The sequence below is a fragment of the Astyanax mexicanus genome, chromosome 13 (genome assembly GCF_023375975.1).
Source record: "Astyanax mexicanus isolate ESR-SI-001 chromosome 13, AstMex3_surface, whole genome shotgun sequence".
Lineage (NCBI taxonomy): Eukaryota > Metazoa > Chordata > Actinopteri > Characiformes > Acestrorhamphidae > Astyanax > Astyanax mexicanus.
The window spans coordinates 7,698,731-7,758,847 of NC_064420.1; the positions used below are offsets into that span (position 1 = coordinate 7,698,731).

At 38.5% G+C, this 60,117-nt stretch overlaps 7 protein-coding genes, 1 long non-coding RNA gene and 2 pseudogenes across 10 annotated transcripts in view; 1 reads left to right on the forward strand and 9 right to left on the reverse strand.

Moving 5' to 3' along the window:
• LOC125780602 (epidermal differentiation-specific protein-like) overlaps window positions 1-443 on the reverse strand; it is a 1,671-nt gene extending 1,228 nt beyond the window's left edge. The window contains exon 1 of the mRNA XM_049463039.1: window positions 1-443. This exon is cut by the window's left edge and continues 642 nt beyond it. Coding sequence (XP_049318996.1) covers window positions 1-374 — 374 coding nt within the window. The 5' untranslated portion in view covers window positions 375-443.
• Window positions 444-4,082: 3,639 nt separating this feature from the next.
• LOC111194102 (epidermal differentiation-specific protein-like) lies at window positions 4,083-5,757 on the reverse strand (annotated as a pseudogene). Its single transcript, XR_007423869.1, has 2 exons — window positions 4,687-5,757; window positions 4,083-4,515 (listed from the first exon to the last, which is right to left on the reverse strand). The product of XR_007423869.1 is annotated as an epidermal differentiation-specific protein-like (transcript).
• Window positions 5,352-12,178, forward strand: LOC125780606 (uncharacterized). The gene is made up of 2 exons (XR_007423870.1): window positions 5,352-5,440; window positions 12,137-12,178. It is a non-coding gene; the product is annotated as an uncharacterized LOC125780606 (long non-coding RNA).
• LOC111194101 (epidermal differentiation-specific protein) lies at window positions 10,769-12,460 on the reverse strand. Its single transcript, XM_049463033.1, has 2 exons — window positions 11,370-12,460; window positions 10,769-11,198 (listed from the first exon to the last, which is right to left on the reverse strand). Exon 1 carries the CDS (start codon window positions 12,383-12,385, stop codon window positions 11,381-11,383), a length of 1,005 nt encoding a protein of 334 aa, XP_049318990.1. The 5' UTR covers window positions 12,386-12,460; the 3' UTR covers window positions 10,769-11,198; window positions 11,370-11,380.
• A 6,372-nt stretch (window positions 12,461-18,832) lies between these two features.
• LOC125780603 (epidermal differentiation-specific protein-like) lies at window positions 18,833-20,388 on the reverse strand. The gene is made up of 2 exons (XM_049463041.1): window positions 19,299-20,388; window positions 18,833-19,137 (listed from the first exon to the last, which is right to left on the reverse strand). Exon 1 carries the CDS (start codon window positions 20,312-20,314, stop codon window positions 19,310-19,312), a length of 1,005 nt encoding a protein of 334 aa, XP_049318998.1. The 5' UTR covers window positions 20,315-20,388; the 3' UTR covers window positions 18,833-19,137; window positions 19,299-19,309.
• LOC111194039 (epidermal differentiation-specific protein-like) lies at window positions 18,833-39,833 on the reverse strand. Of its 2 annotated transcripts, XR_007423868.1 has the most exons (3): window positions 38,743-39,833; window positions 38,455-38,571; window positions 18,833-19,020 (listed from the first exon to the last, which is right to left on the reverse strand). XR_007423868.1 is itself a non-coding variant. In XM_049463036.1 (2 exons), the coding sequence occupies exon 1, from the start codon at window positions 39,756-39,758 to the stop codon at window positions 38,754-38,756; it is 1,005 nt and encodes a 334-aa protein (XP_049318993.1). In that variant the 5' UTR covers window positions 39,759-39,833; the 3' UTR covers window positions 38,142-38,571; window positions 38,743-38,753. The 2 variants fall into 2 exon arrangements, 1 of the variants encoding a protein (XP_049318993.1); XM_049463036.1 differs by lacking the exon at window positions 18,833-19,020 and having other exon boundaries at window positions 38,142-38,571.
• LOC125780605 (epidermal differentiation-specific protein-like) lies at window positions 26,765-28,832 on the reverse strand (annotated as a pseudogene).
• On the reverse strand, window positions 32,631-34,316 carry LOC125780601 (epidermal differentiation-specific protein-like). The gene is made up of 2 exons (XM_049463038.1): window positions 33,232-34,316; window positions 32,631-33,060 (listed from the first exon to the last, which is right to left on the reverse strand). The coding sequence occupies exon 1, from the start codon at window positions 34,245-34,247 to the stop codon at window positions 33,243-33,245; it is 1,005 nt and encodes a 334-aa protein (XP_049318995.1). The 5' UTR covers window positions 34,248-34,316; the 3' UTR covers window positions 32,631-33,060; window positions 33,232-33,242.
• Window positions 39,834-46,200: 6,367 nt separating the features above from the next.
• Window positions 46,201-47,756, reverse strand: LOC125780604 (epidermal differentiation-specific protein-like). The gene is made up of 2 exons (XM_049463042.1): window positions 46,669-47,756; window positions 46,201-46,507 (listed from the first exon to the last, which is right to left on the reverse strand). Exon 1 carries the CDS (start codon window positions 47,682-47,684, stop codon window positions 46,680-46,682), a length of 1,005 nt encoding a protein of 334 aa, XP_049318999.1. The 5' UTR covers window positions 47,685-47,756; the 3' UTR covers window positions 46,201-46,507; window positions 46,669-46,679.
• Window positions 47,757-52,992: 5,236 nt separating this feature from the next.
• Window positions 52,993-54,685, reverse strand: LOC125780599 (epidermal differentiation-specific protein-like). Its single transcript, XM_049463034.1, has 2 exons — window positions 53,594-54,685; window positions 52,993-53,422 (listed from the first exon to the last, which is right to left on the reverse strand). The coding sequence occupies exon 1, from the start codon at window positions 54,607-54,609 to the stop codon at window positions 53,605-53,607; it is 1,005 nt and encodes a 334-aa protein (XP_049318991.1). The 5' UTR covers window positions 54,610-54,685; the 3' UTR covers window positions 52,993-53,422; window positions 53,594-53,604.
• Window positions 54,686-60,117: the final 5,432 nt, after the last annotated feature.

The window sequence follows — 60,117 nt, forward strand, 5'->3', positions numbered from 1 at the left end:
TGCACCTTGTGAGAAGACGCAACATCGTTAAAGTTGCCGTAGCACAGGTTGGTTTCAGTGGTGAAGACGAGGCTCCTGCCCCGGTAGTTAGTATGTTCGTAAAGGGTTATCTGAGGGTTTGTCAGGTCGTCTGTCACTTTCTCCAGAGAAGAAAAGGCGTCGTTCCTGTCCAGAGTGGCGTACTCTCCCTCCTCGTAGACATACTGAGAACCTTGAAAGTTGGTATGTTCATATGCCACCCATGGCTCCCCTATAACTTTCAGGGAAGAGATGCAGTCGTTGAAGTTTTCGCTTACCAAGTTGGGGACGGAGGAGGTGAACTCTTTGCTCATGCCCTGAAAGTTAATATGCTCGTAGATGATGATCTTGCTCATGGTGTGGCTCTGGAAGTCGATACTGAATGAGATGAACGAGAGGAGTCTGCAAGTCTGTGAAAAGTGTCTCTTAACCCCTCCATATATATAGGGGGCTGAGGCATTTGAGAATATGCAGGTTCTGCTGATCCTGAATCAGTTTTAAGCAGAGTTGACATTTTTTTAACTTCTTCCAAGCAAAACCAGTTCAAACACGTTTTTAGCCACAGGGAGTTTCACTTAACTGAATATTTACAACTGACCATTTCCCTGTGTCAAAGCAGAGTGGGTAATTTTACTGCACTAAATTATACTTTAAGAACTGGTATAAAACTAGCATACTCCATACGTACTCCAACCTTGGTCTCTCGCAACACTGAAATTCAAATCCAGTGCTGAATCGGGTCAAAATATGGCTAAATTCGTGCAGTCTGATTCGGGTATTAGTTCAAGCTCGCTTTATACATACCAAGTAACTAGTTTGACTAAGTTTGAAACAATGTAAAGGAAGGAATTTAGCTCTTACTGCAGTTCTTTTATCAGCACTTTTTTATAAGCTAAAATTCAACCTCGACATTTAGTCCTAAAGTGGTATTTTTCTAACATGATTAACCCATAAGAACCCAGACCATGCTGTGAATATTGATACAACTGAGCAGCTCATTCATATTGTCTTTCATTGTGATAAGAAAGCGCATTATTATTTTACAATTAAAATCCTGATTTAACATGAATATCACAAGAATTTCATATGGAACATACATCATTTACTAAGCATTTGAGTTATTAAAATTATTGGTGTTTGATTCTGTTTATTTTTAATTTGAACGCCTAACTAACATGAACTGTTAGCCTACACTAGTTCCTCAATGAATAATAAAAGCCAAACCAAAAATCGATACAAAGTGGGCACTTTTGTATTGCCGCTGGGTTTAGTTACATTTTATAGGGTGAGGAATGAGAAAAATATTCACCTTCACTTTTATATCTTGCCTCTTAAGGACAGCTGTTCTTCTGTGGTGGCCAGCGGCGCTAAAGCGCTAGAATCCTCCGGTTAGCCGCAATGCTAGGGTTGGTAGCGAGCACTTTCTAGACGAGGACTATGTTAAAGAGAGAGTTTTTGAGTCAGGAGCATTAAGTTAGTCGTTCGCCGGACAAATAAGCTAAAGTCCAAGGCTTTTTTCCTCCGTTTTTAATTTTTCCTTTGACCAGCTGGGATGTACAGACTGTCCGACTGGGGGTACTATAAAACCAGCAGCTGTGAGCCGCAAGAAACAAGCCAAACGACGCGCCCACCCAGCAGAGCAGCGAGAGGTAACTTACAAAAAGTCTAGATAAGCTAACAGTTAAAAGATAACATAGCTAGCGTTAGCTACATAGCTAGCTACCTTACCAAAGCTAGCGTTAGCAATGTATCTACCTATCTTAACATAGCTAGCATTAGCTATTTTGCTAGCTATCTTACCAAGGCTAGCGTTTACTACTTAGCTAGCTAAGTTAATTGGCTAAATAGCTAATGCTAGCTAACTAGCTAACGCTAACTAGATGAAGGTAGCTACCCAGCAAGCCTTCTAACTTCCAAACTGAATGGTTTATCAACCAAACAGCGCCTGGGTGTTTCAATATCCACTTAAATCATGTATGTTTCATTATTCAGTCTAAATGAACTCTGGACTTTACATGCTAAATAGCTAAGTCTATATAAACAAGCTAGTTAACTGGATGGCAGTACCTGTTGTTGACAGGCTGCTCCAAATATTTAATCCCTTAGAAAACGTGTACAAACTGAAATGTTTCATGTCCACTTTAAGCCAGTTAAAATGTCTAACAATTTATATTATGTTTTTGTTTGCTTATTATTATTTTGTTGCTTTGATTATTAACATATTCTAAAAATGCAAATAGAGATCTAGGGAATATGCCAATTATTCTGCCAGTGCTTTTATAAAAAGGCTGTTTTGTCGAGTTATCCTAGCAGAACACTTTTATGTTTATTTGATAGTTATTTGAAATTATTTTTGGCTAATAGAAAGTCGGTAATGTTCCCTAAGGTTGACTGAATTTCCTATTTCAATTCAGTAAAACCTTTTGTATACTATCACCTAGTTTGTCATTTTTACCACAGTAATAGCAGTATTTTTTCTTGTGAGAGGTATTACTGCCACCCCCATGTTTCACAATAAGTGTGTTGTAATGCAGATTTTTTTCTTTGTTGCCCAAGAAGCTTCTGAGCAATATTCACTCTGGTAGTTTCTTCCCACCTGTCTTGGTATTAAGTTCCTGAGTAATTAAGGCTGCAGGGGATGACGATTCCTGACCTGTTCATACAGGTTTTATGTCAGGGGTCTCTACCTGCTTTACGAGTTTTCTCAGATTAACACATTATGCAGACATTAAGCATCAGTGCAGCCAGCTCACAACATAAACGTTGGGTGCTGAGGAAATTTATACTGGTTTCCATTCACCCAGCAAGTTTCTGGAGAGTTGAATAATATGGATGTTTGCTCCCACTTTTTCAATATTTAATTTTTAAAACAAAAATTTTCTCTCATTTTTGTTTAAGTAGACTTTACCCCATATTTTGAGTTATAATTACCTACAGTATATTTAACAGCTGAGGCATGCTAAAACAATAAGTAAAAGGCTACCAAATGTATACTGTTTAGTGTTTGCAGGCCATAAGAGGAAGTTATCATTTTTCTTACTGCAAAGAGACTTCATGCTTGATAAGTAATGCAGTGCAGTGCTGGATTCATTTTTCTATTTAATGAGAAGACACTAGCTGTCTTCTCTAAATTGGCAATGTTTAGTCGTATTTTAAATGGTTAAAGTATGACAAAGAATTGCCTTCTTGTAATGTACAAGCAAAACTATTTGCAGATAGTTCAGGAGTAGCACACCTATTATGCAAATAAATTATGTGAGGAGCCAATAGAAAGATGTACTGTAAGATATGTTAGGTAAGCCTTACATTTAGTTCTGAAATGAGTTAAAAGTTTAACTTGGAAATGTTACCATAACTGTACCCTACAGTCTTATTCTGTGATTACATGTACATTCACAATGAGTTAATGTAATCACAGTGGGCCAGTTGTTCAGAGGTAATCTAATCGGATTTTAGTTATCGGATTGGATCAAATCTGGAAAACGGGTTGTTCAAAAGGGAAACAAGGGGTAGGATTTCAAGGTGAATTTCAGGGAGAAAATGTAGTAAAATTTTGAAATTAAAGTTTTAAAGTGAAAAAACATTTGTACAATTAATTATTCTGGATTTCCGCCCTTTTATTGGGCAACCAGAATCTTCACCGGTAAAGCCAGCAGTCACAGAAGCTCAGAAAAGAGGCTTGAAGCATCCCTTTCGAAATACTAATGGTGATGACTATGAAACTCTTCTTAAACGAGAAACTCACAGAGCAGAAGCACAGATTCTCCTGGCAGAGGAACAAATAAAGCTGACCAAACTGCAGCAAACCAGGGTGCAACTTCAAATCCTCCTCCTAAAATCAGGGCTTGAAAATGCAGGTCTCTCTTTCTCATATGAAGAACCCTGAATATCTTGTTAACTATTGGACATTTTTTAATTAAGATGCTTTTAATATATTCACAATGTATTTGTTAATGTATATGTTTTTTTATTTGTTGTGGCTCAGATAAGAGGTCATGAAATAAATTAGTTTATTCCAAAAGGCTAAATTTGCTCTGACGGCAAAAATGAAAAAAGAACGATGCTTGATTCTGTTCATATTTATTATGATTTGATTTTTATTTATTTGTTTCACAATCACATCTTCACATTCACTGTAAACATTATAAAATGCCAGGTAAAACAATTATAGTTATCACTTCAAATATTTCTTATTTCAAGATATTTGTCTGTTTTGTCTGTCGTAAGATAAAGCAACTATGTTTCAGACTTTTAGTTGTAATGGATGTATTGGACGTAAAAGCATAAATACCTGCAAATTAAACAAAATTCTATTAAATGAATCATTTAAAGAAACACATTTTTTATAATTTTTATATAAAATATTATATTATTCTACCTGCTGAAATAATGTTTACAGTGTGAGTGTCAATCATGTCAATTCAAACTCAATCAATTCAATTGATGAAATTCTCGGCGCATCCAGGGAGTGCAGAGGTCCAGCACCAGTATGTTTCACTGGAAACAAGAGAAAACAGCACATTAATGTTTTTAATGAAGAAAATGACTGCAAGCATAAATATCACTAAAGAACAGTTTATAACTGTCAGCATTGCCTTAATTAAATTAGACTTTATTAAATCTATAAATAAAGATGTGTTGGTTGTTCCTTGAAGGAATCTGTCTTACCTGTCGGTGCTCTAGATCTTTTCCTCCCTGAACTCGGTGGTGATGGAGTTGCCAGACTGGCACCTGTACTGTCCGTACTCCACCTTGCTCTGGGATCCGGTGACGATAGTCAGCTTGACTGGAACCTTCACATCCACCTCCTTCCTCACCATGTTCACGGTGAGCTTGGTGCGGGGAGCGATTTTGGCTGGTAGGTCTTCCTCTCTGTCCTGGTGTTGCTGCTCCCCTTCTCCACGGTGAAGGTGTTGCTCAGAGAAAAGTTCTGCTGTGCTTTCACCACTCCCACGTCTACACCAAATGATGTTCCCCAGCTTATCTGGGTGGAATTGCTAAAGCTGAAGCTATCAGTGACGGAGCCTTCGTACTCCTTACTCATCTCAGTGGAGAAGCTTTGCTCGTGGTCTCCATGGTTCAGACCACACAGGCTGTCGATGACCACGGCATTCATATGCTCTTCTTTCTGGTTCCACTGGATCTCTGCTGTTATAATGGGTTTCCCTGGCTTCAGAGGGCGAAGGTGAGACACTCTGTCATTGAACCAGCCGTACTCAGGCATATCTCGAGAAGCTCTGGCCACCAGCTGAGCTCCACTTCTGTTGATGTGCTCATACAGGACCCACGCCCCTCTCTGCACCTTGTGAGAAGACGCAACATCGTTAAAGTTGCCGTAGCACAGGTTGGTTTCAGTGGTGAAGACGAGGCTCCTGCCCCGGTAGTTAGTATGTTCGTAAAGGGTTATCTGAGGGTTTGTCAGGTCGTCTGTCACTTTCTCCAGAGAAGAAAAGGCGTCGTTCCTGTCCAGAGTGGCGTACTCTCCCTCCTCGTAGACATACTGAGAACCTTGAAAGTTGGTATGTTCATATGCCACCCATGGCTCCCCTATAACTTTCAGGGAAGAGATGCAGTCGTTGAAGTTTTCGCTTACCAAGTTGGGGACGGAGGAGGTGAACTCTTTGCTCATGCCCTGAAAGTTAATATGCTCGTAGATGATGATCTTGCTCATGGTTTCGCTCTGGAAGTCGATACTGAATGAGATGAACGAGAGGAGTCTGCAAGTCTGTGAAAAGTGTCTCTTAACCCCTCCATATATATAGGGGGCTGAGGAATTTGAGAATATGCAGGTTCTGCTGATCCTGAATCAGTTTTAAGCAGAGTTGACATTTTTTTAACTTCTTCCAAGCAAAACCAGTTCAAACACGTTTTTAGCCACAGGGAGTTTCACTTAACTGAATATTTACAACTGACCATTTCCCTGTGTCAAAGCAGAGTGGGTAATTTTACTGCACTAAATTATACTTTAAAGAACTAGTATAAAACTAGCATACTCCATACGTACTCCAACCTTGGTCTCTCGCAACACTGAAATTCAAATCCAGTGCTGAATCGGGTCAAAATATGGCTAAATTCGTGCAGTCTGATTCGGGTATTAGTTCAACCTCGCTTTATACATACCAAGTAACTAGTTTGACTAAGTTTGAAACAATGTAAAGGGAGGAATTTAGCTCTTACTGCAGTTCTTTTATCAGCACTTTTTTATAAGCTAAAATTCAACCTCGACATTTAGTCCTAAAGTGGTATTTTTCTAACATGATTAACCCATAAGAACCCAGACCATGCTGTGAATATTGATACAACTGAGCAGCTCATTCATATTGTCTTTCATTGTGATAAGAAAGCGCATTATTATTTTACAATTAAAATCCTGATTTAACATGAATATCACAAGAATTTCATATGGAACATACATCATTTATTAAGCATTTGAGTTATTAAAATTATTGGTGTTTGATTCTGTTTATTTTTAATTTGAACGCCTAACTAACATGAACTGTTAGCCTACACTAGTTCCTCAATGAATAATAAAAGCCAAACCAAAAATCGATACAAAGTGGGCACTTTTGTATTGCCGCTGGGTTTAGTTACATTTTATAGGGTGAGGAATGAGAAAAATATTCACCTTCACTTTTATATCTTGCCTCTTAAGGACAGCTGTTCTTCTGTGGTGGCCAGCGGCGCTAAAGCGCTAGAATCCTCCTGTTAGCCGCAATGCTAGGGTTGGTAGCGAGCACTTTCTAGACGAGGACTATGTTAAAGAGAGAGTTTTTGAGTCAGGAGCATTAAGTTAGTCGTTCGCCGGACAAATAAGCTAAAGTCCAAGGCTTTTTTCCTCCGTTTTTAATTGTTCCTTTGACCAGCTGGGATGTACAGACTGTCCGACTGGGGGTACTATAAAACCAGCAGCTGTGAGCCGCAAGAAACAAGCCAAACGACGCGCCCACCCAGCAGAGCAGCGAGAGGTAACTTACAAAAAGTCTAGATAAGCTAACAGTTAAAAGATAACATAGCTAGCGTTAGCTACATAGCTAGCTACCTTACCAAAGCTAGCGTTAGCAATGTATCTACCTATCTTAACATAGCTAGCATTAGCTATTTTGCTAGCTATCTTACCAAGGCTAGCGTTTACTTCTTAGCTAGCTAAGTTAATTGGCTAAATAGCTAATGCTAGCTAACTAGCTAACGCTAACTAGATGAAGGTAGCTACCCAGCAAGCCTTCTAACTTCCAAACTGAATGGTTTATCAACCAAACAGCGCCTGGGTGTTTCAATATCCACTTAAATCATGTATGTTTCATTATTCAGTCTAAATGAACTCTGGACTTTACATGCTAAATAGCTAAGTCTATATAAACAAGCTAGTTAACTGGATGGCAGTACCTGTTGTTGACAGGCTGCTCCAAATATTTAATCCCTTAGAAAACGTGTACAAACTGAAATGTTTCATGTCCACTTTAAGCCAGTTAAAATGTCTAACAATTTATATTATGTTTTTGTTTGCTTATTATTATTTTGTTGCTTTGATTATTAACATATTCTAAAAATGCAAATAGAGATCTAGGGAATATGCCAATTATTCTGCCAGTGCTTTTATAAAAAGGCTGTTTTGTCGAGTTATCCTAGCAGAACACTTTTATGTTTATTTGATAGTTATTTGAAATTATTTTTGGCTAATAGAAAGTCGGTAATGTTCCCTAAGGTTGACTGAATTTCCTATTTCAATTCAGTAAAACCTTTTGTATACTATCACCTAGTTTGTCATTTTTACCACAGTAATAGCAGTATTTTTTCTTGTGAGAGGTATTACTGCCACCCCCATGTTTCACAATAAGTGTGTTGTAATGCAGATTTTCTTCTTTGTTGCCCAAGAAGCTTCTGAGCAATATTCACTCTGGTAGTTTCTTCCCACCTGTCTTGTTATTAAGTTCCTGAGTAATTAAGGCTGCAGGGGATGACGATTCCTGACCTGTTCATACAGGTTTTATGTCAGGGGTCTCTACCTGCTTTACGAGTTTTCTCAGATTAACACATTATGCAGACATTAAGCATCAGTGCAGCCAGCTCACAACATAAACGTTGGGTGCTGAGGAAATTTATACTGGTTTCCATTCACCCAGCAAGTTTCTGGAGAGTTGAATAATATGATGTTTGCTCCCACTTTTTCAATATTTAATTTTTAAAACAAAAATTTTCTCTCATTTTTGTTTAAGTAGACTTTACCCCATATTTTGAGTTATAATTACCTACAGTATATTTAACAGCTGAGGCATGCTAAAACAATAAGTAAAAGGCTACCAAATGTATACTGTTTAGTGTTTGCAGGCCATAAGAGGAAGTTATCATTTTTCTTACTGCAAAGAGACTTCATGCTTGATAAGTAATGCAGTGCAGTGCTGGATTCATTTTTCTATTTAATGAGAAGACACTAGCTGTCTTCTCTAAATTGGCAATGTTTAGTCGTATTTTAAATGGTTAAAGTATGACAAAGAATTGCCTTCTTGTAATGTACAAGAAAAACTATTTGCAGATAGTTCAGGAGTAGCACACCTATTATGCAAATAAATTATGTGAGGAGCCAATAGAAAGATGTACTGTAAGATATGTTAGGTAAGCCTTACATTTAGTTCTGAAATGAGTTAAAAGTTTAACTTGGAAATGTTACCATAACTGTACCCTACAGTCTTATTCTGTGATTACATGTACATTCACAATGAGTTAATGTAATCACAGTGGGCCAGTTGTTCAGAGGTAATCTAATCGGATTTTAGTTATCGGATTGGATCAAATCTGGAAAACGGGTTGTTCAAAAGGGAAACAAGGGGTAGGATTTCAAGGTGAATTTCAGGGAGAAAATGTAGTAAAATTTTGAAATTAAAGTTTTAAAGTGAAAAAACATTTGTACAATTAATTATTCTGGATTTCCGCCCTATTATTGGGCAACCAGAATCTTCACCGGTAAAGCCAGCAGTCACAGAAGCTCAGAAAAGAGGCTTGAAGCATCCCTTTCGAAATACTATGGTAATGGTGATGACTATGACAGGCCCGTAGCCAGGGGGGATTGAAGGGTTCGTTCGATCCCCCCCACACCCCCTCAGCCACCCCAATATGAATACTTATAGGTTCAAAATAGACACCAAATATACCATTTTAAAGCTTTTCAGTTATCTAGCCTATTTAGCCGTATCTCCTTTCAGAAAATAAACATTTAGGGCGAAATATGCCTAAAGTTATAAGTTATGAAATATTATTTTCATATTTGCGTTTTTTGTACGTCCATATTTGATCGAATATGGTCTTTGATTTGATTCGAACCGTCTGTCTCTCCGGATTACTACAGAGTACACAAACAACATTGAACTCAACAGTTAGCCGAGTATAGATTATTAAAATACTAAAATCTGAATATAAAAAAATATATATTTTAAAATGGTAAGTATCTTTTCCACACAGCCTGCAATGTCATGAACAACCTCTAAAATATTAGTGCCAGATTCATGCAAATGCAGTTTTTCTACATTGCCACTAAAAATGCACACAAAGTTTGATGTCGGTTGGGTCCCAAAATGTCTGATTTCCCGTAAAATGACCCTTAAGGAGAGGAAAAACAGACAGACAATGAAGGAACGCAACAGAGACAGACAGCAAGAGAGATACAGAGGAGGGAGAGCAACAACAGACCTAGGCAACAGAGAGAGACAACGAAGTCCCAGCACAGTTGTAGGAAGATTTGAATAAGACAGAACACTTCAATTTATATTATTATTAATTCATGTTTAAGTTTTAATGACCATACCGATAGTGTTCCTAATGAAGTAATTCTTATCTATTTATGTCAATAGTAGAGAGATAGAAAATAAAGGACAGCAACATCAGAGACAGACAATGGAGGGCAGCAACAGAGACAATGGAACAAAGCAACAGACAACTGAGGTGAGCAACAGAGACAGACAATGAAGTCACATCACAGATGTAGGACGTTTGAGTAACACTTACATTTATATCAAATGTATGTTAACAGTGGGGAGCAACAGACGAACAAATAAGGACAACAACAGATTCACAACAAACTTATAATGAATAAAATATGTCTAAATTAAAAGATTTGAAGTGTGCTCGTGTATTTAGGGGGCATTGGAGTAGAGAGCCAAATGAAGTCCACTTTTGGGGGAAAAAGATCCCCCCCATCACACTGCTGGCTACGGGCCTGTATGAAACTCTTCTTAAACGAGAAACTCACCAGAGCAGAAGCACAGATTCTCCTGGCAGAGGAACAAATAAAGCTGACCAAACTGCAGCAAACCAGGGTGCAACTTCAAATCCTCCTCCTAAAATCAGGGCTTGAAAATGCAGGTCTCTCTTTCTCATATGAAGAACCCTGAATATCTTGTTAACTATTGGACATTTTTTAATTAAGATGCTTTTAATATATTCACAATGTATTTGTTAATGTATATGTTTTTTTATTTGTTGTGGCTCAGATAAGGGGTCATGAAATAAATTATAAATGAAAGTGGATGTTTATGTTTTCCTGAAAACTGTGTATCTGAATTAGGGAGATCCAATCCAATGTTGCTTTGAAAAAACGGCTTAAAAAATAAGACAGATCACCTGATCCTGGATAGCAAAAATGGGATTACCAGATCTGGATAATTTTGATCCGGATTACATTTTTTGAACAACTGGCCCAGTGAGTTTATTCCAAAAGGCTAAATTTGCTCTGACGGCAAAAATGAAAAAAGAACGATGCTTGATTCTGTTCATATTTATTATGATTTGATTTTTATTTATTTGTTTCACAATCACATCTTCACATTCACTGTAAACATTATAAAATGCCAGGTAAAACAATTATAGTTATCACTTGTCAAATATTTCTTATTTCAAGATATTTGTCTGTTTTGTCTGTTGTAAGATAAAGCAACTATGTTTCAGACTTTTGTTTGTAATGGATGTAACGGATAAAAGCATAACTACCTGAAAATTAAACAAAATTCAATTAAATTCATCATTTAAAGAAACACATTTTAATAATGTTTACATAAAATATTATATTATTCTACCTGCTGAAATAATGTTTACAGTGTGAGTCAATCATGTCAATTCAAACTCAATCAATTCAAATGATGAAATTCTCGGCGCATCCTGGGAGTGCAGAGGTCCAGCACCAGTATGTTTCACTGGAAACAAGAGAAAACAGCACATTAATGTTTTTAATGAAGAAAATGACTGCAAGCATAAATATCACTAAAGAACAGTTTATAACTGTCAGCATTGCCTTAATCAAATTAGACTTTATTAAATCTATAAATAAAGATGTGTTGGTTGTTCCTTGAAGGAATCGGTCTTACCTGTCGGTGCTCTAGATCTTTTCCTCCCTGAACTCGGTGGTGATGGAGTTGCCAGACTGGCACCTGTACTGTCCGTACTCCACCTTGCTCTGGGATCCGGTGACGATGGTCAGCTTGACTGGAACCTTCACATCCACCTCCTTCCTCACCATGTTCACGGTGAGCTTGGTGCGGGGAGCGATTTTGGCTGGTAGGTTAACCCGGATGCTCTTCCTCTCTGTCCTGGTGTTGCTGCTCCCCTTCTCCACGGTGAAGGTGTTGCTCAGAGAAAAGTTCTGCTGTGCTTTCACCACTCCCACGTCTACACCAAATGATGCTCCCCAGCTTATCTGGGTGGAATTGCTAAAGCTGAAGCTATCAGTGACGGAGCCTTCGTACTCCTTACTCATCTCAGTGGAGAAGCTTTGCTCGTGGTCTCCATGGTTCAGACCACACAGGCTGTCGATGACCACGGCATTCATATGCTCTTCTTTCTGGTTCCACTGGATCTCTGCTGTTATAATGGGTTTCCCTGGCTTCAGAGGGCGAAGGTGAGACACTCTGTCATTGAACCAGCCGTACTCAGGCATGTCTCGAGAAGCTCTGGCCACCAGCTGAGCTCCACTTCTGTTGATGTGCTCATACAGGACCCACGCCCCTCTCTGCACCTTGTGAGAAGACGCAACATCGTTAAAGTTGCCGTAGCACAGGTTTGTTTCAGTGGTGAAGACGAGGCTCCTGCCCCGGTAGTTAGTATGTTCGTAAAGGGTTATCTGAGGGTTTGCCAGGTCCTCAGTCACTTTCTCCAGAGAAGAAAAGGCGTCGTTCCTGTCCAGAGTGGCGTACTCTCCCTCCTCGTAGACATACTGAGAACCTTGAAAGTTGGTATGTTCATATGCCACCCATGGCTCCCCTATAACTTTCAGGGAAGAGATGCAGTCGTTGAAGTTTTCGCTTACCAAGTTGGGGACGGAGGAGGTGAACTCTTTGCTCATGCCCTGAAAGTTAATATGCTCGTAGATGATGATCTTGCTCATGGTGTCGCTCTGGAAGTCGATACTGAATGAGATGAACGAGAGGAGTCTGCAAGTCTGTGAAAAGTGTCTCTTAACCCCTCCATATATATAGGGGGCTGAGGAATTTGAGAATATGCAGGTTCTGCTGATCCTGAATCAGTTTTAAGCAGAGTTGACATTTTTTTTACTTCTTCCAAGCAAAACCAGTTCAAACACGTTTTTAGCCACAGGGAGTTTCACTTAACTGAATATTTACAACTGACCATTTCCCTGTGTCAAAGCAGAGTGGGTAATTTTACTGCACTAAATTATACTTTAAAGAACTGGTATAAAACTAGCATACTCCATACGTCCTCCAACCTTGGTCACTCGCAACACTGAAATTCAAATCCAGTGCTGAATCGGGTCAAAATATGGCTAAATTCGTGCAGTCTGATTCGGGTATTAGTTCTAGCTCGCTTTATAGATACCAAGTAACTAGTTTGACTAAGTTTGAAACAATGTAAAGGAAGGAATTTAGCTCTTACTGCAGTTCTTTTATCAGCACTTTTTTATAAGCTAAAATTCAACCTCGACATTTAGTCCTAAAGTGGTATTTTTCTAACATGATTAACCCATAAGAACCCAGACCATGCTGTGAATATTGACACAACTGAGCAGCTCATTCATATTGTCTATCATTGTGATAAGAAAGCGCATTATTATTTTACTATTAAAATCCTCATTTAACATGAATATCACAAGAATTTCATATGGAACATACATCATTTATTAAGCATTTGACTTGTTAAAATGATTGGTGTTTGATTCTGTTTATTTTTAGTTCAGAAATGATATGAAAATTTTTATTGAGGAATGTAAGCAATGGATTAACTGCATGTTTAAATAACCATGAAATAAAAACAAGATTGACTGCAAAACACTAAAATATAATCACAGGCTTTTTTTTTTTTACTTCTTATTCATACATTTTTATTAAATTGACGCTAAATATTGTGTACATGGGATCGTTAAAATGTCTAACAATTTTAATGGTGTTTATGTTTGTTTATTATTATAATTATTATGGTGCATTGATTATTAAAATATTCTAAAAAAGCAAACAGAGATCTAGGGAATATGCCAATTATTCTGCCAGCTCTTTTTTTTACAAGGCTATTTTGTAGAGTTCTCTTAACAGAGCACTTTTATGTTTATTTGATAGTTATTTGAAATTATTTTTTGGCTAATAGGAAGTCAGTAATGTTCCTAGGGTGGACTGAATTTCTTATTTCAATTCAGCACAACATTTTGTATACTACTACCTAGTTTGTCATTTTTGCCACAGTACTACTATTATTTTTTCTTGTTGAGAGGTATTAAAAAGATATAAAAGTCTTCTTTTAAGGTCTTAAATTTGAGCTTTAAAAATGTGCAGATACTCTGCTCACGGACACAGTTTTAGGCGGTGTGGACACTGGGAAGACCGGACGGTCTGGCTTGTGAACTGGCATGGGCTGAAAAGTACTCAAGCCAGACTGTCCTGTTTTCCTGGTGTCCACACCGCCTAAAACTGTGCCTGTGAGCAGAGTATCTGCACATTTTTAAAGCTCAAATTTAAGACCTTAAAAGAAGTTCTGTGCTGGGGTGCTGGGCATTTAACCGGGCGTAAAGGATTTTCTGCAGCTCCTTGACCTGATTTGTTTCTGCCATTTCTGTCGTCTAATCTGATTTTCTCTATTAAAAATCTGACACTCACTGATGCTGCTGCTTTTTCTTACTGCTTTTTTTCATTGCTTTGAGTTAACTAGTATTAGTTATAGGTCAAATTTTGCATGTGTTTGATTTTAAAGGTAAAAATACTCTGAAATATGGTGATATTGTTTTAGGGCCATATGGGTCATCAACAAGGCTTTTTTGCTATTTGTAGCAAAATTCACACTGTTCTCGTTTCACCATTTAATAATATCTTTGTGTTTGTCTGTGTGTACAGTATGCATCAGTATAAAATGCCTCCATTAATGTACACAAACAAATAGACAAACACAAGGACAGATAAAAGGGAAGTGGGTTCGGTCAAAGCAGCTCTATACACGACCATAGGTGCTCAGTCTGTTTCAGACGAGGTGTTAACCACAGTATTGCTACACTGTAAAAAGTGATAAGTTGATCTTACTTTTAAAAAATTAGGAAAGCAGTTGCCTTGAAAAATATATAAAATAACTTTATTAAGTGTACTCAAATCATAGTTAAATCTACACCGTTTACTTAAGATGTTTCTACTTTAAATACCCTGTAAATGCAAGTTGTTTTTTTAAGTGTGTATAACTCGATAAGTAGACTATATTCAAAAGTTCATGTAATATAATTTTTAAGTACAGTGAAATTAACATATACATATATATTTAACATTAATATTTTCCTGAACCTGTTTTTAGTCTTCTTTCTGGTTTCATTCAACTACTTTTTTAAATACTCATAGAAAAGTAGATGAAGAAAGAAAACAGTAAAGAACTAAATGTACTGAAAGCATAGCGAGAACACAGAGTTACTACAGCTCAGTAAATGATGCTTGTTCTACAGCCTACAACACAGAGGTCAAGCATTTTATTATAAGAGGTGATCTACAAGTTTACCTAACCTAGCCTGGGAGGAATCACTTCACACTGATGGTGAGTGCTACAAACTGAAGGACACACCCAGTGTGCAAATCGATTGTGACAGAAGCCAATGGAAAAGAGGCTGCCAATGGCAACAGACTAAACTCAGTTAATTATAAGTTGGTTCAACTCAAAGATCTCAGTTTGAGTGTATATGTACCCACAAATGTTCATCTAACTCAAAATAGTTGAGTTTTGTTTAGAAATCTCCATTTTTATGTAAAACAGGCTTAATTTATTCGAGTTCAAACCACTTCTGGGTTTACAGTGTAGAGGTGGAGTGCTTTCTAAATTCTTAGCCACTGGGATACACCTCGTCTAGCATGAGTATTGTAGACCCAGTTACCCCAAATCTCTTGTTGATGGGGTGGCTAGATGGTTAATTACCTCCGGTCATCTATCCTCCATCTGAAGGGTTAAGTTGGCGTAGGTGGAGACATTCCCAAGTTTTGGCTGATCACTTTTGGTCAGCTTTCATTCGTTACTATTTACCCAGTCTCCAAACAAGAAACAAGTGGTTTGACAAGCAGTCTTCAGTACAGTTAAACAATGTGGTTTTGGTCGTGGATCCCCGGCAGCCCAGAGCTGATTGGCCTCTGGTAAAAAAAAAAGTTGTCAAGTTGTACTCAAGTTGAGTAAGAACCGTGGATGTTTAAAACCGGGAAAGGATTTTCACAAGACCAGTGGCAAAACTAATTACACTTTCATCCATTCCAAATGATGAAACTGGATCTAGAAGCTCTGTGGTAACTACTACACCCAGCCTTTCAAGAAGGGCAAGTTTCCTGTATCCCAGTCAGAGTGGTGTTGTTTGTGTGTGAATGCCAGATAAGTGAGTACTTAATTGAATTATGTTCCTGAATGACAATTAGTAGATGTTATTTAGCTAGATTTGGAGGCTTGTTGTTGTGAATTTATGCATACAATGTTGTTTAGAAGCTGGCTGTTAACGATTAGCATTTTTTATTCATTCTGGCCTTCCTCCTGTGCTTTGACTTTTACCTCAGAGTGAATGACACTAGTTTTGAGCCCAGTGCCTATGCAGTCCACAAGAACATCCTCAACATATAGGGACCAACAGATAGACGAACAGAGATACGAACTGTGAGGATTTCAATTATTCTGTTTAAGACAGAATATATGGATTATGTTTTTATTTAAATAACTGTGTATTGGGGCAGGGGTGGATGAAGTTTAGTTTAATTTGGTTTAATCAGTTGTGTATTGGGGCGTAGGTGCATCAGGAGTTTGGTTTACAGTCTTAGATAGGTCCAGAGTTCATAGGTCACTGTATTAATAAATCCAGCCTTTCCTTGTGCCAGGGATTAAAAGCAGCCACAAGCCATGACACTGCCACCCCCATGTTTCACAATAAGTTTGTTGAAATGCAGAGTTCATTCTTTGTCGTTCAAGAAGCTTCTGAGCAATATTCGCTCCGGTAGTTTCTTCCCGCCTGTCCTGTAGAGTTATTAAGGCTGCAGGGGGTGACGAGTCCTGACCTGTTCATACAGGTTTTGTGTCAGGAGTCTCTACCTGCTTTACTAGTCTTCTCAGGTTAACACATTATGCAGACATTAAGCATTAGTGCAGCCAGCTTAGAACATTTATACTGATTCAAAATGTATACTGGATCCCAATTACCCAGCTAATTTCTGGAGAGTTGAATAATATGGAGTTTGATCCCACTTTGTTTAAGTATTCAATTTAAACGATTTTCTCTCCCTTTTTTTAATAGAGTTTACCCCATATTTTGAGTCATCATTACTTATATTTTACAGTTGAGACATGCTAAAATAATAAGTTAAAGTCTAGTAAATGTATTCTGTTTAGTGTTTGCAGGCCATAAGAGGAAGTTGTCATTTTTCTTACTGTAAAGTGCCTTAATGCTTGATTCGTCCAGTGCAGTAACTCTGCTGCTGGATTCATTTTTCTATTTAATGGCAGAAGGCAAGCAGGACCATTTCATCTTGTATTAAAAAAACAGAGACACTAGCTGTCTTCTCTAAATAGGCAATGTTTATTCATATTTTAAATTGCTAAAATTATGACAAAGAATTGCCTTCTAGTGTCAGGCCCGTCCAGCCAAGCCAAGCACTCTATGCCCAAATAAGGACATTCCCCTAGTTAGAGCATGCACACACACTCTGAGAGGCACTCCATGCCCAAATAAGGACTTCCTCTAATCAGGGCAAGCACACGCAGCCATCCAGCCCTGATTAGAGATCAGATTCACCTGGGCAGAGTGTTTCTCTGCTGTCGCCCAGTATTGGTCGCTCACATGGTCTGTGTTTCTTTGTGGTTCCAGCCTGTTTGCATCATAGACTGTGTATAGCTGGACAGAACATCGTCTCTCAAAAGTGAAGCCACCACAGGTCGGGCGCCCCCTGCTGTTTGGCTGCAGAAAGCTGTGTAACTCCACCCATCCCCATAGGTTTCAATGGCAAAACAGACAACTCTCAATCACGTTTTTTTCCAATATACTGTAATTCTACCTCCATTATTTAAATGCAACAGCTAGTGTAACCTCTGCTTATATTGTCACATTTTTATATCCCCACAAAATTGGGTGTTTAAAACGTTATTCAGCTCTATTCAAAAAAGGTGTGGTTATGGTAAAAGGGCTGCTTATGGGCGGGACCAATAACAGACCGTCGGCTCCGCTCCGCAGTCTGTGACCGCGAGGCAGCCCTCAGGGGTGGGGTTATTTAAATGAGTAGGCTGCTCTCCACAGTCTTTCTCCCTCCTCTGGTCTCTACTGCTCAGAATCGGGTTGCAGGATCGCCAACATGGCGGAGGATTTTGGCTTCATTTTCATTGAATAAATGGGAACGGAGACACAACGTCCAACTTTTTTTACATTGTCTGGTTTGCATCTCTACAAAGCGTTCTTTTTCCCAAGCCTGTTTCGCCCTAGTTCCTGGTGTTTCCCTGGACTCCTCCCTGCTTAAGTATCCCTGTTTAATTTATTGTGTTTGTTTGCCCAGTTTACTTTTTAGTCTAGCTGTTTTCCTAAGCTCTGCTTAGCAGTTTTCTGTTTGCCCTTTTCTAGTCTAGTGCTCCCATTGTTTTTTCCCCATTCCCCATACTACTTCCTGGTTATATTGTTTTGGCAGTTTCACTTATTCCTTGTTTCTTTAGTCCCTGGTTCTTTTGGCCCAGTCCAGTTTGCTTTGTCAGTTTTTATATTTGTTTCCTATTTTGCCCAACTTTAGTGTGTTGCTCTATTCAACTTTCTTATTGTAGTTTTGTTGTTTATTTTTAATTAAATTCTACTGCTTCGTTTTTACATCCCAGCAGTGTCTTTTATTTCCTTTTTGCCTGTTAAGTCAGGCATGACATCTAGTAATGTACCAGCAAAACTATTTACAGATAGTTCAGGAGTAGCACACCCATTATGCAAATAAATGATTTCAGGAGCCAATAGAAAGATATACTGTAAGATATGTTAGGTAAGCCTTACATTTAGTTCTAAAAAGAGTTAAACGTTTAACTCACACAAATGTTATTATGGTGCATTGAGTATTTACATATTCTAAAAATGCAAATAGAGATCTAGGGAACATGCCAATTATTCTGCCAGTGATTTTTTACAAGGCTGTTTTGTTCTGTTCTCTTAACAGAGCACTTTTATGTTCATTTGATAGTTATTTGAAATTATTTTTAGCTAACAGAAAGTCAGTAATGTTCCTAGGGTGGTTTAACTCACAGAAATGTTACCAGTTACATTCTATTCAGTAATTACATGTACATTCATAATGAGTTAATGAAATCACAGTGAGTTTATTCCAAAAGGCAAAATTTGCTCTGACGGCAAAAAAGAATAACAATGTTTGCTTTTGTTCATATTTATTATCGTCTGATTTGTTCATTTGTTTCACAATCACATCCTTGTACATCTACGTACATCCATTACAATTAGGTTGTAACGGATGTAAAAGCAAAACTACCTGCAAATGAAATTAAATGGATAATTTAAAAAAATACAATTTATGACCTCTACAAATAATATTATTCTACCTGCTGAAATAATTTTTACAGTGTGAGTCAATCATGTCAATTCAAACTCAATCAATTTAAATGATGAAATTCTCGGGGCATCCAGGGAGTGCAGAGGTCCAGCACCAGTATGTTTCACTGGAAACGAGAGAAAACAGCACATTAATGTTTTTAATGAAGAAAATGACTGCAAGCATAAATATCACTCAAGAACAGTTTATAACTGTCAGCATTGCCTTAATCACATTAAATCTATAAATAAAGATGTGTTGGTTGTTCCTTGAAGGAATCTATCTTACCTTTCAGTGCTCTAGATCTTTTCCTCCCTGAACTCGGTGGTGATGGAGTTGCCAGACTGGCACCTGTACTGTCCATACTCCACCTTGCTCTGGGATCCGGTGACGATGGTCAGCTTGACTGGAACCTTCACATCCACCTCCTTCCTCACCATGTTCACGGTGAGCTTGGTGCGGGGAGCGATTTTGGCTGGTAGGTTAACCCGGATGCTCTTCCTCTCTGTCCTGGTGTTGCTGCTCCCCTTCTCCACGGTGAAGGTGTTGCTCAGAGAAAAGTTCTGCTGTGCTTTCACCACTCCCACGTCTACACCAAATGATGCTCCCCAGCTTATCTGGGTGGAATTGCTAAAGCTGAAGCTATCAGTGACGGAGCCTTCGTACTCCTTACTCATCTCAGTGGAGAAGCTTTGCTCGTGGTCTCCATGGTTCAGACCACACAGGCTGTCGATGACCACGGCATTCATATGCTCTTCTTTCTGGTTCCACTGGATCTCTGCTGTTATAATGGGTTTCCCTGGCTTCAGAGGGCGAAGGTGAGACACTCTGTCATTGAACCAGCCGTACTCAGGCATGTCTCGAGAAGCTCTGGCCACCAGCTGAGCTCCACTTCTGTTGATGTGCTCATACAGGACCCACACCCCTCTCTGCACCTTGTGAGAAGACGCAACATCGTTAAAGTTGCCGTAGCACAGGTTGGTTTCAGTGGTGAAGACGAGGCTCCTGCCCCGGTAGTTAGTATGTTCGTAAAGGGTTATCTGAGGGTTTGTCAGGTCGTCAGTCACTTTCTCCAGAGAAGAAAAGGCGTCGTTCCTGTCCAGAGTGGCGTACTCTCCCTCCTCGTAGACATACTGAGAACCTTGAAAGTTGGTATGTTCATATGCCACCCATGGCTCCCCTATAACTTTCAGGGAAGAGATGCAGTCGTTGAAGTTTTCGCTTACCAAGTTGGGGACGGAGGAGGTGAACTCTTTGCTCATGCCCTGAAAGTTAATATGCTCGTAGATGATGATCTTGCTCATGGTGTCGCTCTGGAAGTCGATACTGAATGAGATGAATGAGAGGAGTCTGCAAGTCTGTGAAAAGTGTCTCTTAACCCCTCCATATATATAGGGGGCTGAGGAATTTGAGAATATGCAGGTTCTGCTGATCCTGAATCAGTTTTAAGCAGAGTTGACATTTTTTTAACTTCCTCCAAGCAAAACCAGTTCAAACACGTTTTTAGCCACAGGGAGTTTCACTTAACTGAATATTTACAACTGACCATTTCCCTGTGTCAAAGCAGAGTGGGTAATTTTACTGCACTAAATTATACTTTAAAGAACTGGTATAAAACTAGCATACTCCATACGTACTCCAACCTTGGTCACTCGCAACACTGAAATTCAAATCCAGTGCTGAATCGGGTCAAAATATGGCTAAATTCGTGCAGTCTGATTCGGGTATTAGTTCTAGCTCGCTTTATAGATACCAAGTAACTAGTTTGACTAAGTTTGAAACAATGTAAAGGAAGGAATTTAGCTCTTACTGCAGTTCTTTTATCAGCACTTTTTTATAAGCTAAAATTCAACCTCGACATTTAGTCCTAAAGTGGTATTTTTCTAACATGATTAACCCATAAGAACCCAGACCATGCTGTGAATATTTATACAACTGAGCAGCTCATTCATATTGTCTATCATTGTGATAAGAAAGCGCATTATTATTTTACTATTAAAATCCTGATTTAACATGAATATCACAAGAATTTCATATGGAACATACATCATTTATTAAGCATTTGACTTGTTAAAATGATTGGTGTTTGATTCTGTTTATTTTTAGTTCAGAAATGATATGAAAATTTTTATTGAGGAATGTAAGCAATGGATTAACTGCATGTTTAAATAACCATGAAATAAAAACAAGATTGACTGCAAAACACTAAAATATAATCACAGGCTTTTTTTTTTTACTTCTTATTCATACATTTTTATTAAATTGACGCTAAATATTGTGTACATGGGATCGTTAAAATGTCTAACAATTTTAATGGTGTTTATGTTTGTTTATTATTATAATTATTATGGTGCATTGATTATTAAAATATTCTAAAAAAGCAAACAGAGATCTACGGAATATGCCAATTATTCTGCCAGCTCTTTTTTTTACAAGGCTATTTTGTAGAGTTCTCTTAACAGAGCACCTTTATGTTTATTTGATAGTTATTTGAAATTATTTTTTGGCTAATAGAAAGTCAGTAATGTTCCTAGGGTGGACTGAATTTCTTATTTCAATTCAGCACAACATTTTGTATACTACTACCTAGTTTGTCATTTTTGCCACAGTACTACTATTATTTTTTCTTGTTGAGAGGTATTAAAAAGATATAAAAGTCTTCTTTTAAGGTCTTAAATTTGAGCTTTAAAAATGTGCAGATACTCTGCTCACGGACACAGTTTTAGGCGGTGTGGACACTGGGAAGACCGGACGGTCTGGCTTGTGAACTGGCATGGGCTGGAAAGTACTCAAGCCAGACTGTCCTGTTTTCCTGGTGTCCACACCGCCTAAAACTGTGCCTGTGAGCAGAGTATCTGCACATTTTTAAAGCTCAAATTTAAGACCTTAAAAGAAGTTCTGTGCTGGGGTGCTGGGCATTTAACCGGGCGTAAAGGATTTTCTGCAGCTCCTTGACCTGATTTGTTTCTGCCATTTCTGTCGTCTAATCTGATTTTCTCTATTAAAAATCTGACACTCACTGATGCTGCTGCTTTTTCTTACTGCTTTTTTTCATTGCTTTGAGTTAACTAGTATTAGTTATAGGTCAAATTTTGCATGTGTTTGATTTTAAAGGTAAAAATACTCTGAAATATGGTGATATTGTTTTAGGGCCATATGGGTCATCAACAAGGCTTTTTTGCTATTTGTAGCAAAATTCACACTGTTCTCGTTTCACCATTTAATAATATCTTTGTGTTTGTCTGTGTGTACAGTATGCATCAGTATAAAATGCCTCCATTAATGTACACAAACAAATAGACAAACACAAGGACAGATAAAAGGGAAGTGGGTTCGGTCAAAGCAGCTCTATACACGACCATAGGTGCTCAGTCTGTTTCAGACGAGGTGTTAACCACAGTATTGCTACACTGTAAAATGTGATAAGTTGATCTTACTTTTAAAAAATTAGGAAAGCAGTTGCCTTGAAAAATATATAAAATAACTTTATTAAGTGTACTCAAATCATAGTTAAATCTACACCGTTTACTTAAGATGTTTCTACTTTAAATACCCTGTAAATGCAAGTTGTTTTTTTAAGTGTGTATAACTCGATAAGTAGACTATATTCAAAAGTTCATGTAATATAATTTTTAAGTACAGTGAAATTAACATATACATATATATTTAACATTAATATTTTCCTGAACCTGTTTTTAGTCTTCTTTCTGGTTTCATTCAATTACTTTTTTACATACTCATAGAAAAGTAGATGAAGAAAGAAAACAGTAAAGAACTAAATGTACTGAAAGCATAGCGAGAACACAGAGTTACTACAGCTCAGTAAATGATGCTTGTTCTACAGCCTACAACACAGAGGTCAAGCATTTTATTATAAGAGGTGATCTACAAGTTTACCTAACCTAGCCTGGGAGGAATCACTTCACACTGATGGTGAGTGCTACAAACTGAAGGACACACCCAGTGTGCAAATCGATTGTGACAGAAGCCAATGGAAAAGAGGCTGCCAATGGCAACAGACTAAACTCAGTTAATTATAAGTTGGTTCAACTCAAAGATCTCAGTTTGAGTGTATATGTACCCACAAATGTTCATCTAACTCAAAATAGTTGAGTTTTGTTTAGAAATCTCCATTTTTATGTAAAACAGGCTTAATTTATTCGAGTTCAAACCACTTCTGGGTTTACAGTGTAGAGGTGGAGTGCTTTCTAAATTCTTAGCCACTGGGATACACCTCGTCTAGCATGAGTATTGTAGACCCAGTTACCCCAAATCTCTTGTTGATGGGGTGGCTAGATGGTTAATTACCTCCGGTCATCTATCCTCCATCTGAAGGGTTAAGTTGGCGTAGGTGGAGACATTCCCAAGTTTTGGCTGATCACTTTTGGTCAGCTTTCTTTCGTTACTATTTACCCAGTCTCCAAACAAGAAACAAGTGGTTTGACAAGCAGTCTTCAGTACAGTTAAACAATGTGGTTTTGGTCGTGGATCCCCGGCAGCCCAGAGCTGATTGGCCTCTGGTAAAAAAAAAAGTTGTCAAGTTGTACTCAAGTTGAGTAAGAACCGTGGATGTTTAAAACCGGAAAAGGATTTTCACAAGACCAGTGGCGAAACTAATTACACTTTCATCCATTCCAAATGATGAAACTGGATCTAGAAGCTCTGTGGTAACTACTACACCCAGCCTTTCAAGAAGGGCAAGTTTCCTGTATCCCAGTCAGAGTGGTGTTGTTTGTGTGTGAATGCCAGATAAGTGAGTACTTAATTGAATTATGTTCCTGAATGACAATTAGTAGATGTTATTTAGCTAGATTTGGAGGCTTGTTGTTGTGAATTGCATACAATGTTGTTTAGAAGCTGGCTGTTAACGATTAGCATTTTTTATTCATTCTGGCCTTCCTCCTGTGCTTTGACTTTTACCTCAGAGTGAATGACACTAGTTTTGAGCCCAGTGCCTATGCAGTCCACAAGAACATCCTCAACATATAGGGACCAACAGATAGACGAACAGAGATACGAACTGTGAGGATTTCAATTATTCTGTTTAAGACAGAATATATGGATTATGTTTTTATTTAAATAACTGTGTATTGGGGCAGGGGTGGATGAAGTTTAGTTTAATTTGGTTTAATCAGTTGTGTATTGGGGCGTAGGTGCATCAGGAGTTTGGTTTACAGTCTTAGATAGGTCCAGAGTTCATAGGTCACTGTATTAATAAATCCAGCCTTTCCTTGTGCCAGGGATTAAAAGCAGCCACAAGCCATGACACTGCCACCCCCATGTTTCACAATAAGTTTGTTGAAATGCAGAGTTCATTCTTTGTCGTTCAAGAAGCTTCTGAGCAATATTCGCTCCGGTAGTTTCTTCCCACCTGTCCTGTAGAGTTATTAAGGCTGCAGGGGGTGACGAGTCCTGACCTGTTCATACAGGTTTTGTGTCAGGAGTCTCTACCTGCTTTACTAGTCTTCTCAGGTTAACACATTATGCAGACATTAAGCATTAGTGCAGCCAGCTTAGAACATTTATACTGGTTCAAAATGTATACTGGATCCCAATTACCCAGCTAATTTCTGGAGAGTTGAATAATATGGAGTTTGATCCCACTTTGTTTAAGTATTCAATTTAAATGATTTTCTCTCCCTTTTTTTAATAGAGTTTACCCCATATTTTGAGTCATCATTACTTATATTTAACAGTTGAGACATGCTAAAATAATAAGTTAAAGTCTAGCAAATGTATTCTGTTTAGTGTTTGCAGGCCATAAGAGGAAGTTGTCATTTTTCTTACTGTAAAGAGCCTTCATGCTTGATTCGTCCTGAAGTGCAGTAACTCTGCTGCTGGATTCATTTTTCTATTTAATGGCAGAAGGCAAGCAGGACCATTTCATCTTGTATTAAAAAAACAGAGACACTAGCTGTCTTCTCTAAATAGGCAATGTTTATTCATATTTTAAATTGCTAAAATTATGACAAAGAATTGCCTTCTAGTGTCAGGCCCGTCCAGCCAAGCCAAGCACTCTATGCCCAAATAAGGACATTCCCCTAGTTAGAGCATGCACACACACTCTGAGAGGCACTCCATGCCCAAATAAGGACTTCCTCTAATCAGGGCAAGCACACGCAGCCATCCAGCCCTGATTAGAGATCAGATTCACCTGGGCAGAGTGTTTCTCTGCTGTCGCCCAGTATTGGTCGCTCACATGGTCTGTGTTTCTTTGTGGTTCCAGCCTGTTTGCATCATAGACTGTGTATAGCTGGACAGAACATCGTCTCTCAAAAGTGAAGCCACCACAGGTCGGGCGCCCCCTGCTGTTTGGCTGCAGAAAGCTGTGTAACTCCACCCATCCCCATAGGTTTCAATGGCAAAACAGACAACTCTCAATCACGTTTTTTTCCAATATACTGTAATTCTACCTCCATTATTTAAATGCAACAGCTAGTGTAACCTCTGCTTATATTGTCACATTTTTATATCCCCACAAAATTGGGTGTTTAAAACGTTATTCAGCTCTATTCAAAAAAGGTGTGGTTATGGTAAAAGGGCTGCTTATGGGCGGGACCAATAACAGACCGTCGGCTCCGCTCCGCAGTCTGTGACCGCGAGGCAGCCCTCAGGGGTGGGGTTATTTAAATGAGTAGGCTGCTCTCCACTGTCTTTCTCACTCCTCTGGTCTCTACTGCTCAGAATCGGGTTGCAGGATCGCCAACATGGCGGAGGATTTTGGCTTCATTTTCATTGAATAAATGGGAACGGAGACACAACGTCCAACTTTTTTTTACAGTGTCTGGTTTGCATCTCTACAAAGCGTTCTTTTTCCCAAGCCTGTTTCGCCCTAGTTCCTGGTGTTTCCCTGGACTCCTCCCTGCTTAAGTATCCCTGTTTAATTTATTGTGTTTGTTTGCCCAGTTTACTTTTTAGTCTAGCTGTTTTCCTAAGCTCTGCTTAGCAGTTTTCTGTTTGCCCTTTTCTAGTCTAGTGCTCCCATTGTTTTTTCCCCATTCCCCATACTACTTCCTGGTTATATTGTTTTGGCAGTTTCACTTATTCCTTGTTTCTTTAGTCCCTGGTTCTTTTGGCCCAGTCCAGTTTGCTTTGTCAGTTTTTATATTTGTTTCCTATTTTGCCCAACTTTAGTGTGTTGCTCTATTCAACTTTCTTATTGTAGTTTTGTTGTTTATTTTTAATTAAATTCTACTGCTTCGTTTTTACATCCCAGCAGTGTCTTTTATTTCCTTTTTGCCTGTTAAGTCAGGCATGACATCTAGTAATGTACCAGCAAAACTATTTACAGATAGTTCAGGAGTAGCACACCCATTATGCAAATAAATGATTTCAGGAGCCAATAGAAAGATATACTGTAAGATATGTTAGGTAAGCCTTACATTTAGTTCTAAAAAGAGTTAAACGTTTAACTCACACAAATGTTATTATGGTGCATTGAGTATTTACATATTCTAAAAATGCAAATAGAGATCTAGGGAACATTCCAATTATTCTGCCAGTGATTTTTTACAAGGCTGTTTTGTTCTGTTCTCTTAACCGAGCACTTTTATGTTCATTTGATAGTTATTTGAAATTATTTTTAGCTAACAGAAAGTCAGTAATGTTCCTAGGGTGGTTTAACTCACAGAAATGTTACCAGTTACATTCTATTCAGTAATTACATGTACATTCATAATGAGTTAATGAAATCACAGTGAGTTTATTCCAAAAGGCAAAATTTGCTCTGACGGCAAAAAAGAAAAATAACAATGTTTGCTTTTGTTCATATTTATTATCGTCTGATTTGTTCATTTGTTTCACAATCACATCTCTGTACATCTATGTACATCCATTACAATTAGGTTGTAAGGGATGTAAAAGCAAAACTACCTGCAAATGAAATTAAATGGATAATTTAAAAAAATACAATTTATGACCTCTACAAATAATATTATTCTACCTGCTGAAATAATTTTTACAGTGTGAGTCAATCATGTCAATTCAAACTCAATCAATTCAAATGATGAAATTCTCAGGGCATCCAGGGAGTGCAGAGGTCCAGCACCAGTATGTTTCACTGGAAACGAGAGAAAACAGCACATTAATGTTTTTAATGAAGAAAATGACTGCAAGCATAAATATCACTCAAGAACAGTTTATAACTGTCAGCATTGCCTTAATCAAATTAGACTTTATTAAGTCTATAAATAAAGATGTGTTGGTTGTTCCTTGAAGGAATCTATCTTACCTTTCAGTGCTCTAGATCAGTGTTTCTCAACCAGGGTGCCGCGGCACCCTGGGGTGCCGTCTGGCTTCATTGGGGGTGCCGTCAAAATATTGCGCCTCACGTGCATATTTCATTTCCAGAGTCAGCTCGTGTCGGGGTGTGTCCCAATTCACAGGCAGCATACTCTGAAGGATGCGACCCACAGAGGCGGTGTATTACTGCGCAGCTGTGACGCAATCTGTCTTCGAATACAGCCTCTGAAGGATGCAGCCCCTAAATTGGGACACACTGTAAAGTTTTTGTCCCCCACGCGATGCACGCGCTATTTTATTTCATATTCCGCCAGCAACACCCCTCGTTCTCACCTGAAGTACTGCGCCAGCAACACCCCCCCCCCGTTCTCACCTGAAATACTGCGCCAGCACCACCCCCCGTTCTCACCTGAAGTACTGCGCCAGCACCCCGCATCCCCCGCCCCCCCGCCCCGGGAACTGGGGTGCCGTGACATCTCGCATATATTAAAAGAGTGTCGTGACATAAAAAAGGTTGAGAAACGCTGCTCTAGATCTTTTCCTCCCTGAACTCGGTGGTGATGGAGTTGCCAGACTGGCACCTGTACTGTCCGTACTCCACCTTGCTCTGGGATCCGGTGACGATGGTCAGCTTGACTGGAACCTTCACATCCACCTCCTTCCTCACCATGTTCACGGTGAGCTTGGTGCGGGGAGCGATTTTGGCTGGTAGGTTAACCCGGATGCTCTTCCTCTCTGTCCTGGTGTTGCTGCTCCCCTTCTCCACGGTGAAGGTGTTGCTCAGAGAAAAGTTCTGCTCTGCTTTCACCACTCCCACGTCTACACCAAACGATGTTCCCCAGCTTATCTGGGTGGAATTGCTAAAGCTGAAGCTATCAGTGACGGAGCCTTCGTACTCCTTACTCATCTCAGTGGAGAAGCTTTGCTCGTGGTCTCCATGGTTCAGACCACACAGGCTGTCGATGACCACGGCATTCATATGCTCTTCTTTCTGGTTCCACTGGATCTCTGCTGTTATAATGGGTTTCCCTGGCTTCAGAGGGCCAGCCGTACTCAGGCATGTCTCGAGAAACTCTGGCCACCAGCTGAGCTCCACTTCTGTTGATGTGCTCATACAGGACCCACGCCCCTCTCTGCAACCTTGTGAGAAGACGCAACATCGTTAAAGTTGCCGTAGCACAGGTTGGTTTCAGTGGTGAAGACGAGGCTCCTGCCCCGGTAGTTAGTATGTTCGTAAAGGGTTATCTGAGGGTTTGCCAGGTCCTCGGTCACTTTCTCCAGGGAAGAAAAGGCGTCGTTCCTGTCCAGAGTGGCGTACTCTCCCTCCTCGTAGACATACTGAGAACCTTGAAAGTTGGTATGTTCATATGCCACCCATGGCTCCCCTATAACTTTCAGGGAAGAGACGCAGTCGTTGAAGTTTTCGCTTACCAAGTTGGGGACGGAGGAGGTGAACTCTTTGCTCATGCCCTGAAAGTTAATATGCTCGTAGATGATGATCTTGCTCATGGTGTCGCTCTGGAAGTCGATACTGAATGAGATGAATGAGAGGAGTCTGCTAGTCTGTGAAAAGTGTCTCTTAACCCCTCCATATATATAGGGGGCTGAGGAATTTGAGAATATGCAGGTTCTGCTGATCCTGAATCAGTTTTAAGCAGAGTTGACATTTTTTTAACTTCTTCCAAGCAAAACCAGTTCAAACACGTTTTTAGCCACAGGGAGTTTCACTTAACTGAATATTTACAACTGACCATTTCCCTGTGTCAAAGCAGAGTGGGTAATTTTACTGCACTAAATTATACTTTAAAGAACCTTGGTCACTCGCAACACTGAAATTCAAATCCAGTGCTGAATCGGGTCAAAATATGGCTAAATTCGTGCAGTCTGATTCGGGTATTAGTTCTAGCTCGCTTTATAGATACCAAGTAACTAGTTTGACTAAGTTTGAAACAATGTAAAGGAAGGAATTTAGCTCTTACTGCAGTTCTTTTATCAGCACTTTTTTATAAGCTAAAATTCAACCTCGACATTTAGTCCTAAAGTGGTATTTTTCTAACATGATTAACCCATAAGAACCCAGACCATGCTGTGAATATTGATACAACTGAGCAGCTCATTCATATTGTCTTTCATTGTGATAAGAAAGCGCATTATTATTTTACAATTAAAATCCTGATTTAACATGAATATCACAAGAATTTCATATGGAACATACATCATTTATTAAGCATTTGAGTTATTAAAATGATTGGTGTTTGATTCTGTTTAGTTTTAATTTGAACGCCTAACTAACATGAACTGTTAGCCTACACTAGTTCCTCAATGAATAATAAAAGCCAAACCAAAAATCGATACAAAGGGGGCACTTTTGTATTGCCGCTGGGTTTAGTTACATTTTATAGGGTGAGGAATGAGAAAAATATTCACCTTCACTTTTATATCTTGCCTCTTAAGGACAGCTGTTCTTCTGTGGTGGCCAGCGGCGCTAAAGCGCTAGAATCCTCCGCTTAGCCGCAATGCTAGGGTTGGTAGCGAGCACTTTCTAGACGAGGACTATGTTAAAGAGAGAGTTTTTGAGTCAGGAGCATTAAGTTAGTCGTTCGCCGGACAAATAAGCTAAAGTCCAAGGCTTTTTTCCTCCGTTTTTAATTTTTCCTTTGACCAGCTGGGATGTACAGACTGTCCGACTGGGGGTACTATAAAAGCAGCAGCTGTGAGCCGCAAGAAACAAGCCAAACAACGCGCCCACCCAGCAGAGCAGCGAGAGGTAACTTACAAAAAGTCTAGATAAGCTAACAGTTAAAAGATAACATAGCTAGCGTTAGCTACATAGCTAGCTACCTTACCAAAGCTAGCGTTAGCAATGTATCTACCTATCTTAACATAGCTAGCATTAGCTATTTTGCTAGCTATCTTACCAAGGCTAGCGTTTACTACTTAGCTAGCTAAGTTAATTGGCTAAATAGCTAATGCTAGCTAACTAGCTAACTAGCTAACGCTAACTAGATGAAGGTAGCTACCCAGCAAGCCTTCTAACTTCCAAACTGAATGGTTTATCAACCAAACAGCGCCTGGGTGTTTCAATATCCACTTAAATCATGTATGTTTCATTATTCAGTCTAAATGAACTCTGGACTTTACATGCTAAATAGCTAAGTCTATATAAACAAGCTAGTTAACTGGATGGCAGTACCTGTTGTTGACAGGCTGCTCCAAATATTTAATCCCTTAGAAAACGTGTACAAACTGAAATGTTTCATGTCCACTTTAAGCCAGTTAAAATGTCTAACAATTTATATTATGTTTTTGTTTGCTTATTATTATTTTGTTGCTTTGATTATTAACATATTCTAAAAATGCAAATAGAGATCTAGGGAATATGCCAATTATTCTGCCAGTGCTTTTATAAAAAGGCTGTTTTGTCGAGTTATCCTAGCAGAACACTTTTATGTTTATTTGATAGTTATTTGAAATTATTTTTGGCTAATAGAAAGTCGGTAATGTTCCCTAAGGTTGACTGAATTTCCTATTTCAATTCAGTAAAACCTTTTGTATACTATCACCTAGTTTGTCATTTTTACCACAGTAATAGCAGTATTTTTTCTTGTGAGAGGTATTGCTGCCACCCCCATGTTTCACAATAAGTGTGTTGTAATGCAGATTTTCTTCTTTGTTGCCCAAGAAGCTTCTGAGCAATATTCACTCTGGTAGTTTCTTCCCACCTGTCTTGTTATTAAGTTCCTGAGTAATTAAGGCTGCAGGGGATGACGATTCCTGACCTGTTCATACAGGTTTTATGTCAGGGGTCTCTACCTGCTTTACGAGTTTTCTCAGATTAACACATTATGCAGACATTAAGCATCAGTGCAGCCAGCTCACAACATAAACGTTGGGTGCTGAGGAAATTTATACTGGTTTCCATTCACCCAGCAAGTTTCTGGAGAGTTGAATAATATGATGTTTGCTCCCACTTTTTCAATATTTAATTTTTAAAACAAAAATTTTCTCTCATTTTTGTTTAAGTAGACTTTACCCCATATTTTGAGTTATAATTACCTACAGTATATTTAACAGCTGAGGCATGCTAAAACAATAAGTAAAAGGCTACCAAATGTATACTGTTTAGTGTTTGCAGGCCATAAGAGGAAGTTATCATTTTTCTTACTGCAAAGAGACTTCATGCTTGATAAGTAATGCAGTGCAGTGCTGGATTCATTTTTCTATTTAATGAGAAGACACTAGCTGTCTTCTCTAAATTGGCAATGTTTAGTCGTATTTTAAATGGTTAAAGTATGACAAAGAATTGCCTTCTTGTAATGTACAAGCAAAACTATTTGCAGATAGTTCAGGAGTAGCACACCTATTATGCAAATAAATTATGTGAGGAGCCAATAGAAAGATGTACTGTAAGATATGTTAGGTAAGCCTTACATTTAGTTCTGAAATGAGTTAAAAGTTTAACTTGGAAATGTTACCATAACTGTACCCTACAGTCTTATTCAGTGATTACATGTACATTCACAATGAGTTAATGTAATCACAGTGGGCCAGTTGTTCAGAGGTAATCTAATCGGATTTTAGTTATCGGATTGGATCAAATCTGGAAAACGGGTTGTTCAAAAGGGAAACAAGGGGTAGGATTTCAAGGTGAATTTCAGGGAGAAAATGTAGTAAAATTTTGAAATTAAAGTTTTAAAGTGAAAAAACATTTGTACAATTAATTATTCTGGATTTCCGCCCTTTTATTGGGCAACCAGAATCTTCACCGGTAAAGCCAGCAGTCACAGAAGCTCAGAAAAGAGGCTTGAAGCATCCCTTTCGAAATACTAATGGTGATGACTATGAAACTCTTCTTAAACGAGAAACTCACAGAGCAGAAGCACAGATTCTCCTGGCAGAGGAACAAATAAAGCTGACCAAACTGCAGCAAACCAGGGTGCAACTTCAAATCCTCCTCCTAAAATCAGGGCTTGAAAATGCAGGTCTCTCTTTCTCATATGAAGAACCCTGAATATCTTGTTAATTATTGGACATTTTTTAATTAAGATGCTTTTAATATATTCACAATGTATTTGTTAATGTATATGTTTTTTTATTTGTTGTGGCTCAGATAAGGGGTCATGAAATAAATTATAAATGAAAGTGGATGTTTATGTTTTCCTGAAAACTGTGTATCTGAATTAGGGAGATCCAATCCAATGTTGCTTTGAAAAAACGGCTTAAAAAATAAGACAGATCACCTGATCCTGGATAGCAAAAATGGGATTACCAGATCTGGATAATTTTGATCCGGATTACATTTTTTGAACAACTGGCCCAGTGAGTTTATTCCAAAAGGCTAAATTTGCTCTGACGGCAAAAATGAAAAAAGAACGATGCTTGATTCTGTTCATATTTATTATGATTTGATTTTTATTTATTTGTTTCACAATCACATCTTCACATTCACTGTAAACATTATAAAATGCCAGGTAAAACAATTATAGTTATCACTTCAAATATTTCTTATTTCAAGATATTTGTCTGTTTTGTCTGTTGTAAGATAAAGCAACTATGTTTCAGACTTTTGTTTGTAATGGATGTAACGGATAAAAGCATAACTACCTGAAAATTAAACAAAATTCAATTAAATTCATCATTTAAAGAAACACATTTTAATAATGTTTACATAAAATATTATATTATTCTACCTGCTGAAATAATGTTTACAGTGTGAGTGTCAATCATGTCAATTCAAACTCAATCAATTCAATTGATGAAATTCTCGGCGCATCCTGGGAGTGCAGAGGTCCAGCACCAGTATGTTTCACTGGAAACAAGAGAAAACAGCACATTAATGTTTTTAATGAAGAAAATGACTGCAAGCATAAATATCACTAAAGAACAGTTTATAACTGTCAGCATTGCCTTAATCAAATTAGACTTTATTAAGTCTATAAATAAAGATGTGTTGGTTGTTCCTTGAAGGAATCGGTCTTACCTGTCGGTGCTCTAGATCTTTTCCTCCCTGAACTCGGTGGTGATGGAGTTGCCAGACTGGCACCTGTACTGTCCGTACTCCACCTTGCTCTGGGATCCGGTGACGATGGTCAGCTTGACTGGAACCTTCACATCCACCTCCTTCCTCACCATGTTCACGGTGAGCTTGGTGCGGGGAGCGATTTTGGCTGGTAGGTTAACCCGGATGCTCTTCCTCTCTGTCCTGGTGTTGCTGCTCCCCTTCTCCACGGTGAAGGTGTTGCTCAGAGAAAAGTTCTGCTCTGCTTTCACCACTCCCACGTCTACACCAAACGATGTTCCCCAGCTTATCTGGGTGGAATTGCTAAAGCTGAAGCTATCAGTGAAGGAGCCTTCATACTCCTTACTCATCTCAGTGGAGAAGTTTTGTTCGTGGTCTCCATGGTTCAGACCACACAGGCTGTCGATGACCAAGGTATTCACATGCTCTTCTTTCTGGTTCCACTGGATCTCTGCTGTTATAATGGGTTTCCCTGGCTTCAGAGGGCGAAGGTGAGACACTCTGTCATTGAACCAGCCGTACTCAGGCATGTCTCGAGAAGCTCTGGCCACCAGCTGAGCTCCACTTCTGTTGATGTGCTCATACAGGACCCACGCCCCTCTCTGCACCTTGTGAGAAGACGCAACATCGTTAAAGTTGCCGTAGCACAGGTTGGTTTCAGTGGTGAAGACGAGGCTCCTGCCCCGGTAGTTAGTATGTTCGTAAAGGGTTATCTGAGGGTTTGTCAGGTCTTCAGTCACTTTCTCCAGAGAAGAAAAGGCGTCGTTCCTGTCCAGAGTGGCGTACTCTCCCTCCTCGTAGACATACTGAGAACCTTGAAAGTTGGTATGTTCATATGCCACCCATGGCTCCCCTATAACTTTCAGGGAAGAGATGCAGTCGTTGAAGTTTTCGCTTACCAAGTTGGGGACGGAGGAGGTGAACTCTTTGCTCATGCCCTGAAAGTTAATATGCTCGTAGATGATGATCTTGCTCATGGTTTCGCTCTGGAAGTCGATACTGAATGAGATGAACGAGAGGAGTCTGCAAGTCTGTGAAAAGTGTCTCTTAACCCCTCCATATATATAGGGGGCTGAGGAATTTGAGAATATGCAGGTTCTGCTGATCCTGAATCAGTTTTAAGCAGAGTTGACATTTTTTTAACTTCTTCCAAGCAAAACCAGTTCAAACGCGTTTTTAGCCACAGGGAGTTTCACTTAACTGAATATTTACAACTGACCATTTCCCTGTGTCAAAGCAGAGTGGGTAATTTTACTGCACTAAATTATACTTTAAAGAACTGGTATAAAACTAGCATACTCCATACGTACTCCAACCTTGGTCACTCGCAACACTGAAATTCAAATCCAGTGCTGAATCGGGTCAAAATATGGCTAAATTCGTGCAGTCTGATTCGGGTATTACTTCTAGCTCGCTTTATAGATACCAAGTAACTAGTTTGACTAAGTTTGAAACAATGTAAAGGAAGGAATTTAGCTCTTACTGCAGTTCTTTTATCAGCACTTTTTTATAAGCTAAAATTCAACCTCGACATTTAGTCCTAAAGTGGTATTTTTCTAACATGATTAACCCATAAGAACCCAGACCATGCTGTGAATATTGATACAACTGAGCAGCTCATTCATATTGTCTTTCATTGTGATAAGAAAGCACATGATTATTTTACAATTAAAATCCTGATTTAACATGAATATCACAAGAATTTCATATGGAACATACATCATTTATTAAGCATTTGAGTTATTAAAATGATTGGTGTTTGATTCTGTTTAGTTTTAATTTGAACGCCTAACTAACATGAACTGTTAGCCTACACTAGTTCCTCAATGAATAATAAAAGCCAAACCAAAAATCGATACAAAGGGGGCACTTTTGTATTGCCGCTGGGTTTAGTTACATTTTATAGGGTGAGGAATGAGAAAAATATTCACCTTCACTTTTATATCTTGCCTCTTAAGGACAGCTGTTCTTCTGTGAAAAAAGCGCTAGAATCCTCCGCTTAGCCGCAATGCTAGGGTTGGTAGCGAGCACTTTCTAGACGAGGACTATGTTAAAGAGAGAGTTTTTGAGTCAGGAGCATTAAGTTAGTCGTTCGCCGGACAAATAAGCTAAAGTCCAAGGCTTTTTTCCTCCGTTTTTAATTTTTCCTTTGACCAGCTGGGATGTACAGACTGTCCGACTGGGGGTACTATAAAAGCAGCAGCTGTGAGCCGCAAGAAACAAGCCAAACAACGCGCCCACCCAGCAGAGCAGCGAGAGGTAACTTACAAAAAGTCTAGATAAGCTAACAGTTAAAAGATAACATAGCTAGCGTTAGCTACATAGCTAGCTACCTTACCAAAGCTAGCGTTAGCAATGTATCTACCTATCTTAACATAGCTAGCATTAGCTATTTTGCTAGCTATCTTACCAAGGCTAGCGTTTACTACTTAGCTAGCTAAGTTAATTGGCTAAATAGCTAATGCTAGCTAACTAGCTAACTAGCTAACGCTAACTAGATGAAGGTAGCTACCCAGCAAGCCTTCTAACTTCCAAACTGAATGGTTTATCAACCAAACAGCGCCTGGGTGTTTCAATATCCACTTAAATCATGTATGTTTCATTATTCAGTCTAAATGAACTCTGGACTTTACATGCTAAATAGCTAAGTCTATATAAACAAGCTAGTTAACTGGATGGCAGTACCTGTTGTTGACAGGCTGCTCCAAATATTTAATCCCTTAGAAAACGTGTACAAACTGAAATGTTTCATGTCCACTTTAAGCCAGTTAAAATGTCTAACAATTTATATTATGTTTTTGTTTGCTTATTATTATTTTGTTGCTTTGATTATTAACATATTCTAAAAATGCAAATAGAGATCTAGGGAATATGCCAATTATTCTGCCAGTGCTTTTATAAAAAGGCTGTTTTGTCGAGTTATCCTAGCAGAACACTTTTATGTTTATTTGATAGTTATTTGAAATTATTTTTGGCTAATAGAAAGTCGGTAATGTTCCCTAAGGTTGACTGAATTTCCTATTTCAATTCAGTAAAACCTTTTGTATACTATCACCTAGTTTGTCATTTTTACCACAGTAATAGCAGTATTTTTTCTTGTGAGAGGTATTGCTGCCACCCCCATGTTTCACAATAAGTGTGTTGTAATGCAGATTTTCTTCTTTGTTGCCCAAGAAGCTTCTGAGCAATATTCACTCTGGTAGTTTCTTCCCACCTGTCTTGTTATTAAGTTCCTGAGTAATTAAGGCTGCAGGGGATGACGATTCCTGACCTGTTCATACAGGTTTTATGTCAGGGGTCTCTACCTGCTTTACGAGTTTTCTCAGATTAACACATTATGCAGACATTAAGCATCAGTGCAGCCAGCTCACAACATAAACGTTGGGTGCTGAGGAAATTTATACTGGTTTCCATTCACCCAGCAAGTTTCTGGAGAGTTGAATAATATGATGTTTGCTCCCACTTTTTCAATATTTAATTTTTAAAACAAAAATTTTCTCTCATTTTTGTTTAAGTAGACTTTACCCCATATTTTGAGTTATAATTACCTACAGTATATTTAACAGCTGAGGCATGCTAAAACAATAAGTAAAAGGCTACCAAATGTATACTGTTTAGTGTTTGCAGGCCATAAGAGGAAGTTATCATTTTTCTTACTGCAAAGAGACTTCATGCTTGATAAGTAATGCAGTGCAGTGCTGGATTCATTTTTCTATTTAATGGGAAGACACTAGCTGTCTTCTCTAAATTGGCAATGTTTAGTCGTATTTTAAATGGTTAAAGTATGACAAAGAATTGCCTTCTTGTAATGTACAAGCAAAACTATTTGCAGATAGTTCAGGAGTAGCACACCTATTATGCAAATAAATTATGTGAGGAGCCAATAGAAAGATGTACTGTAAGATATGTTAGGTAAGCCTTACATTTAGTTCTGAAATGAGTTAAAAGTTTAACTTGGAAATGTTACCATAACTGTACCCTACAGTCTTATTCAGTGATTACATGTACATTCACAATGAGTTAATGTAATCACAGTGGGCCAGTTGTTCAGAGGTAATCTAATCGGATTTTAGTTATCGGATTGGATCAAATCTGGAAAACGGGTTGTTCAAAAGGGAAACAAGGGGTAGGATTTCAAGGTGAATTTCAGGGAGAAAATGTAGTAAAATTTTTAAATTAAAGTTTTAAAGTGAAAAAACATTTGTACAATTAATTATTCTGGATTTCCGCCCTTTTATTGGGCAACCAGAATCTTCACCGGTAAAGCCAGCAGTCACAGAAGCTCAGAAAAGAGGCTTGAAGCATCCCTTTCGAAATACTAATGGTGATGACTATGAAACTCTTCTTAAACGAGAAACTCACAGAGCAGAAGCACAGATTCTCCTGGCAGAGGAACAAATAAAGCTGACCAAACTGCAGCAAACCAGGGTGCAACTTCAAATCCTCCTCCTAAAATCAGGGCTTGAAAATGCAGGTCTCTCTTTCTCATATGAAGAACCCTGAATATCTTGTTAACTATTGGACATTTTTTAATTAAGATGCTTTTAATATATTCACAATGTATTTGTTAATGTATATGTTTTTTTATTTGTTGTGGCTCAGATAAGAGGTCATGAAATAAATTATAAATGAAAGTGGATGTTTATGTTTTCCTGAAAACTGTGTATCTGAATTAGGGAGATCCAATCCAATGTTGCTTTGAAAAAACGGCTTAAAAAATAAGACAGATCACCTGATCCTGGATAGCAAAAATGGGATTACCAGATCTGGATAATTTTGATCCGGATTACATTTTTTGAACAACTGGCCCAGTGAGTTTATTCCAAAAGGCTAAATTTGCTCTGACGGCAAAAATGAAAAAAGAACGATGCTTGATTCTGTTCATATTTATTATGATTTGATTTTTATTTATTTGTTTCACAATCACATCTTCACATTCACTGTAAACATTATAAAATGCCAGGTAAAACAATTATAGTTATCACTTGTCAAATATTTCTTATTTCAAGATATTTGTCTGTTTTGTCTGTTGTAAGATAAAGCAACTATGTTTCAGACTTTTGTTTGTAATGGATGTAACGGATAAAAGCATAACTACCTGAAAATTAAACAAAATTCAATTAAATTCATCATTTAAAGAAACACATTTTAATAATGTTTACATAAAATATTATATTATTCTACCTGCTGAAATAATTTTTACAGTGTGAGTCAATCATGTCAATTCAAACTCAATCAATTCAAATGATGAAATTCTCGGCGCATCCTGGGAGTGCAGAGGTCCAGCACCAGTATGTTTCACTGGAAACAAGAGAAAACAGCACATTAATGTTTTTAATGAAGAAAATGACTGCAAGCATAAATATCACTAAAGAACAGTTTATAACTGTCAGCATTGCCTTAATCAAATTAGACTTTATTAAATCTATAAATAAAGATGTGTTGGTTGTTCCTTGAAGGAATCGGTCTTACCTGTCGGTGCTCTAGATCTTTTCCTCCCTGAACTCGGTGGTGATGGAGTTGCCAGACTGGCACCTGTACTGTCCGTACTCCACCTTGCTCTGGGATCCGGTGACGATGGTCAGCTTGACTGGAACCTTCACATCCACCTCCTTCCTCACCATGTTCACGGTGAGCTTGGTGCGGGGAGCGATTTTGGCTGGTAGGTTAACCCGGATGCTCTTCCTCTCTGTCCTGGTGTTGCTGCTCCCCTTCTCCACGGTGAAGGTGTTGCTCAGAGAAAAGTTCTGCTGTGCTTTCACCACTCCCACGTCTACACCAAACGATGCTCCCCAGCTTATCTGGGTGGAATTGCTGAAGCTGAAGCTATCAGTGACGGAGCCTTCGTACTCCTTACTCATCTCAGTGGAGAAGCTTTGCTCGTGGTCTCCATGGTTCAGACCACACAGGCTGTCGATGACCACGGCATTCATATGCTCTTCTTTCTGGTTCCACTGGATCTCTGCTGTTATAATGGGTTTCCCTGGCTTCAGAGGGCGAAGGTGAGACACTCTGTCATTGAACCAGCCGTACTCAGGCATGTCTCGAGAAGCTCTGGCCACCAGCTGAGCTCCACTTCTGTTGATGTGCTCATACAGGACCCACACCCCTCTCTGCACCTTGTGAGAAGACGCAACATCGTTAAAGTTGCCGTAGCACAGGTTGGTTTCAGTGGTGAAGACGAGGCTCCTGCCCCGGTAGTTAGTATGTTCGTAAAGGGTTATCTGAGGGTTTGCCAGGTCCTCAGTCACTTTCTCCAGAGAAGAAAAGGCGTCGTTCCTGTCCAGAGTGGCGTACTCTCCCTCCTCGTAGACATACTGAGAACCTTGAAAGTTGGTATGTTCATATGCCACCCATGGCTCCCCTATAACTTTCAGGGAAGAGATGCAGTCGTTGAAGTTTTCGCTTACCAAGTTGGGGACGGAGGAGATGAACTCTTTGCTCATGCCCTGAAAGTTAATATGCTCGTAGATGATGATCTTGCTCATGGTGTCGCTCTGGAAGTCGATACTGAATGAGATGAATGAGAGGAGTCTGCAAGTCTGTGAAAAGTGTCTCTTAACCCCTCCATATATATAGGGGGCTGAGGAATTTGAGAATATGCAGGTTCTGCTGATCCTGAATCAGTTTGAGTAGAGTTGACATTTTTTTAACTTCCTCCAAGCAAAACCAGTTCAAACACGTTTTTAGCCACAGGGAGTTTCACTTAACTGAATATTTACAACTGACCATTTCCCTGTGTCAAAGCAGAGTGGGTAATTTTACTGCACTAAATTATACTTTAAAGAACTGGTATAAAACTAGCATACTCCATACGTACTCCAACCTTGGTCACTCGCAACACTGAAATTCAAATCCAGTGCTGAATCGGGTCAAAATATGGCTAAATTCGTGCAGTCTGATTCGGGTATTAGTTCTAGCTCGCTTTATAGATACCAAGTAACTAGTTTGACTAAGTTTGAAACAATGTAAAGGAAGGAATTTAGCTCTTACTGCAGTTCTTTTATCAGCACTTTTTTATAAGCTAAAATTCAACCTCGACATTTAGTCCTAAAGTGGTATTTTTCTAACATGATTAACCCATAAGAACCCAGACCATGCTGTGAATATTGACACAACTGAGCAGCTCATTCATATTGTCTATCATTGTGATAAGAAAGCGCATTATTATTTTACTATTAAAATCCTCATTTAACATGAATATCACAAGAATTTCATATGGAACATACATCATTTATTAAGCATTTGACTTGTTAAAATGATTGGTGTTTGATTCTGTTTATTTTTAGTTCAGAAATGATATGAAAATTTTTATTGAGGAATGTAAGCAATGGATTAACTGCATGTTTAAATAACCATGAAATAAAAACAAGATTGACTGCAAAACACTAAAATATAATCACAGGCTTTTTTTTTTTTACTTCTTATTCATACATTTTTATTAAATTGACGCTAAATATTGTGTACATGGGATCGTTAAAATGTCTAACAATTTTAATGGTGTTTATGTTTGTTTTTTATTATAATTATTATGGTGCATTGATTATTAAAATATTCTAAAAAAGCAAACAGAGATCTAGGGAATATGCCAATTATTCTACCAGCTCTTTTTTTTACAAGGCTATTTTGTAGAGTTCTCTTAACAGAGCACTTTTATGTTTATTTGATAGTTATTTGAAATTATTTTTTGGCTAATAGAAAGTCAGTAATGTTCCTAGGGTGGACTGAATTTCTTATTTCAATTCAGCACAACATTTTGTATACTACTACCTAGTTTGTCATTTTTGCCACAGTACTACTATTATTTTTTCTTGTTGAGAGGTATTAAAAAGATATAAAAGTCTTCTTTTAAGGTCTTAAATTTGAGCTTTAAAAATGTGCAGATACTCTGCTCACGGACACAGTTTTAGGCGGTGTGGACACTGGGAAGACCGGACGGTCTGGCTTGTGAACTGGCATGGGCTGAAAAGTACTCAAGCCAGACTGTCCTGTTTTCCTGGTGTCCACACCGCCTAAAACTGTGCCTGTGAGCAGAGTATCTGCACATTTTTAAAGCTCAAATTTAAGACCTTAAAAGAAGTTCTGTGCTGGGGTGCTGGGCATTTAACCGGGCGTAAAGGATTTTCTGCAGCTCCTTGACCTGATTTGTTTCTGCCATTTCTGTCGTCTAATCTGATTTTCTCTATTAAAAATCTGACACTCACTGATGCTGCTGCTTTTTCTTACTGCTTTTTTTCATTGCTTTGAGTTAACTAGTATTAGTTATAGGTCAAATTTTGCATGTGTTTGATTTTAAAGGTAAAAATACTCTGAAATATGGTGATATTGTTTTAGGGCCATATGGGTCATCAACAAGGCTTTTTTGCTATTTGTAGCAAAATTCACACTGTTCTCGTTTCACCATTTAATAATATCTTTGTGTTTGTCTGTGTGTACAGTATGCATCAGTATAAAATGCCTCCATTAATGTACACAAACAGACAAACACAAGGACAGATAAAAGGGAAGTGGGTTCGGTCAAAGCAGCTCTATACACGACCATAGGTGCTCAGTCTGTTTCAGACGAGGTGTTAACCACAGTATTGCTACACTGTAAAATGTGATAAGTTGATCTTACTTTTAAAAAATTAGGAAAGCAGTTGCCTTGAAAAATATATAAAATAACTTTATTAAGTGTACTCAAATCATAGTTAAATCTACACCGTTTACTTAAGATGTTTCTACTTTAAATACCCTGTAAATGCAAGTTGTTTTTTTAAGTGTGTATAACTCGATAAGTAGACTATATTCAAAAGTTCATGTAATATAATTTTTAAGTACAGTGAAATTAACATATACATATATATTTAACATTAATATTTTCCTGAACCTGTTTTTAGTCTTCTTTCTGGTTTCATTCAATTACTTTTTTAAATACTCATAGAAAAGTAGATGAAGAAAGAAAACAGTAAAGAACTAAATGTACTGAAAGCATAGCGAGAACACAGAGTTACTACAGCTCAGTAAATGATGCTTGTTCTACAGCCTACAACACAGAGGTCAAGCATTTTATTATAAGAGGTGATCTACAAGTTTACCTAACCTAGCCTGGGAGGAATCACTTCACACTGATGGTGAGTGCTACAAACTGAAGGACACACCCAGTGTGCAAATCGATTGTGACAGAAGCCAATGGAAAAGAGGCTGCCAATGGCAACAGACTAAACTCAGTTAATTATAAGTTGGTTCAACTCAAAGATCTCAGTTTGAGTGTATATGTACCCACAAATGTTCATCTAACTCAAAATAGTTGAGTTTTGTTTAGAAATCTCCATTTTTATGTAAAACAGGCTTAATTTATTCGAGTTCAAACCACTTCTGGGTTTACAGTGTAGAGGTGGAGTGCTTTCTAAATTCTTAGCCACTGGGATACACCTCGTCTAGCATGAGTATTGTAGACCCAGTTACCCCAAATCTCTTGTTGATGGGGTGGCTAGATGGTTAATTACCTCCGGTCATCTATCCTCCATCTGAAGGGTTAAGTTGGCGTAGGTGGAGACATTCCCAAGTTTTGGCTGATCACTTTTGGTCAGCTTTCATTCGTTACTATTTACCCAGTCTCCAAACAAGAAACAAGTGGTTTGACAAGAAGTCTTCAGTACAGTTAAACAATGTGGTTTTGGTCGTGGATCCCCGGCAGCCCAGAGCTGATTGGCCTCTGGTAAAAAAAAAAGTTGTCAAGTTGTACTCAAGTTGAGTAAGAACCGTGGATGTTTAAAACCGGAAAAGGATTTTCACAAGACCAGTGGCGAAACTAATTACACTTTCATCCATTCCAAATGATGAAACTGGATCTAGAAGCTCTGTGGTAACTACTACACCCAGCCTTTCAAGAAGGGCAAGTTTCCTGTATCCCAGTCAGAGTGGTGTTGTTTGTGTGTGAATGCCAGATAAGTGAGTACTTAATTGAATTATGTTCCTGAATGACAATTAGTAGATGTTATTTAGCTAGATTTGGAGGCTTGTTGTTGTGAATTGCATACAATGTTGTTTAGAAGCTGGCTGTTAACGATTAGCATTTTTATTCATTCTGGCCTTCCTCCTGTGCTTTGACTTTTACCTCAGAGTGAATGACACTAGTTTTGAGCCCAGTGCCTATGCAGTCCACAAGAACATCCTCAACATATAGGGACCAACAGATAGACGAACAGAGATACGAACTGTGAGGATTTCAATTATTCTGTTTAAGACAGAATATATGGATTATGTTTTTATTTAAATAACTGTGTATTGGGGCAGGGGTGGATGAAGTTTAGTTTAATTTGGTTTAATCAGTTGTGTATTGGGGCGTAGGTGCATCAGGAGTTTGGTTTACAGTCTTAGATAGGTCCAGAGTTCATAGGTCACTATATTAATAAATCCAGCCTTTCCTTGTGCCAGGGATTAAAAGCAGCCACAAGCCATGACACTGCCACCCCCATGTTTCACAATAAGTTTGTTGAAATGCAGAGTTCATTCTTTGTCGTTCAAGAAGCTTCTGAGCAATATTCGCTCCGGTAGTTTCTTCCCACCTGTCCTGTAGAGTTATTAAGGCTGCAGGGGGTGACGAGTCCTGACCTGTTCATACAGGTTTTGTGTCAGGAGTCTCTACCTGCTTTACTAGTCTTCTCAGGTTAACACATTATGCAGACATTAAGCATTAGTGCAGCCAGCTTAGAACATTTATACTGGTTCAAAATGTATACTGGATCCCAATTACCCAGCTAATTTCTGGAGAGTTGAATAATATGGAGTTTGATCCCACTTTGTTTAAGTATTCAATTTAAATGATTTTCTCTCCCTTTTTTTAATAGAGTTTACCCCATATTTTGAGTCATCATTACTTATATTTAACAGTTGAGACATGCTAAAATAATAAGTTAAAGTCTAGCAAATGTATTCTGTTTAGTGTTTGCAGGCCATAAGAGGAAGTTGTCATTTTTCTTACTGTAAAGAGCCTTCATGCTTGATTCGTCCTGAAGTGCAGTAACTCTGCTGCTGGATTCATTTTTCTATTTAATGGCAGAAGGCAAGCAGGACCATTTCATCTTGTATTAAAAAAACAGAGACACTAGCTGTCTTCTCTAAATAGGCAATGTTTATTCATATTTTAAATTGCTAAAATTATGACAAAGAATTGCCTTCTAGTGTCAGGCCCGTCCAGCCAAGCCAAGCACTCTATGCCCAAATAAGGACATTCCCCTAGTTAGAGCATGCACACACACTCTGAGAGGCACTCCATGCCCAAATAAGGACTTCCTCTAATCAGGGCAAGCACACGCAGCCATCCAGCCCTGATTAGAGATCAGATTCACCTGGGCAGAGTGTTTCTCTGCTGTCGCCCAGTATTGGTCGCTCACATGGTCTGTGTTTCTTTGTGGTTCCAGCCTGTTTGCATCATAGACTGTATATAGCTGGACAGAACATCATCTCTCAAAAGTGAAGCCACCACAGGTCGGGCGCCCCCTGCTGTTTGGCTGCAGAAAGCTGTGTAACTCCACCCATCCCCATAGGTTTCAATGGCAAAACAGGCAACTCTCAATCACGTTTTTTTCCAATATACTGTAATTCTACCTCCATTATTTAAATGCAACAGCTAGTGTAACCTCTGCTTATATTGTCACATTTTTATATCCCCACAAAATTGGGTGTTTAAAACGTTATTCAGCTCTATTCAAAAAAGGTGTGGTTATGGTAAAAGGGCTGCTTATGGGCGGGACCAATAACAGACCGTCGGCTCCGCTCCGCAGTCTGTGACCGCGAGGCAGCCCTCAGGGGCGGGGTTATTTAAATGAGTAGGCTGCTCTCCACAGTCTTTCTCCCTCCTCTGGTCTCTACTGCTCAGAATCGGGTTGCAGGATCGCCAACATGGCGGAGGATTTTGGCTCCATTTTCATTGAATAAATGGGAACGGAGACACAACGTCCAACTTTTTTTTACAGTCTCTGGTTTGCATCTCTACAAAGCGTTCTTTTTCCCAAGCCTGTTTCGCCCTAGTTCCTGGTGTTTCCCTGGACTCCTCCCTGCTTAAGTATCCCTGTTTAATTTATTGTGTTTGTTTGCCCAGTTTACTTTTTAGTCTAGCTGTTTTCCTAAGCTCTGCTTAGCAGTTTTCTGTTTGCCCTTTTCTAGTCTAGTGCTCCCATTGTTTTTTCCCCATTCCCCATACTACTTCCTGGTTATATTGTTTTGGCAGTTTCACTTATTCCTTGTTTCTTTAGTCCCTGGTTCTTTTGGCCCAGTCCAGTTTGCTTTGTCAGTTTTTATATTTGTTTCCTATTTTGCCCAACTTTAGTGTGTTGCTCTATTCAACTTTCTTATTGTAGTTTTGTTGTTTATTTTTAATTAAATTCTACTGCTTCGTTTTTACATCCCAGCAGTGTCTTTTATTTCCTTTTTGCCTGTTAAGTCAGGCATGACATCTAGTAATGTACCAGCAAAACTATTTACAGATAGTTCAGGAGTAGCACACCCATTATGCAAATAAATGATTTCAGGAGCCAATAGAAAGATATACTGTAAGATATGTTAGGTAAGCCTTACATTTAGTTCTAAAAAGAGTTAAACGTTTAACTCACACAAATGTTATTATGGTGCATTGAGTATTTACATATTCTAAAAATGCAAATAGAGATCTAGGGAACATGCCAATTATTCTGCCAGTGATTTTTTACAAGGCTGTTTTGTTCTGTTCTCTTAACCGAGCACTTTTATGTTCATTTGATAGTTATTTGAAATTATTTTTAGCTAACAGAAAGTCAGTAATGTTCCTAGGGTGGTTTAACTCACAGAAATGTTACCAGCTACATTCTATTCAGTAATTACATGTACATTCATAATGAGTTAATGAAATCACAGTGAGTTTATTCCAAAAGGCAAAATTTGCTCTGACGGCAAAAAAGAATAACAATGTTTGCTTTTGTTCATATTTATTATCGTCTGATTTGTTCATTTGTTTCACAATCACATCCTTGTACATCTACGTACATCCATTACAATTAGGTTGTAACGGATGTAAAAGCAAAACTACCTGCAAATGAAATTAAATGGATAATTTAAAAAAATACAATTTATGACCTCTACAAATAATATTATTCTACCTGCTGAAATAATTTTTACAGTGTGAGTGTCAATCATGTCAATTCAAACTCAATCAATTCAAATGATGAAATTCTCGGGGCATCCAGGGAGTGCAGAGGTCCAGCACCAGTATGTTTCACTGGAAACGAGAGAAAACAGCACATTAATGTTTTTAATGAAGAAAATGACTGCAAGCATAAATATCACTCAAGAACAGTTTATAACTGTCAGCATTGCCTTAATCACGTTAAATCTATAAATAAAGATGTGTTGGTTGTTCCTTGAAGGAATCTATCTTACCTTTCAGTGCTCTAGATCTTTTCCTCCCTGAACTCGGTGGTGATGGAGTTGCCAGACTGGCACCTGTACTGTCCATACTCCACCTTGCTCTGGGATCCGGTGATGATGGTCAGCTTGACTGGAACCTTCACATCCACCTCCTTCCTCACCATGTTCACGGTGAGCTTGGTGCGGGGAGCGATTTTGGCTGGTAGGTTAACCCGGATGCTCTTCCTCTCTGTCCTGGTGTTGCTGCTCCCCTTCTCCACGGTGAAGGTGTTGCTCAGAGAAAAGTTCTGCTGTGCTTTCACCACTCCCACGTCTACACCAAATGATGTTCCCCAGCTTATCTGGGTGGAATTGCTAAAGCTGAAGCTATCAGTGACGGAGCCTTCGTACTCCTTACTCATCTCAGTGGAGAAGCTTTGCTCGTGGTCTCCATGGTTCAGACCACACAGGCTGTCGATGACCACGGCATTCATATGCTCTTCTTTCTGGTTCCACTGGATCTCTGCTGTTATAATGGGTTTCCCTGGCTTCAGAGGGCGAAGGTGAGACACTCTGTCATTGAACCAGCCGTACTCAGGCATGTCTCGAGAAGCTCTGGCCACCAGCTGAGCTCCACTTCTGTTGATGTGCTCATACAGGACCCACGCCCCTCTCTGCACCTTGTGAGAAGACGCAACATCGTTAAAGTTGCCGTAGCACAGGTTGGTTTCAGTGGTGAAGACGAGGCTCCTGCCCCGGTAGTTAGTATGTTCGTAAAGGGTTATCTGAGGGTTTGTCAGGTCGTCTGTCACTTTCTCCAGAGAAGAAAAGGCGTCGTTCCTGTCCAGAGTGGCGTACTCTCCCTCCTCGTAGACATACTGAGAACCTTGAAAGTTGGTATGTTCATATGCCACCCATGGCTCCCCTATAACTTTCAGGGAAGAGATGCAATCGTTGAAGTTTTCGCTTACCAAGTTGGGGACGGAGGAGGTGAACTCTTTGCTCATGCCCTGAAAGTTAATATGCTCGTAGATGATGATCTTGCTCATGGTGTGGCTCTGGAAGTCGATACTGAATGAGATGAACGAGAGGAGTCTGCAAGTCTGTGAAAAGTGTCTCTTAACCCCTCCATATATATAGGGGGCTGAGGAATTTGAGAATATGCAGGTTCTGCTGATCCTGAATCAGTTTTAAGCAGAGTTGACATTTTTTTAACTTCTTCCAAGCAAAACCAGTTCAAACACGTTTTTAGCCACAGGGAGTTTCACTTAACTGAATATTTACAACTGACCATTTCCCTGTGTCAAAGCAGAGTGGGTAATTTTACTGCACTAAATTATACTTTAAAGAACTGGTATAAAACTAGCATACTCCATACGTACTCCAACCTTGGTCTCTCGCAACACTGAAATTCAAATCCAGTGCTGAATCGGGTCAAAATATGGCTAAATTTGTGCAGTCTGATTCGGGTATTAGTTCAAGCTCGCTTTATACATACCAAGTAACTAGTTTGACTAAGTTTGAAACAATGTAAAGGAAGGAATTTAGCTCTTACTGCAGTTCTTTTATCAGCACTTTTTTATAAGCTAAAATTCAACCTCGACATTTAGTCCTAAAGTGGTATTTTTCTAACATGATTAACCCATAAGAACCCAGACCATGCTGTGAATATTGATACAACTGAGCAGCTCATTCATATTGTCTATCATTGTGATAAGAAAGCGCATTATTATTTTACAATTAAAATCCTGATTTAACATGAATATCACAAGAATTTCATACACTCTAAAAAACAGAGGTACGATATGAGTACTTTTTTGTACTCGAAGGTACATTCTTTATAATTGTACCCTCAAAGGTACAATATTGGTCTTTACAGGGTCAGATTTGTTCCCTCTGAAGTACAAAGTCATTTCTAACAGCAATAAGTACAAATTTGTACCATTTAACCAGCCAAAAGGTACATTCAGTATTCTGCATCACTGTACTAATGAACAGTATATATTTAAATTGCACATTTTTTATTTGAAAGCCAGACAATTTTGTATCATCAAGTTTTTGAGCCATTTTTAGTTGATGACAATGTTTATAATCTTTATAATCTTTACTGGCACAAAAACCATGGGTACAAAAAAAATACTTTCACTGAAAGGTACTTTTTTGAACCTTAATATAAGGTACAGCCCCAGCGACAAGCTTTGTACTCTTTTAAGTACAAATCTGTACTTATATTTCTTAGAGTGTATGGAACATACATCATTTACTAAGCATTTGAGTTATTAAAATTATTGGTGTTTGATTCTGTTTATTTTTAATTTGAACGCCTAACTAACATGAACTGTTAGCCTACACTAGTTCCTCAATGAATAATAAAAGCCAAACCAAAAATCGATACAAAGGGGGCACTTTTGTATTGCCGCTGGGTTTAGTTACATTTTATAGGGTGAGGAATGAGAAAAATATTCACCTTCACTTTTATATCTTGCCTCTTAAGGACAGCTGTTCTTCTGTGGTGGCCAGCGGCGCTAAAGCGCTAGAATCCTCCGGTTAGCCGCAATGCTAGGGTTGGTAGCGAGCACTTTCTAGACGAGGACTATGTTAAAGAGAGAGTTTTTGAGTCAGGAGCATTAAGTTAGTCGTTCGCCGGACAAATAAGCTAAAGTCCAAGGCTTTTTTCCTCCGTTTTTAATTTTTCCTTTGACCAGCTGGGATGTACAGACTGTCCGACTGGGGGTACTATAAAACCAGCAGCTGTGAGCCGCAAGAAACAAGCCAAACGACGCGCCCACCCAGCAGAGCAGCGAGAGGTAACTTACAAAAAGTCTAGATAAGCTAACAGTTAAAAGATAACATAGCTAGCGTTAGCTACATAGCTAGTGTGGGAAATCTTACGAAGAAACCTTGTTTTACCTTGAATATATTGACAAACATCTCACAATCATGATTACTTATCTTGGTATCTAAAATTACATAATCATCGTGTGAAACCTTGTATTTTATATGCACTAACCAATACTCACACTACATTTGATCATTTCATAACTATTTTATATGCATTAACCAATATTAACGCTATATTTGATCATTTTATTACTCACAGTATATCTTAACCACCATATTCTTCACGTATATAGTGAAGCATTGTTTTTAACAAGCATGTGACTAAACACAGGCCTTAGGCTGACAAACCAACCCACATGATACATAAACGTATGGCTGACAATCACGCGCCACTGACACCTCACTGAAACCCATTGTGTGATTGCATGTTTTTCTCACTAACAGCTACAAAATCAGCAGATAGTGCATTTTGCATGACCTCGCTTAATACAGAGACTTTTGGACAAACAATACAGTCTTTCTCTCTGTGCGCGTGAAGACCTCCACCTGTCAAATTGAGGAGGGCATGCGCACGGGGAGTGCAACACTGTCTAATTACTGAACAAAGCCGTGCTGTTTCTCCAAGGCCAAAAACACCAGCAAATCTTGAGCCATCAGCGAAATCTTCAGCGCTAACACATAACACCATGCATGCTGACATAAGATGATTTTAGCAACGCCCTATCACCAGGTCTTCACGTCATTTTGGGTTTAAAACATGGAGTCAGATCATTAGAGGTTCAGAACATTTGTTGAAACTGGTCATTCACCGATCGTTTCTGTGTTCTCCTGGTTCCAGCTTTTCTGTAATAAATACTTGTTTTGCTTTCAACTTCACTCCATCTGTCTGAGACTCCTCTATTCAGCGAACACGTAAGGGAGTTGTAGCCCGGACGAGAGGTGGGGGTAGCCCACCTCACATTTTCATTTCTACAACACTAGCTACCTTACCAAAGCTAGCGTTAGCAATGTATCTACCTATCTTAACATAGCTAGCATTAGCTATTTTGCTAGCTATCTTACCAAGGCTAGCGTTTACTACTTAGCTAGCTAAGTTAATTGGCTAAATAGCTAATGCTAGCTAACTAGCTAACGCTAACTAGATGAAGGTAGCTACCCAGCAAGCCTTCTAACTTCCAAACTGAATGGTTTATCAACCAAACAGCGCCTGGGTGTTTCAATATCCACTTAAATCATGTATGTTTCATTATTCAGTCTAAATGAACTCTGGACTTTACATGCTAAATAGCTAAGTCTATATAAACAAGCTAGTTAACTGGATGGCAGTACCTGTTGTTGACAGGCTGCTCCAAATATTTAATCCCTTAGAAAACGTGTACAAACTGAAATGTTTCATGTCCACTTTAAGCCAGTTAAAATGTCTAACAATTTATATTATGTTTTTGTTTGCTTATTATTATTTTGTTGCTTTGATTATTAACATATTCTAAAAATGCAAATAGAGATCTAGGGAATATGCCAATTATTCTGCCAGTGCTTTTATAAAAAGGCTGTTTTGTCGAGTTATCCTAGCAGAACACTTTTATGTTTATTTGATAGTTATTTGAAATTATTTTTGGCTAATAGAAAGTCGGTAATGTTCCCTAAGGTTGACTGAATTTCCTATTTCAATTCAGTAAAACCTTTTGTATACTATCACCTAGTTTGTCATTTTTACCACAGTAATAGCAGTATTTTTTCTTGTGAGAGGTATTGCTGCCACCCCCATGTTTCACAATAAGTGTGTTGTAATGCAGATTTTTTTCTTTGTTGCCCAAGAAGCTTCTGAGCAATATTCACTCTGGTAGTTTCTTCCCACCTGTCTTGGTATTAAGTTCCTGAGTAATTAAGGCTGCAGGGGATGACGATTCCTGACCTGTTCATACAGGTTTTATGTCAGGGGTCTCTACCTGCTTTACGAGTTTTCTCAGATTAACACATTATGCAGACATTAAGCATCAGTGCAGCCAGCTCACAACATAAACGTTGGGTGCTGAGGAAATTTATACTGGTTTCCATTCACCCAGCAAGTTTCTGGAGAGTTGAATAATATGGATGTTTGCTCCCACTTTTTCAATATTTAATTTTTAAAACAAAAATTTTCTCTCATTTTTGTTTAAGTAGACTTTACCCCATATTTTGAGTTATAATTACCTACAGTATATTTAACAGCTGAGGCATGCTAAAACAATAAGTAAAAGGCTACCAAATGTATACTGTTTAGTGTTTGCAGGCCATAAGAGGAAGTTATCATTTTTCTTACTGCAAAGAGACTTCATGCTTGATAAGTAATGCAGTGCAGTGCTGGATTCATTTTTCTATTTAATGAGAAGACACTAGCTGTCTTCTCTAAATTGGCAATGTTTAGTCGTATTTTAAATGGTTAAAGTATGACAAAGAATTGCCTTCTTGTAATGTACAAGCAAAACTATTTGCAGATAGTTCAGGAGTAGCACACCTATTATGCAAATAAATTATGTGAGGAGCCAATAGAAAGATGTACTGTAAGATATGTTAGGTAAGCCTTACATTTAGTTCTGAAATGAGTTAAAAGTTTAACTTGGAAATGTTACCATAACTGTACCCTACAGTCTTATTCTGTGATTACATGTACATTCACAATGAGTTAATGTAATCACAGTGGGCCAGTTGTTCAGAGGTAATCTAATCGGATTTTAGTTATCGGATTGGATCAAATCTGGAAAACGGGTTGTTCAAAAGGGAAACAAGGGGTAGGATTTCAAGGTGAATTTCAGGGAGAAAATGTAGTAAAATTTTTAAATTAAAGTTTTAAAGTGAAAAAACATTTGTACAATTAATTATTCTGGATTTCCGCCCTTTTATTGGGCAACCAGAATCTTCACCGGTAAAGCCAGCAGTCACAGAAGCTCAGAAAAGAGGCTTGAAGCATCCCTTTCGAAATACTAATGGTGATGACTATGAAACTCTTCTTAAACGAGAAACTCACAGAGCAGAAGCACAGATTCTCCTGGCAGAGGAACAAATAAAGCTGACCAAACTGCAGCAAACCAGGGTGCAACTTCAAATCCTCCTCCTAAAATCAGGGCTTGAAAATGCAGGTCTCTCTTTCTCATATGAAGAACCCTGAATATCTTGTTAACTATTGGACATTTTTTAATTAAGATGCTTTTAATATATTCACAATGTATTTGTTAATGTATATGTTTTTTTATTTGTTGTGGCTCAGATAAGAGGTCATGAAATAAATTATAAATGAAAGTGGATGTTTATGTTTTCCTGAAAACTGTGTATCTGAATTAGGGAGATCCAATCCAATGTTGCTTTGAAAAAACGGCTTAAAAAATAAGACAGATCACCTGATCCTGGATAGCAAAAATGGGATTACCAGATCTGGATAATTTTGATCCGGATTACATTTTTTGAACAACTGGCCCAGTGAGTTTATTCCAAAAGGCTAAATTTGCTCTGACGGCAAAAATGAAAAAAGAACGATGCTTGATTCTGTTCATATTTATTATGATTTGATTTTTATTTATTTGTTTCACAATCACATATTCACATTCACTGTAAACATTATAAAATGCCAGGTAAAACAATTATAGTTATCACTTGTCAAATATTTCTTATTTCAAGATATTTGTCTGTTTTGTCTGTTGTAAGATAAAGCAACTATGTTTCAGACTTTTGTTTGTAATGGATGTAACGGATAAAAGCATAACTACCTGAAAATTAAACAAAATTCAATTAAATTCATCATTTAAAGAAACACATTTTAATAATGTTTACATAAAATATTATATTATTCTACCTGCTGAAATAATGTTTACAGTGTGAGTCAATCATGTCAATTCAAACTCAATCAATTCAAATGATGAAATTCTCGGCGCATCCTGGGAGTGCAGAGGTCCAGCACCAGTATGTTTCACTGGAAACAAGAGAAAACAGCACATTAATGTTTTTAATGAAGAAAATGACTGCAAGCATAAATATCACTAAAGAACAGTTTATAACTGTCAGCATTGCCTTAATCAAATTAGACTTTATTAAATCTATAAATAAAGATGTGTTGGTTGTTCCTTGAAGGAATCGGTCTTACCTGTCGGTGCTCTAGATCTTTTCCTCCCTGAACTCGGTGGTGATGGAGTTGCCAGACTGGCACCTGTACTGTCCATACTCCACCTTGCTCTGGGATCCGGTGACGATGGTCAGCTTGACTGGAACCTTCACATCCACCTCCTTCCTCACCATGTTCACGGTGAGCTTGGTGCGGGGAGCGATTTTGGCTGGTAGGTTAACCCGGATGCTCTTCCTCTCTGTCCTGGTGTTGCTGCTCCCCTTCTCCACGGTGAAGGTGTTGCTCAGAGAAAAGTTCTGCTGTGCTTTCACCACTCCCACGTCTACACCAAATGATGCTCCCCAGCTTATCTGGGTGGAATTGCTGAAGCTGAAGCTATCAGTGACGGAGCCTTCGTACTCCTTACTCATCTCAGTGGAGAAGCTTTGCTCGTGGTCTCCATGGTTCAGACCACACAGGCTGTCGATGACCACGGCATTCATATGCTCTTCTTTCTGGTTCCACTGGATCTCTGCTGTTATAATGGGTTTCCCTGGCTTCAGAGGGCGAAGGTGAGACACTCTGTCATTGAACCAGCCGTACTCAGGCATGTCTCGAGAAGCTCTGGCCACCAGCTGAGCTCCACTTCTGTTGATGTGCTCATACAGGACCCACACCCCTCTCTGCACCTTGTGAGAAGACGCAACATCGTTAAAGTTGCCGTAGCACAGGTTGGTTTCAGTGGTGAAGACGAGGCTCCTGCCCCGGTAGTTAGTATGTTCGTAAAGGGTTATCTGAGGGTTTGCCAGGTCCTCAGTCACTTTCTCCAGAGAAGAAAAGGCGTCGTTCCTGTCCAGAGTGGCGTACTCTCCCTCCTCGTAGACATACTGAGAACCTTGAAAGTTGGTATGTTCATATGCCACCCATGGCTCCCCTATAACTTTCAGGGAAGAGATGCAGTCGTTGAAGTTTTCGCTTACCAAGTTGGGGACGGAGGAGATGAACTCTTTGCTCATGCCCTGAAAGTTAATATGCTCGTAGATGATGATCTTGCTCATGGTGTCGCTCTGGAAGTCGATACTGAATGAGATGAATGAGAGGAGTCTGCAAGTCTGTGAAAAGTGTCTCTTAACCCCTCCATATATATAGGGGGCTGAGGAATTTGAGAATATGCAGGTTCTGCTGATCCTGAATCAGTTTGAGTAGAGTTGACATTTTTTTAACTTCCTCCAAGCAAAACCAGTTCAAACACGTTTTTAGCCACAGGGAGTTTCACTTAACTGAATATTTACAACTGACCATTTCCCTGTGTCAAAGCAGAGTGGGTAATTTTACTGCACTAAATTATACTTTAAAGAACTGGTATAAAACTAGCATACTCCATACGTACTCCAACCTTGGTCACTCGCAACACTGAAATTCAAATCCAGTGCTGAATCGGGTCAAAATATGGCTAAATTCGTGCAGTCTGATTCGGGTATTAGTTCTAGCTCGCTTTATAGATACCAAGTAACTAGTTTGACTAAGTTTGAAACAATGTAAAGGAAGGAATTTAGCTCTTACTGCAGTTCTTTTATCAGCACTTTTTTATAAGCTAAAATTCAACCTCGACATTTAGTCCTAAAGTGGTATTTTTCTAACATGATTAACCCATAAGAACCCAGACCATGCTGTGAATATTGACACAACTGAGCAGCTCATTCATATTGTCTATCATTGTGATAAGAAAGCGCATTATTATTTTACTATTAAAATCCTCATTTAACATGAATATCACAAGAATTTCATATGGAACATACATCATTTATTAAGCATTTGACTTGTTAAAATGATTGGTGTTTGATTCTGTTTATTTTTAGTTCAGAAATGATATGAAAATTTTTATTGAGGAATGTAAGCAATGGATTAACTGCATGTTTAAATAACCATGAAATAAAAACAAGATTGACTGCAAAACACTAAAATATAATCACAGGCTTTTTTTTTTTACTTCTTATTCATACATTTTTATTAAATTGACGCTAAATATTGTGTACATGGGATCGTTAAAATGTCTAACAATTTTAATGGTGTTTATGTTTGTTTATTATTATAATTATTATGGTGCATTGATTATTAAAATATTCTAAAAAAGCAAACAGAGATCTAGGGAATATGCCAATTATTCTGCCAGCTCTTTTTTTTACAAGGCTATTTTGTAGAGTTCTCTTAACAGAGCACTTTTATGTTTATTTGATAGTTATTTGAAATTATTTTTTGGCTAATAGGAAGTCAGTAATGTTCCTAGGGTGGACTGAATTTCTTATTTCAATTCAGCACAACATTTTGTATACTACTACCTAGTTTGTCATTTTTGCCACAGTACTACTATTATTTTTTCTTGTTGAGAGGTATAAAAAGATATAAAAGTCTTCTTTTAAGGTCTTAAATTTGAGCTTTAAAAATGTGCAGATACTCTGCTCACGGACACAGTTTTAGGCGGTGTGGACACTGGGAAGACCGGACGGTCTGGCTTGTGAACTGGCATGGGCTGAAAAGTACTCAAGCCAGACTGTCCTGTTTTCCTGGTGTCCACACTGCCTAAAACTGTGCCTGTGAGCAGAGTATCTGCACATTTTTAAAGCTCAAATTTAAGACCTTAAAAGAAGTTCTGTGCTGGGGTGCTGGGCATTTAACCGGGCGTAAAGGATTTTCTGCAGCTCCTTGACCTGATTTGTTTCTGCCATTTCTGTCGTCTAATCTGATTTTCTCTATTAAAAATCTGACACTCACTGATGCTGCTGCTTTTTCTTACTGCTTTTTTTTCATTGCTTTGAGTTAACTAGTATTAGTTATAGGTCAAATTTTGCATGTGTTTGATTTTAAAGGTAAAAATACTCTGAAATATGGTGATATTGTTTTAGGGCCATATGGGTCATCAACAAGGCTTTTTTGCTATTTGTAGCAAAATTCACACTGTTCTCGTTTCACCATTTAATAATATCTTTGTGTTTGTCTGTGTGTACAGTATGCATCAGTATAAAATGCCTCCATTAATGTACACAAACAAATAGACAAACACAAGGACAGATAAAAGGGAAGTGGGTTCGGTCAAAGCAGCTCTATACACGACCATAGGTGCTCAGTCTGTTTCAGACGAGGTGTTAACCACAGTATTGCTACACTGTAAAATGAGATAAGTTGATCTTACTTTTAAAAAATTAGGAAAGCAGTTGCCTTGAAAAATATATAAAATAACTTTATTAAGTGTACTCAAATCATAGTTAAATCTACACCGTTTACTTAAGATGTTTCTACTTTAAATACCCTGTAAATGCAAGTTGTTTTTTTAAGTGTGTATAACTCGATAAGTAGACTATATTCAAAAGTTCATGTAATATAATTTTTAAGTACAGTGAACTTAACATATACATATATATTTAACATGAATATTTTCCTGAACCTGTTTTTAGTCTTCTTTCTGGTTTCATTCAACTACTTTTTTAAATACTCATAGAAAAGTAGATGAAGAAAGAAAACCGTAAAGAACTAAATGTACTGAAAGCATAGCGAGAACACAGAGTTACTACAGCTCAGTAAATGATGCTTGTTCTACAGTCTACAACACAGAGGTCAAGCATTTTATTATAAGAGGTGATCTACAAGTTTACCTAACCTAGCCTGGGAGGAATCACTTCACACTGATGGTGAGTGCTACAAACTGAAGGACACACCCAGTGTGCAAATCGATTGTGACAGAAGCCTATGGAAAAGAGGCTGCCAATGGCAACAGACTAAACTCAGTTAATTATAAGTTGGTTCAACTCAAAGATCTCAGTTTGAGTGTATATGTACCCACAAATGTTCATCTAACTCAAAATAGTTGAGTTTTGTTTAGAAATCTCCATTTTTATGTAAAACAGGCTTAATTTATTCGAGTTCAAACCACTTCTGGGTTTACAGTGTAGAGGTGGAGTGCTTTCTAAATTCTTAGCCACTGGGATACACCTCGTCTAGCATGAGTATTGTAGACCCAGTTACCCCAAATCTCTTGTTGATGGGGTGGCTAGATGGTTAATTACCTCCGGTCATGTATCCTCCATCTGAAGGGTTAAGTTGGCGTAGGTGGAGACATTCCCAAGTTTTGGCTGATCACTTTTGGTCAGCTTTCATTCGTTACTATTTACCCAGTCTCCAAACAAGAAACAAGTGGTTTGACAAGCAGTCTTCAGTACAGTTAAACAATGTGGTTTTGGTCGTGGATCCCCGGCAGCCCAGAGCTGATTGGCCTCTGGTAAAAAAAAAAGTTGTCAAGTTGTACTCAAGTTGAGTAAGAACCGTGGATGTTTAAAACCGGAAAAGGATTTTCACAAGACCAGTGGCGAAACTAATTACACTTTCATCCATTCCAAATGATGAAACTGGATCTAGAAGCTCTGTGGTAACTACTACACCCAGCCTTTCAAGAAGGGCAAGTTTCCTGTATCCCAGTCAGAGTGGTGTTGTTTGTGTGTGAATGCCAGATAAGTGAGTACTTAATTGAATTATGTTCCTGAATGACAATTAGTAGATGTTATTTAGCTAGAGTTGGAGGCTTGTTGTTGTGAATTTATGCATACAATGTTGTTTAGAAGGTGGCTGTTAATGATTAGCATCATGCTAATGTGATAGTGATTGTTGTTGTTGTTTTTTTTTTTGTTATTTACAGCCACACACATATTACTGAATCTCCTTTACCATGTCAGCAGTGTCAACCTTACCATGTTTCTTGACCACAGAACTGGCTTGCATAGTAAGCTAGTGAATGTCTCTGAGCTAGCTGGAGCTCTGGGATCTAAATACTGCAGCACTCTTCTGGGACACTACGCTGCACCAGTGCTCTCAAGGGCAAAATTGCTCGCTTGAAGAAGCTGCAGCTTGGTACATTGTGGCAGTTCAGCAATGAGCTCCAGCAGGAGATAATGTTATGTATGTCCATTGGCCAACTGACCTCCATTGATGCTGTGAGAACCAAGACGCTACAAAAGATGGTGGGTGTTAACAGAGCCCTGGATGCAAGTTTTAAAGTAGACAGCGTAAACTACAGGGATGCCTGCTAAAAAAGGACAGATCAGCCAAAATCTGAAAGGCCAAACCCTTACGATTAGGGCATGGGTTGGGAGAAGACTATCTTCCCTACTTCTCTTGTTGACATTTTTGCAAGAGCAGAAGAGATAGAATTGATTGGAGAGCGGACAGGTGATCAGGAGGAAGGAGGAGGACTTTTATGATCTCTTCAATGGTGATAATGAGGATTAAAATGATTAGTACCACACTATGCTAATACTTTTATTTTTAGTACATTGTTGGATTTTATCATCAATTAGTTCTGCAGCTAATTACATTTTTCATCCTGGTACTTGTCAGGATCTAAAAGTAGACTTTTCATAATGTGAATATAATGTATAATGTGAAAACATACAGGCAACCATAACATTTTCTGTTAAATTTTTTATATTTTTGTTCCAGAATTGAGTCAAAATTTGTGAAAAACTTCAAAATAACCATTCTATGGAATTCCTTGGCCCAGAATTGTATGGAAAAGTGTGCTCATTTGTCTGTATAGGCTTTAACTGAAGGAGCTATGCCAATTTCTTCATATTTTTTTAGGTTTGGATTTGGGATAGGTGTAGTAAGGGGTTATAAATAAGCCCCACATGACATTTTTTGTCCTGTTACCTCTCAGAATCTTAAAGTAGACACTTCAAGGATTAAGAAAAATCCCAAGATGTTTTTATCCAGTGCGCAGGATTTTAGTATAATGTGAAAACATACATGCGACCTTAACATTTCCTGTTATTTTTTTAAATCTCTTTGTCCCAGAATTAAGTCAAAATGTGTCAAAAACTTAGAAATAACCATTCCATTGAATTTATTGGCCCAGAATTGTATGGAAAAGTGTGCTCATTTGTCTGTATAGGTTTTTAACTGAAGGAGCTATGCCAATTTTTTAATTATTTTTCAGGTTCGGCATTGGGATAATATTATTGTACTTATATATACATATATGCATATATTTTATATAAGTACATACATTTACAGCATACATTCTTTAACATATTTTAAGTACAATTAAGTTTGTTTGTTTTTTTCACCAGGGTACATAACTAGCTGGTCTGCACCCAAAACTTTTGAAACACATTAAATTTAACATTAAAGCAGTGTTAACTTGTGCGCACTTGACAAAAACACAATGCTAAAACACAATGCTAAACTAAACACTGAGCTGTAAACAAGCATCTCAGCAACTAGCACTGAGCTAGCTCAGACCACAGTATTTCAGCAGAAGCAGCTATTTTCAGTAGAGAAAGGGATCCTCTGTGGTTTTTAATGTTTTGGCTTTTCTAACCGGCTCCCCCTCTGCACTTAGTTGATGTACCAGTCCTGCAGTGTCCGTATAAACCAGGGGCCTCATGTACTAAAAGTGCGTACACACAAAAACATTGCGTACGCCATATTTCACGCTCACGGTCAGATGTACTAAACTTGACTTGACACGGCACATCCCTCTGTTCATCAACGGAACTGCTGTGGAGAGGGTGAGCAGC

Bases quoted from the DNA above. Each gene is read 5' to 3' on its own strand.
- LOC111194101 (XM_049463033.1), bottom strand. From the start codon at position 12,385: ATGAGCAAGATCATCATCTACGAGCATATTAACTTTCAGGGCATGAGC.
- LOC125780603 (XM_049463041.1), bottom strand. From the start codon at position 20,314: ATGAGCAAGATCATCATCTACGAGCATATTAACTTTCAGGGCATGAGC.
- LOC125780601 (XM_049463038.1), bottom strand. From the start codon at position 34,247: ATGAGCAAGATCATCATCTACGAGCATATTAACTTTCAGGGCATGAGC.
- LOC111194039 (XM_049463036.1), bottom strand. From the start codon at position 39,758: ATGAGCAAGATCATCATCTACGAGCATATTAACTTTCAGGGCATGAGC.
- LOC125780604 (XM_049463042.1), bottom strand. From the start codon at position 47,684: ATGAGCAAGATCATCATCTACGAGCATATTAACTTTCAGGGCATGAGC.
- LOC125780599 (XM_049463034.1), bottom strand. From the start codon at position 54,609: ATGAGCAAGATCATCATCTACGAGCATATTAACTTTCAGGGCATGAGC.